The following is a 72,089-nucleotide window of genomic DNA, read 5'->3' on the forward strand; positions in this document are numbered from 1 at the left end:
TCGGAGTGTTTCCGAAATTCTTTTGTTCTTATTCCTTTCCTATCTTATTCTAACCGGAGTGTTTCAGAGTCTATCTATTCCTTGAGCTTTTGATTCTCATCATATTTGTCATTCCTCTTTTCTGCCGAGTGCTCTCGTCCTTGTTCTTCTTCTCTCTTGAGCACTTGCTTCACCTCATCCTCTTTTTCTTCCGTCTCGTTCATAAGATCTCGGGACGAGATCTTCTGTTAGTGGAGGAGAGTTGTAACACCCCAAGACCAATGCTCGAGTTGCCTTCCATTTATTTCGTCGACGTCGTGTATTTCATTTGATTGTTGCCATGTTCACGATAGTGCCATTCCATCCTTGTGTTTTGTTTCTTGGGCATGGTGTGTTTGCCATTGTCGTCTTGTTTGGCATTGTTCCTTTTATTTGTTGCATATGCCATGCTCATCATTGTTATGTTGCATTTGTGCCTCTGGTCTCTTTTGCATTTCATCATATTCATCATGTGCATTGCATTCCTTATGATGTTGTCTTGCTATATTCATGTCATATGTATCAACCCCTTTTATATCTCTCTCAAACCTAGCCATGCACCATCACCTTCTTCTTCCTCTTCTTTTACTTCTTTATGCAAGTGAGTTCTTCCCTCCTCCATTAATGTTCATTATTTTCCTGATGCTAGTTCACCATGCATAAACCATCTCTGCCATTTTCAGCTCATTTGAAGATGTTTTGGTTGGGTTCAAAAATACCTCAAGTTTGAATTATATTCAAACTTGTTTTATTTTTCTACCTCTAAAAAATGCCCAAACCAATTATTTCAAATACTAAAAAACTCCAGGAGCTTGAGGATATTTTTATATCTGAAAAACTCTTCTCCTAGCCCCCTGGCCATTTTTCGTTTCTTTTGTTGTTTATTTAAATAAACAGAAACTTAAAAGAAATGGAAAAGGCCGCAGCAGCAGCCAGCTGGGCCTCACCTCCAGGCCGGCCCAGTTTTTCCCTCGCCCGCAGCCCGCCAGCGCTGACTCTTTCCCTCTCTCTCTTGCCGGGCCCGCCTGCCAGCGACCCATCCCCCTCACGATCACCTGCTCTGTTCCCTTCCGTCTCCCTCGCTTCAGAGCCAGAGCGCTTGCACCGTCGCGCCGTGAGCTCACAGACGTCGAGGCCAGCGCCTTCCCGGGCCCCTATAAAGCCGCATCCCCGCGCCCTAGGGTTTCCCTCTTCCCCGTCTCGCCGCCGCCACAAGCCATCTCCTTCCTCTGTTTGTTCTTCCTCTTCAAGAGCAGAGCGCATGAGAGAAAACCCCGCCGGTGTCCGGCGTCGCTCGCGCAGCCGGAGGACTTCAAGATCGTCTCCGACATGTTCATCTTCTTCCTCGACGCCGACTACGTCCGTTCAGGCGTCTTCCCCGCACTAGGTCACCTCCACTACGTCGCCAAGTTCCTCGACGTCTTCCTCCCCGCTTCCTCTGCTTCGCGGATCCGAGGATGTCGCCCCGATCGGCGCGTCCCCACGTCATCTCCTTCGTTTTCCGGCAAGTCCAGGAGCCAGGAGGTCCAAGGCCGATGCAGTCGTCCTCCTCTACATCGCCTACCTCCCCTGTTTCGTCTTCTTCGCGGAGCCGCACGCCGCCACGATCAGCGCCTCGCTTCGCCCTCTGCATCGCGCCTCCGGTCCCCTGTCTTGTTCCTCGAGCCCAGGGTGAGCAACCTCGTGTCCCAGCTCGTTCCCGTCAACGATTCTTCGCATCATGTCGAGGCCACGCTCGCTTTTCTCTCACGCCCGCGCCTAGCGCAAACTCTTGGCGCTCCTGCTTGTGGCCTACCGCGCTCACACCAGAGGATGTTTTCCTCCTCTGCACGCACTGGCGCACGCCTCGCCTCGTCGTTTATTGTGCATACTCCTGCACACTCCCTCACAGCTCCGGTCGTCTTCTTCGCCATGTTCGGGGCAAGCTGAAGCTCGTGCCCGAACGCCTGCGCATCCACACAGCACGCGTGCACCCTGTGTGCTTTGCCTCGCCGCGCCTCTGTACTCACCCGGCCTCGCCGCGCATCGCCCGGGCCGAGCCGAGCCTGCTCGTGCTCGAGCACCTCCGTGGAGCTGTTTGCCCACGCTCGCCATGCTGCTCGACAGTCTCTGCCGCACCCACGAGCGCCCCGACCTGCAAGCCCGCCCGTGTCTCTCTGTTATTTGCTCCGCTTGGTTCAGGTCCAACGTATGCATCTTCAGCGAGTCCACATGCATCACCAACAGCAACAAAAGCCCCTCCATGCACACGCGCACCCTCACCTATTTCGGCACCCCGCCGGCGCTTGGTAGCTGCAGCAGGCGCCGTCTGTTGTTACTGTCACCGGTGAGTTTGACCGTGAGCCATGGCTCCAAAGGTCGTCCTGTTTGGTCACTGTTCAATTATCCCTGGCCTTCTTCTTTTGCACAAGCATAGCTGTAGCCTAGTTGGTAGTCGCGCCGCGTCTCCATTCAGGAGACCTGGTTTCGAATCCCAGGCTCAGTCCCTTTTTAATTCCCACCTGTTTTATTTATTTTTGCCACACACACGCACGCAGGCACTTGGGCCCTCTCACAGCCACATGGGCCGAATCCTCATCTGGGCCGCTGCATTGTGATGCTTTGGGCCCGTGCATTTTTTTTCCACCCTGGGTATTTTAGCATTTTTCAGTGCATGCATATTTACTGAAATGCCATCATTTTAAAATGCTCATAACTAAATATGCATGCATCCAAATGAAACATGTCATATATGCATCTTGCTCAGTTTTTCATGTTCTTTAACAATATGCAACTTTCATCCCTGTTAAAAATATTTAAAATTGTTGTTTGCATTAATTTGCATAAATCACATGCTAAAATGATTTATTTCATAACTAAATAACCGTAGCTCGGTTTTAAATAAACTTTATATGTAAATGGGGTGTAAAAATGCCTAGTTTAACATGGTGGACTTTGTTTTACTGTTTAACAACTCTAAAATTGTGTTTATGGCAGAAAAGTACCAAATTCATAATTTGCATATGGGAATTTTCCGGAATTGTTGTTTGTAACTTCTGGCCTCATTTAAACTTGCCTAGATAGGTAGTTTTATTATGTTTCACCTCTTTCCATGTTACAACCTTTAATATTGTTTCGGTAGCATAAACGGGAGTGAACTAAATAATCGAACGTGGTGTTCCGTCAATATGCAACTCGTTGCATATTGAGCTCCACTTAACTTGTCGTATTGTTTGTTGCACTTTGCCATGCCATGCCTCATTAAATCGGACATGCATCATACTTGATTGTGCATCATGCCATGATTATGCTTGTGTGTTTACCATGTTGTTTGTTTCTTTCCGGTGTCGCTTCTTAGTTCCGGTAATGTTGCGATCGTGAGGATTCGTTCGTCTACGCTTGGTTCGGTTTCATCTGTTCGTCTTCTTCATGGACTTGTTCTTCTTCCTAGCGGGATTTCAGGCAAAATGACCACTACCCTGGATCTCACTACTATCATTGCTATGCTAGTTGCTTCGTTTTATCGCTTTGCTGCGCTACCTATTCTCTTGTTCTTCAAGCCTCCCAAATTGCCATGTCAGCCTCTAACCTTTTCATCCTTCCTAGCAAACCATTGCTCGGCTATGTTACCGCTTTGCTCAGCCCCTCTTATAGTGTTGTTAGTTGCAGGTGAAGTTGAAGATTGCTCCATGGTGGACATGATTTTGTTGGGATATCACAATATCTCTTATTTAATTAATGCATCTATATACTTGGTAAAGGGTGGAAGACTCGGCCTTATGCCTCGTGTTTTGTTCCACTCTTGCCGCCCTAGTTTCTGTCATACCGGTGTTATGTTCCCGGATTTTGCGTTCCTTACGCGGTTGGGTGATTTATGGGACCCCCTTGACAGTTCGCTTTGAATAAAACTCCTCCAGCAAGGCCCAACCTTGGTTTTACCATTTGCCTCACCTAGCCCTTTTTCCCTTGGGTTTCCGGAGCCCGAGGGTCATATTTATTTACCCCCCGGGCCAGTTCTCCTCCGAGTGCTGGTCCAAACCGAGCGATGTCCGGCGCCCCCTGGGCAACCAGGGTCTATGCCAACCCGTCGTCTGGCTCATCCGGTGTGCCCTGAGAACGAGATATGTGCAGCTCCTATCGGGATTTGTCGGCACATCCGGGCGGCTTTGCTGGTCTTGTTTTACCATTGTCAAAATGTCTTGTAAACCGGGATTCCGAGTCTGATCGGGTCTTCCTGGGAGAAGGTATATCCTTCATTGATCGCAAGAGCTTATCATGGGCTAAGTTGGGACACCCCTGCAGGGTTTAAACTTTCGAAAGCCGTGCCCGCGGTTATGGGCAGATGGGAGTTTGTTAATGTCCGGTTGTAGATAACTTGACACCAGATCCGAACTAAAGCGCATCAACCGCGTGTGTAGCCGTGATGGTCTCTTTTCGGCGGAGTCCGGGAGGTGAACACGGTTTTTGGGTTATGTTTGATGTAAGTAGGAGTTCAGGATCACTTCTTGATCATTGCTAGCTTCACGACCGTTCCTTTTGCTTCTCTTCTCGCTCTCATTTGCGTATGTTAGCCACCATATATGCTTAGTCGCTGCTGCAACCTCACCACTTTTACCCCCTTCCTTTCCCTTTAAGCTTTGCTAGTCTTGATACCCATGGTAATGGGATTGCTGAGTCCTCGTGGCTCACAGATTACTACAACAACAGTTGCAGGTACAGGTTATGTGATGATCATGATGCGAGAGCGATGTTTACTTGTTTTGGAGTTCTTCTTCTACTTCTGCTTCAATCAGGGGATAGGTTCCAGGTCGGCAGCCTGGGCTAGCAGGGTGGATGTCGTTTGAGTTTCTGTTTGTGTTTCATCCGTAGTCGGATGATGCTATTGTGTATGATGTATTGTTGTATTCGTGTGGCATTCCATGCCTCTTGTATGTATCCCCATCTATTATGTAATGTTGATGTAATGATATCCACCTTGCAAAAGCGTTTCAATATGCGGTTCTATCCTTGGTGGGACCTTCGAGTCTCTTTAGGATAGTATCGCATATTGGGCGTGACAAGTTGGTAATCAGAGCCTCAACCGACCATAGGAGCCCCCTTGATTGTTGACCGTTGTTGAGTCTAGAAGAAAACTATTTTTAAGTCTTACGATTATATATATATCGGAGAGTAGGATTCTTTTTACTCCTCAACCCCCTTCGCCGCTCTAGTGAGGACTCTCGACGTAGATGTTTTGTCTTTCCTCTCCTCAATTTTTCACAAATTTTTTTTAGGATCACGCAGGTATCTTGGGATCGTTTCGATATTTTTATGACGAGAACATTGTTCTTGGTGCCTCCTGACATTTAGGGGTTGTGGCAGTGTCCCGGGGAGTTGAGCTCCGAGGTGTTGCCGTCATAATTTTAGCGTTGCAGTTCTGGAATACCTGAGTTTTGCCGACATCGAAAATCTCTTTTATGCAGTTGTTGGTGAGATAACCTCAACGCCACCCAGTACTGGGGCGGGAGTTCAGGAGTATTGCCATAACTCGTATAACGGATGCTTTTCGAAGGTTGAGGTACATGATTTCCGAAGGTTTCTTGGTTATGTGTTGACGGATGGATACAGTTGGATGTAGGGATTGTTAGTTTTGGGTGAGATATATATTGCTTCCCCTGTATCCCCAACACCAGATTGCATAACTAGAAAGTTTCGGGAGTTTTATAGGTGGGAATTCAAGTAGCTCCTAGAATATCTTTCCGACAGATGCACGATATGGGATTGGGTAAATCTCTATCATATGTATTTGTTCCGGCTTATTCTGCAAGCCAATCCTTTGTTTTGTTTTGAGCTGTGGTATTTGAGTTGCTTCAATGTCAAGTGTTGATTCCATACCTTTCAAGCGGTGTTCTCATATTTCTATGGGAGTGCTAATCCTTCTTGATCATCGAGATTGTCATGTTAATTCTTTTCCAACCGGCGTGCTTCTCTTCAAGTGGATCAGATCTTTTCAACATCCGCAAGATCAACTCTAAGTTTTCTCACCAGTGTTTGTTTCATCCATCCCAAGTTGTCTTTGTTTTCCCGCCCTCCCACCATTTTCTTCAAGGACTCATATATTTTAATTAAGTATCCATTTACTCATGTGAAGTCTCTTCATTCTTTTCAATCAATGTTCTGATCCGGTGATCCCTTGTGAAGATGCTCATGAGGTTCAAGTTCATCATTCATCATTCTTGTATTCTTTTTTGGTGGATTTAACTCAAGATTTCGGTGTTGATCATATCCCTTTTCCTCATTTCAAATGCTATCCCATGCCGGTGCATCTCATAATCGTTCACCCCTCTCTATTCGTACCCAGAGTGTTGAACATATCTCAGAAGATTTGTGTTTCCATTCTTAATCCGTTCAAGCTATTTGGAGATTGTTATCTCATTCAAGTCATTTAATTCAACCAGGGCAATCCCCCCTTTTTAATCAATCGTTCAATGGTGTATCTTTTTAGTGGGCCCAAACCCACAGGTCTTTTCCCAGGATCTTAGCTGACTCTTCTAATTTTTCCTAGATCCATTCCCAAATTCTTTTCGAAGTTTGATGTAAGAATGAATTTCATCAGTCAGATGTTTTCCAAGATCGATTTCAAATTATTTTTCATTGTTGACTCGACATTTCGGTTTTTCATTCTCCCGGAGTATCTCAGTAAATTTTGGTGGTGTTTCTCGTCGTCATTTGAAGATCAAAGAAGAGTTCCTCTTAAATCCTTACCCGTTCTTCCAAAGAGGCGTAGTTCAAGCTTGATGCCATCCTCTCATAATTGTTTTCGATTGTCAGAATTCTTTTCTTACCATCCGGAGCATTTCATGAGTTGTTTCCATTTCTTTCCTCCGAAGGCCATCATGTCATAATTCCTCATTCTCAACCTTCAACTCTTGTTCTCCAAATCTAACTAGTGCATCATTCAAGTATTCTCTAATCAGCTCGTGATCTAATCGTTCACTTGTATCTAAATTATGTCAAGTATCTTCATTCATTTTCCAATTCTTCTCGGTGAATTGTGCCTTTGCTACTTTCATTTTCAATTCTTACGGTGGTTCGCTCAAGATTCTTTTTCCTTTGTTATCATATTAATTCATTCGTTCTTTTCGATCCTACCGGTGGTTCATGAAGACTTTCTCAAGTTTCACGCCATATTCCCCTTAATCCTTTTTTTCAACAAGAATAAGTAGTATGCAAAATTTGTTTATCATCAATTAAATTTGATGAAGGATAAGCATACAATAAATCTTATTCTTATTTCATCCAAGTCAAGTAAACCCTTCCTTCGGAGTTTGTTCTTGGTGAATAAATTCTAGTTCCAAGTGTTTTCATCTTTTCTTTTTCGGAGTTCAAAATTCCTCGGTCATTTCGTCGGAACCTCCATCTAAATCACCGCAAGGATCATCTTATTCTTTCATCCTTCATTCTATCTCATCATCCTTTCGTCACCGGAGATCTTCATGGTGGTTCTTCATAATTTAATTCATTCTTCAAGAGTTCATCAAGATTTTGTTGGAGGAGTTCAAGTATCTTTTCTTCTCGCATCTTGAAGTGCAATTAATTCTCCGTTTTCTTTCGAAGTGGAGTTTTGCATTTCTTCGTTTTTCTCAGCTATTCAGACATTGGTTGTGGTATAATTTCGCCTCAAGTTTTGAGTTGTTTTTGATAAGTCCACATCAAGCTTATTCTTTTGTTGTTGATTTTCTCAACAACTCCGTTCAGCCACGCTATCAAATTCATTCGTCGTGAAAGTTCTTGTTCTTCCATCCGTTCTTTTCATTCCATTCTTTCAATTCGTCTAGAAGCATTGCGTTGTTCATCTCATCAAGTGCCACCCCATCTTGTGAAGTTCATGTTATATTCCTTTCATTTTTCAGCCGGAGTGTTGCCGAAATTCTTTTGTTCTTATTCCTTTCCTATCTTATTCTAACCGGAGTGTTTCAGAGTCTATCTATTCCTTGAGCTTTTGATTCTCATCATATTTGTCATTCCTCTTTTCTACCGAGTGCTCTTGTCCTTGTTCTTCTTCTCTCTTGAGCACTTGCTTCACCTCATCCTCTTTTTCTTCCATCTCGTTCCTAAGATCTCGGGACGAGATCTACTGTTAGTGGAGGAGAGTTGTAACGCCCCAAGACCGATGCTCGAGTTTCCTTCCATTTATTTCGTCGACGTCGTGTATTTCATTTGATTGTTGCCATGTTCACGATAGTGCCATTCCATCCTTGTGTTTTGTTTCTTGGGCATGGTGTGTTTGCCATTGTCGTCTTGTTTGGCATTGTTCCTTTTATTTGTTGCATATGCCATGCTCATCATTGTTATGTTGCATTTGTGCCTCTGGTCTCTTTTGCATTTCATCATATTCACCATGTGCATTGCATTCCTTATGATGTTGTCTTGCTATATTCATGTCATATTTATCAACCCCTTTGATATCTCTCTCAAACCTAGCCATGCACCATCACCTTCTTCTTCCTCTTCTTTTACTTCTTTATGCAAGTGAGTTCTTCCCTCCTCCATTAATGTTCATTATTTTCCTGATGCTAGTTCACCATGCCTAAACCATCTCTGCCATTTTCAGCTCATTTGAAGATGTTTTGGTTGGGTTCAAAAATACCTCAAGTTTGAATTATATTCAAACTTGTTTTATTTTTCTACCTCTAAAAAATGCCCAAACCAATTATTTCAAATACTAAAAAACTCCAGGAGCTTGAGGATATTTTTATATCTGAAAAACTCTTCTCCTAGCCCCCTGGCCATTTTTCGTTTATTTTGCTGTTTATTTAAATAAACAGAAACTTAAAGGAAATGGAAAAGGCCGCAGCAGCAGCCAGCTGGGCCTCACCTCCAGGCCGGCCCAGTTTTTCCCTCGCCCGCAGCCCGCCAGCGCGGACTCTTTCCCTCTCTCTCTTGCCGGGCCCGCCTGCCAGCGACCCATCCCCCTCACGGTCACCTGCTCCGTTCCCTTCCCTCTCCCTCGCTTCAGAGCCAGAGCGCTCGCACCATTGCACCGTGAGCTCACGGACGTCGAGGCCAGCGCCTTCCCGCGCCCCTATAAAGCCGCATCCCCGTGCCCTAGGGTTTCCCTCTTTCTTGTCTTGCCGCCGCCACAAGCCATCTGCTTCCTCTGTTTGTTCTTCCTCTTCAAGAGCAGAGTGCATGAGAGAAAACCCCGTCGGCGTCCGGCGTCGCTCGCGCAGCCGGAGGACTTCAAGATCGTCTCTGACATGTTCATCTTCTTCCTCGACGTCGACTACGTCCGTTCAGGCGTCTTCCCTGCACTAGGTCACCTCCACTACGTCGCCAAGTTCCTCGACGTCTTCCTCCCCGCTTCCTCTACTTCATGGATCCGAGGATGTCGCCCCGATCGGCGCGTCCCCACGTCGTCTCCTTCGTTTTTCGGCAAGTCCAAAAGCCAGGAGGTCCAAGGCCGACGCAGTCGTCCTCCTCTACGTCGCCTACCTCCCCTGTTTCGTCTTCTTCGCGGAGCCGCACGCCGCCACGATCAGCGCCTCCCTTCGCCCTCTGCATCGCGCCTCCGGTCTCCTGTCTTGTTCCTCGAGCCCAGGGTGAGCAACCTCGTGTCCCAGCTCGTTTGTCCCAACTCGTTCCCGTCAACGATTCTTCGCATCATGTCGAGGCCACACTCGCTTTTCTCTCACGCCCGCGCCTAGCGCAAACTCTTGGCGCTCCTGCTTCTGGCCTACCGCGCGCACACCAGAGGATGTTTTCCTCCTCTGCACGCACTGGCGCACGCCTCGCCTCGTTGTTTATTTTGCATACTCCTGCACACTCCCGCGCAGCTCCGGTTGTCTTCTTCGCCATGTCCGGGGCAAGCTGAAGCTCGTGCCCGAATGCCTGCGCATCCACACAGCACGCGTGCACCCTGTGTGCTTTGCCTCGCCGCGCCTTTATACTCACCCGGCCTCGCCGCGCATCGCCCGGGCCGAGCCGAGCCTGCTCGTGCTCGAGCACCTCCGTGGAGCCGTTTGCCCGCGCTCGCCATGCTGCTCGACAGTCTCTGCCGCACCCACGAGCGCCCCGACCTGCAAGCCCGGCCCTGTCTCTCTGTTATTTGCTCCGCTTGGTTCAGGTCCAACGTATGCATCTTCAGCGAGTCCACACGCATCACCAACAGCAGCAAAAGCCCCTCCATGCACACGCGCACCCTCACCTATTTCGGCACCCCGCCGACGCTTGGTAGCTTCAGCAGGCGCCGTCTGTTGTTACTGTCGCCGGTGAGTTTGACCGTGAGCCATGGCTCCAAAGGTCGCCCTGTTTGGTCTCTGTTCAATTAGCCCTGGCCTTCTTCTTTTGCACAAGCATAGCTGTAGCCTAGTTGGTCGTCGCGCTGCGTCTCCATTCAGGAGACCTGGGTTCGAATCCCAGGCTCACCCCCTTTTTAATTCCCACCTGTTTTATTTATTTTTGCCACACACACGCACGCAAGCACTTTTTTTTGAGGTGAACTAGGGATTTTATTGAGTACATAACACAAAAGGAATACAAGTGATGTTCGGTAGAATCCCTAGCCACAAGCGGTGACCCGAAGGGAGAGCTGAAGCAGCCTTTGCAATGGCATGAGCTTCAGCATTGGCCTCCCTGCACTCATATCTAAAACTAGCACTCACAAAATCTTTCATAGACTCTCTAATTTCACTAACAACTACAACATAAGATGATAGCACATTCTCCCTGATGTCCGAGACCACTTGCATACAATCAGAGCCTATAATCACATGTGAGAGGTTGAGGTCCTTTGCCAGAGCTAATGCCTCGCTGCACGCAAGTGCTTCCAGATTCGCTGCATCAACCAAACCATCAAAAGTTACTGTCGAAGAACCCAAATACCTCCCTTCCTTGTCCCTGCTTATCGCCGAGACTGCACCCCTTTTGCCGTTCCGCGAGATTGCACCATCCACATTGATTTTAACTGCCTCCCCCTCTGGCGCCTTCCACCTGTGGGATCGCTGCTATGGTGGCCTTCCAACTGCAGGTTTGCTCACAGAGACAATGTCAAGGTCCTCTAGGTATCTGTTGATAAAACACCTAGTGGACAAGGGGCTTTCAAATTCTTCCTCATGGATCGCTCTCCTCCTTGCCCACCAGATGGCCCACATGGTGACCAAAACTTTTGCCAACTCCTTCTGTTCCACTGTATCAAACAGCCAAAAGAGCCACAGTCTGGGATCATCGGAGTTATTAGATAGCACATGCTCCACGGTCTCCTCATCACCCAGCGCCCACACACACCTTGCCATCCGGCAGTCCAAAAGCGAGTGTCTCCATGTATCATTCTCCGCACCACACAAAGAGCAGGTTGGCGAGTCCGCCATCTTCCTTCCATGTCTCGTGGTACCAGTCGGCAAGGACGTATGTGATAGCCTCCATACAAAAATTCTAACTTTTGAGGGGACTTTGACCTTCCATAGCAAGGACCACGACTTCTTCTCCCAAGCCTGATTCGAGTGGCCTCCTCTGTGTTCCAGCTAATCTTCCCTTTGAAATTTTATAGCGTTGATCATCCTGTATGCCGACCGGACTGAGAAAAACCCCTTTCTGTCATAGTGCCATGCCCAGAAATCTGGTTGCACCCTCGAACTCAAAGGTATATTAAGAATCACATCGACATCTGGTGCAAGAAAGTGCTGTTCTATCAGCTCCCTCCTCCACGTCCTCGTTACGGGATCAATGAGTTCTGAGACAAATTGTGGTGGGTTTGTCGATATTGGGCATATAGGCCTCAACTTGTAATCACGAGGTAGCCAGTTATCCTCCCAGATGCGTGTACCTGACCCAGAACCAATCCTCTTAATCAGTCCAAGAGCAAGAATGTCTCTACCCTCAAGTATCAAGCGCCACACCTGTGACGGGTGTGGTCCTAGGGTTGCATCAAGAATATCCACCAAAGGGTAATATCGGGCTTTTAAGATCCGCGCACTAAGTGTGTCTGGTTCCTGGAGCAGACGCCACACCTGCCTGGATAATAGAGCGAGGTTGAAAAGTTCGATGTCTCTGAAGCCTAAACCCCCCATGAACTTGGGCTTACACATAGTCCTCCATGAAACCCATGCTGGCTTCCTCTGACCTTGCTTGCTACCCCACCAAAACTTTCGTAATAGACCATTGATATGTTCACATAATCCATGAGGTAGCTTAAAACATGACATGGAATATGTTGGTATGGATTGAGCAACCGACTTTATGAGTACTTCCTTGCCTCCTACTGAAAGACACTTTTCCATCCATCCTTGGATGTGCTTCCAAATCCCGTCCTTCAAATACCTGAAGTAGCCCTACTTCGCCTTGCCAACATCAGTAGGAAGCCCAAGATATTTCTCAGTCAATGCCTCATTGTGAACATCAAGCAGGATTTTAATCTCATTGCGTTGGGCCTCCTGGACCATTTTACTAAAATAAATGGAAGATTTATCAGTATTGATGCGCTGTCCAGATGCATCACAATACATCTTCAAGAGGCTCTGGACCTTCTCTGCACTTGCCCTTGTTGCCTCAAAAAACAGAAGACTATCGTCGGCAAACAGCAAATGACTGACTGATGGAGCCGTAGGTGCAACAACCAGACCATGCACTCCTGTATTTGCTGCCTTTAACAAGCAAGATAGTCCTTCTGCAGCAATGAGAAACATATATGGAGAGATAGGGTCTCCTTGGCGAAGTCCCCTCGATGGCCTGAATTCATCCATTATACCTCCATTAAACAGAACCGAAAAAGAAACGGATGAGATGCACCTCATAACAGTATCCACAAAACGTGGGCTGATTCCCAACTTGAGCATTACCGCCTTTAAATACGACCACTCTAAACGATCATAAGCCTTCATCATGTCGAGCTTTAGCGCACAAAAACGGTTACCCTTTATCCTTCTAGACTTCATGTAGTGCAAACATTCATAGGCTGCTATAAAATTATCCGTGATAAGGCGACCAGGAACGAAGGCCGACTGCTCTTCAGAGATTACCTGGGGGAGAATAACCTTCAACCTGTTGGCTAAGACTTTTGACGCGATTTTGTAAACCACGTTGGAAAGACTTATAGGTCGAAATTGTCCTAAAACTTTTGGACTTGCTATCTTGGGAATAAGAACGATGAATGTGCGGTTTATATCCTCCGGTGAGTCCTCTCCATTAAGCACCCGAATGATCATGCCTGTAATCTCATCTCCACATAGCTCCCAGTGCCACTGGAAAAAGTGTGCTGGGAATCCATCCGGTCCCGGAGCTTTTGTGGGGAACATTTGAAACAAAGCCTCTTTAACTTCTTCTTTCGTAAAAACAGCATTCAGACGGGCATTCATGGCCCCGTCCACTCGAGATGGTATATGTGAGAGCACCTCCTCAATGCCAATGGTTCCCTCGGAGGTGTATAATTGCTCATAGAAGCTGGTGGCCATGCCAGCCATCTCGTCAGGATCCGATGTGTCCGAACCATCCCCTCTAGTCAGGCTAGAGATTGTATTTTTTGCTCTTCTCGCGCTCGCCTTTTTCTGGAAATACTGGGTATTACTATCTCCTTCTGAAAGCCAGCGGATCCTAGACCGTTGCCGCATCATGATCTCTTCCCTGTAACATAACTCCACAATCCGGTCCTGGACCTTTTTCTACTCTGCCGCCGGTCCAACCCGATCAGGTGCAGCCCTGAACTCAGCTAGTCTCCGTCGAAGTTCACAAAGCTCACCTCGGACTGAACCAAAAGTACTCCGTCCCCAATTCTTAAGAGATGCCGCCACGTTCGTAAGTTTATCCGCAAGCTCATGTACATTAGTTCCTAGCTGATCCACCCGCCAAGCTTCCTGTACCCTTGCAGAAAAAGAATCTTCCTGCTCCCACATGCATTCATATCTAAAGGGCTTCCTCAAAGCCTGCCTTAAGTTATTTGACTCCAATTCATTAAGCAACATGATAGGGCAATGGTCTGATTTTGCTGCTGTTAAGTGCTCCAGAGAGGTAAAAGGAAACATAGAAGACCAGCTCGGGGTCGCAAGGGCCCGATCGAGACGAACCCTGCAATAATCTCCCCCAACAATTTTTTTCTCAAAAGTCCAGTCTAGTCCTTTATAGCCAAGATCTGCCAACTCACATACATCTACAGCCTCTCTGAACCCTGCAATCTGTGCACTATCCCTCTCATTTGGGCCAAATTGTTCCTCAGTCCTCAAGATCTCATTGAAGTCGCCTAGGCACACCCATGGCAAAGTACTTTCTCCTCTTAAGAACTTCATCGTATCCCAGGTTTTGTATCTCATACTTCGGTTTGCCGCAGCATAGAAACAGGAGAGGCGCCACGGGTCCTACCCTATCTCCGTAACCACTACATCAATGTGATACTGAGAAAAAGTTTTTATTTCAAGATTAATATTATTCTTCCAGTACAAGCATAGACCTCCACTTCGACCACTACTCGCTACTCCAAAACTACTAGAAAAACCTAAACTACCCGCCAGACCTTCCACCCTGTACTTCGCAATTTGTGTCTCCACTATGCAAAGCACCGTCGGCGCACAAGCCTCCACGAGATCGCGGAGCTCATGAACTGTCGCAAGGTCGCCAATTCCTCGACAGTTCCAGCACATAGTCCTCATTGGGCTCGGCGGTCCTCCTCACTGGAGGCCGCCGTAGATGTAAAATCAATACCATCCACATCCATCCCCTCCTCCCGTTTCCTCCTTTTAACTACCTGAACTTTCTCCGGTGTAGTTGACGGCTCGTTGGCGCTTGCTGTAGTCGCCCCTTCAATTCGCAAGACCGAACCAGCCACTCTACCTGCTAAATTTGGGACCAGCTGGCCCCTAACATTGACCGTACCATCCGCTGCCACAAGCCGTTTGCGGGCTCCCTTCTCAGCTCCGTCCTCGCTAGACTTTCCCCTATGATCATCATCCACTCCATCCATCTCCGTACGCTGAGCATCTGCCCCGACAACCTCCTCTGCATGCTCACCTCCTCTTCCACCTCCCGAACCCCTTCCTCCTCTGCCTCCTTTGTACTCTCGACCAACATCCCTCCCTCTACCTCTTCCTCCTCCATCACCTCTCCCACGCCCCCCTACGCCTTGAACAACTGAAATCTCCGGCTCCCAAAGCAGCCAGTCCCCCACTCGCAGGACCTTGGATCATGCACCCCGTCACCACATTCATCAGCTAAGTGGCCCATTCTTCCGCATGCGAAACAAAAGTCTGGGAGCTTCTCATAGTAGACACTATACCTCTTGTACTCCTTTAATGTGATTGGCACAAAGCGGACCAGGGGGATGTTAACATCCACATACACCCTAACTCGCAGGGTAGAAGCTGGATTTATCCTTCCCTCATTCATAATCACATTGAAAGGTGGATCACCCACCTTGGCAGCAACTTTTTCAGCCAACTCTCTCCTTCTTGTTAGGCCATCTGGCAGCCCCTTCACTCTAGCCCAGACCGGTATCTTGTTTAGACGGTAGCTCTTGACATCTGAGAAACCATCGTATTCTTGCAGCACCACCGGAGCCCTCCTGAACAGCCAGCCCCCCCCGTCCATGATCTTCCTCCAATCGCCTAAACAGTGGCACTAAACAAGGAACAAATTTGGGCCCTTTACGTTGAAGGTAACCCCTTGTGCCGCTGCCCAAGCATTGCGCATCTGTGTCATCAGTGCGACATGACTAAATGGTTTTGTGGTGTGTACCCAAAAGAGAGCCAGCCAGCGCACGTCCTTAATGAGATCATCCACTTCCTCTGAGAAGTCAAGCTCTTCCTCCTCCCGGCCATGCAGCTTCATCCCCGCGAATTGATCTTCCAAGTCTGGATCAGGGCCATAATAATCGCCATATTCCTCCTCAAAATCCTCTGCCTAGTTCCTCACATCTTGCGAGCTTCGATCTTGCCTCCCCTTCCCGCTAATGTCTTCCTCAGCCCCTCCTCTCGCCAGCCCCGATCCACTTGGCCGGGCCGCCGCCGCACTCACTACTACCCCCATCGTCGCTCCCTCCATCCCTCCTTGCACCTGAGACAGCAGATCCGCCATGCACGCACGCACACACGGCGGAAAGTGGTAGATCTCACCGACGGCCAGAGAAACCCAGCAGCCGGAGAAATTTTACGTGGACTCCGGCAGTTGCGCCGCCGGAGGGTAGATGGACCCTTGGCGAAACCCTAGGGGAAAAAACCCTTCGCGCGCAGGCACTTGGGCTCTCTCACAGCCACATGGGCCGAATCCTCATCTGGGCCGCTACATTGTGATGCTTCGGGCCCGTGCGTATATTTTTTTCCACCCTGGGTATTTTAGCATTTTTCAGTGCATGCATATTTACTGAAATGCCATCATTTTAAAATGCTCATAACTAAATATGCATGCATCCAAATGAAACATGTCATATATGCATCTTGCTCAGTTTTTCATGTTCTTTAACAATATGCAACTTTCATCCCTGTTAAAAATATTTAAAATTGTTGTTTGCATTAATTTGCATAAATCACATGCTAAAATGATTTATTTCATAACTAAATAACTGTAGCTCGGTTTTAAATAAACTTTATATGTAAATGGGGTGTAAAAATGCCTAGTTTAACATGGTGGACTTTGTTTTACTGTTTAATAACTCTAAAATTGTGTTTAGGGCAGAACAGTACCAAATTCATAATTTGCATATGGGGATTTTCCGAAATTGTTGTTTGTAACTTCCGGCCTCATTTAAACTTGCCTAGATAGGTAGTTTTATTATGTTTCACCTCTTTCCATGTTACAACCTTTAATATTGTTTCGGTAGCATAAACGGGAGTGAACTAAATAATCGAACGTGGTGTTCCGTCAATATGCAACTCGTTGCATATTGAGCTCCACTTAACTTGTAGTATTGTTTGTTGCACTTTGTCATGCCATGCCTCATTAAACCGTACATGCATCATACTTGATTGTGCATCATGCCATGATTATGCTTGTGTGTTTACCATGTTGTTTGTTTCTTTCCGGTGTTGCTTCTTAGTTCCGGTAATGTTGCGATCGTGAGGATTCGTTCGTTTACGCTTGGTTCGGTTTCATCCGTTCGTCTTCTTCATGGACTTGTTCTTCTTCCTAGCGGGATTTCAGGAAAAATGACCACTACCCTGGATCTCACTACTATCATTGCTATGCTAGTTGCTTCGTTTTATCGCTTTGCTGCGCTACCTATTCTCTTGTTCTTCAAGCCTCCAAAATTGCCATGTCAGCCTCTAACCTTTTCACCCTTCCTACCAAACCATTGCTCGGCTATGTTACCGCTTTGCTCAGCCCCTCTTATAGTGTTGTTAGTTGCAGGTGAAGTTGAAGATTGCTCCATGGTGGACAGGATTTTGTTGGGATATCACAATATCTCTTATTTAATTAATGCATCTATATACTTGGTAAAGGGTGGAAGACTCGGCCTTATGCCTCGTGTTTTGTTCCACTCTTGCCGCCCTAATTTCCGTCATACCGGTGTTATGTTCCCGGATTTTGCGTTCCTTACGTGGTTGGGTGATTTATGGGACCCCCTTGACAGTTCGCTTTGAATAAAACTCCTCCAGCAAGGCCCAACCTTGGTTTTACCATGTGCCTCACCTAGCCCTTTTTCCCTTGGGTTTTCGGAGCCCGAGGGTCATCTTTATTTACCCCCCCCCCCCCGGGCCAGTTCTCCTCCGAGTGCTGGTCCAAACCGAGCGATGTCCGGCGCCCCCTGGGCAACCAGGGTCTATGCCAACCCGTCGTCTGGCTCATCCGGTGTGCCCTGAGAACGAGATATGTGCAGCTCCTATCGGGATTTGTCGGCACATCTGGGCGGCTTTGCTGGTCTTGTTTTACCATTGTCGAAATGTCTTGTAAACCAGGATTCCGAGTCTGATCGGGTCTTCCTGGGAGAAGGTATATCCTTCATTGATCGCGAAAGCTTATCATGGGCTAAGTTGGGACACCCCTGCAGGGTTTAAACTTTCGAAAGCCGTGCCCGCGGTTATGGGCAGATGGGAGTTTGTTAATGTCCGGTTGTAGATAACTTGACACCAGATCCGAATTAAAACGCATCAACCGCGTGTGTAGCCGTGATGGTCTCTTTTCGGCGGAGTCCGGGAAGTGAACACGGTTTTTGGGTTATGTTTGACGTAAGTAGGAGTTCAGGATCACTTCTTGATCATTGCTAGCTTCACGACCGTTCCTTTTGCTTCTCTTCTCGCTCTCATTTGCGTATGTTAGCCACCATATATGCTTAGTCGCTGCTGCAACCTCACCACTTTTACCCCTTCCTTTCCCATTAAGCTTTGCTAGTCTTGATACCCATGGTAATGGTATTGCTGAGTCCTCGTGGCTCACAGATTACTACAACAACAGTTGCAGGTACAGGTTATGCGATGATCATGACGCGAGAGCGATGTTTACTTGTTTTGGAGTTCTTTTTTTACTTCTGCTTCGATCAGGGGATAGGTTCCAGGTCGGCAGCCTGGGCTAGCAGGTTGGATGTCGTTTGAGTTTCTGTTTGTGTTTCATCCGTAGTCGGATGATGCTATTGTGTATGATGTATTGTTGTATTCGTGTGGCATTCCATGCCTCTTGTATGTATCCCTATCTATTATGTAATGTTGATGTAATGATATCCACCTTGCAAAAGCGTTTCAATATGCGGTTCTATCCTTGGTGGGACCTTCGAGTCTCTTTAGGATAGTATCGCATATTGGGCATGACAGCAGTTGTTCTAATTTGAGGAGTGCCCGGTCACTGCCCACGGACGTGCCCCGACGCGTTCATGGGCGTTTGAGGGGTCATATTTGTCATATGCGTCTGTAGATGCTCTGAGGCAGCCAGCACACCCGTGGTTGTGACGGCTGCGCATGCCCGTGCCCAGGGCAGCGTCTAGAACACCTGCCTGCCCCTGGCGGCTGTCAGCTCGTCCGCGGGTGCATGGGGCCAGCAATCACATGCGGGGGCTATGCGAGGTCGTCAGCCGTCTCCCTCGTCGTCGCGAGGCACCAGTTCTTCTGTCGGCGTCGTCGCATGCTCCATGCGAGAGAGAGAGAGAGAGATCAGGGAGGAAGGAAGGCTTGAGTACCTGCATGTGGGGTCGAGAGGAGGTGTCCGGGCATGACCAGGCAGCCTCATATTGCCCCCAAATTTGAGACGGGTTTATGGTGTGCCGATCAGTCCGGACGTTTAGGGAGGAAAGTGGGGGGTGCGGGGGGAGGGGGGGGGTCCGGTTGGATCAACTGTTTTTAAGCGGACACTGACCGGGCGGACGTTTCGGGCGTTTAGGGAAGGAATAGAGGGCCCGGCTGTAGATGCTCTTAGGCCTTGTATGCAATGCTAGGTGCTTAGAAAAATAAATCGGAATTTTCTAAAGCACCATTGACCATTTTTATATGAGAGATGTCTAATTAAGCGTTTATCCTCTACAAATATTCGCTGGGAAGAGCTGATCAAGTATTGGACCCGAACAATTTTATGTCAGTTTGGGAGGTATAGATTAGATATGTTTAGGTTCAGTCGTTTATGGTCTGAAGAAGCCTTAATTAAGGTTTGCCGTTTGTGATGAGATGGCTGTTTCTTAATCACCGTGCCATGCTATTATTGAAGATAGTATGATGACTAGCCATACACAGATTACTTACGAGTCTCCTGATTATTGGACATATTACGATCCATCAAGTTTCCAACGACTAGACTAGCCATGTACCGATGGCATGATTATTCTAGATCCATCTATTTCTTTTCTCACAACCGACCCTGTTTGCATCCTGAGTGATGAACACACTCATGCATGCATATCACATACTCCCTATGTTTCTAAATATTTGTCTTTCTAGAGATTTCAACAAATGACTACATACGAAGTAAAATAAGTGAATCTACACTCTAAAATATGTCTATATGCATTCGTATGTGATAGTCCATTTGATATCTCTAAAAAAACAAATATTTAGAAACGGAGGAAGTACATACATTACGATAAATATCTAATTAATCAATCCATGTATTGCATCTAATCTATTGTTTGTTTTGCAAGCGAAAGGTAATCAACTACAGGTTTGATAAGCTACAACTGGGTACGGTTCTCACACCGGTCCGGATAGGTGAAGTGGTATGGACCGGTTTCGACATGGAGAAAATCCGTCAAAAAAAAACTGGCATGTGGACGAGACAATTGGGACCAATTTGGTCAGAATTTTCATAATAACAAAATTATAAAAGAGGTGCAATGGGGTATAACGCATAAAATTCTGCCAAATCTCAAACTAATTTGGGGGTAAAAATTGAAATTCATTCTACCTAAGCAGGCTGGTGGATGCTTTTTGATGGAGGCTAGCTTACAAACAAATCTAATCTACGACGACTTGATGATCTGTAGAGAAACACAAGACACTTTCCTGACGCCTCTGCCCGCAGGCCTCCCAGTGTTTCGACGTGGGAGAACTGGCATGTGAACGAGACAATTGAGAACCACTGGTTAGAATGTTCATATTAAAAAAAAATTAAAAGGGATAAAATTTGGCAACGTTTTTGCTAAATGGGGTATAATGGATAAAATTCTGCAAAATCTCAAACTAGTTTGGGGGTAAAAACTGAAATTCACTCTATTGATTACTACATATCATGGATCGCCAGCTACGGCAGACACACATAAGCCTTCCAACGGTGTGTTGTGACAGGTATTGTAGTTGTAGCATTAGACATAGGGCCTGTGTAGACGTTGAGGAGATCAAAATGGTTTCTTTGCAAGGCTGCCGCCCCGGCGAGGCGAGGCTTTCCTCGTATACAGCAACATAACTTATGCCCAAGGTGGGATTTGGGATGGATGAACCGCTCCAGTCGAGGAGGTTCTCAATATCATGAGTGACAGGGTTGTATGCATATATTTGGTATGGGAAGCCAGGCTGTGTGAGGAGTATGCGGCGGCCGTTATCGATGATGGAGAGCGGGCTGGTCCCGAATAACATGACTTCTGGTGATGCGTTGATTCGGTATTGCAGTTCCCATGAAGCTCCAACTGATCCATATTGATTCAACAGCCAGATGTTGCAATGCTGTCCAGATTGATAGGTAAAAAGGCAAAGTCGTCCGCCAAGCTCCGTCAAATCATACATGTGCTTGTTGTCCATGTCCAACGGTGGTTGTATGGTCCCAAACTTCTCAGTTGCGAGAAAGGACATGATGAACATCTCTCTATGTCGATAGGCCACCCAGTACACATGCCCTTGCGCGAAGACACTCTTACCGTATTGGTCTATCGAACCCATGGGCTTCTCACCGATCGGCCGCCACGACCCCATGGGTCCGTCTATCACGTAGACTTCACAGCCAGCGGACAAGAGGCCGCCTCCGCGGTAGTAGATGCGCACGACCTTATGTTTCTTGGTGCGGACGTCGTAGCCGATCCCTAGGCCATCATACTTCTCTCTGTACTCGGCAGAACCTCGGTAGCCCGTTGTCCGGCCCTCCGGCAAAGCTGTCATCTGGCCGGTAGACGGGTTGCAAACATAGGACATGTCGGGGAGAAAAGTCTTTCTTGTGGGACTGATTGTCACTATAACGAGGCCACGACACTGCGCTGTGACCAGGTGCGCGACGATGGGGCCGGGTGGTGCATCATCCTCTTCTTCTCCTTGAATCGATGATGGTAACGCAGTGCCAAGAAGTGGGAAACTATCAAGCGGGATGACGTGCGGGATGATCGTGAGTGGTGCTAGCACCTTCGGCTCCGTGGCGTATATCCAGTGTTGCATGCCAAAGATCCTGGGGCCGCCGTGGAGGTTGGCCATGCAGTGGTGGAGGTGTGTGAAATTTTCCGAGGAGAGCTTGGCGGCCCAAGCGCGGGAGAGGCGGCGACACCCAAGCACCGACTTGGCCGGCAACCGCAGGAATACTTCCTCGATGAGATGATCGGGGAGGACGGCACATCTGCGCCGCTTAGCCATGGACGCCCGCAGAGACGCACTGCTATGCACGCCGTGGAAACGATTTAGCTCTTCGTGGCAGAGGTAAGAGGTTCGTATGTTGGAATATATATAGTGCAGTTGGAGATCGATCAGTGCTAGAATCCGGCCGTATCCGTGCTGGTCAGAATACACGTCCGGAGTTGGTTATTCCAGCTTCTTTTTTTTTTTTTGCAACGAGGATATTCCAGGACCTAGTTGAGCCAACTGATAGAGATCATTAATTAGCTGTGCACGTATCCGAGTATATACGTATCCTCTAGCTCTTGGGAAACGCTGCTTTGTGGTTCAATGGGATCGCCGCTAGAGGGCTCGTGTGGGTCCCGGTTTACAGCGGTCAGGTGTTTGGTCGCTCGTTGCATGTTTTCTGGATCCTCTCCGGCCTTCTTTTCCCCAGAGTGCGCCCGACGGTCAGGGCCAAGTTGCGGCGAGGGCAACGCAACCGACGTCTCGCGTCGCGTTGGTCAAATGCAGCACCACGTGTTCGCTCCTTCCGATTTGGGGGTCGTTGCATCGTCTGCGTGTTCATGAGAAGCGATTTGGGGTTAGCCCGTTAGCTTAACCGGTGGCGTCGGTGCCGGTCTCTTGAGGGGAGGCGATTTGGGGTGCTCTTTTTTTAGGCAGTGATACACGCGGGTCTAAATTTAGACCGGTCGCCACGCAACCGTCTGAGACAGCTGCGAACAGCCGTTTGATTTGCCCCTCGGCGTCTTCTTTCTTCTCTATTGGCTTCTTTGTTAGCTCGCTCATGCGCCGCTGCATCAGCGCACACCAGACCCAGCCCCCCGACCACCCCAGCACCCGCGCCTGCCGTAGTGACCGCCGTGTTCATCGTCGGGATTCACAGCAAGCAAACAATCGCGCTGTCGTGAAAGAATGGATCTTGCAGCTTTGGCGTCCGCTTAGCCGCCCCCAGGACAGGGACGTCATCACCACCCTCCTCACCGACCTCCGCTCGATGGCTCTCCGCGTGGCACCCCTGCTACCGCCCCCTCCCCCAGAGCCGGACTAGGCCGCCTGGTTGCTCTGTGGCGTGTGTGTTTTGTGTTTAGGGCTTGTTGTGCTGTGCCCTCAGCATTGATCCTTATGACTTCTTTGTATTCTTGTGGACCTCCGTGTGCGTGTGTTTGTGGGCTTTGTTGAACGTTGTTGAACTTTGTCGGATGCTTGGTTTGGGTGGTTTGCTTTATAATATAAAGCGGGACGAAAGCCTTTTTTGGTAAAATAGTTGACGGTAGTAGTAAAAATACACATGGTTGCAGCAGAAAAATCTGTCGTCTCGCCGCCAAATTGTATGACGTGAAGTATAGCTAGCAAAATCCAAACTCAGTTTAGGAAATGGTTGATTTTATTGACTTAAGAAATACAATGCATGCAGAAAATTACGCTGGCAAAGAGCAAACCCATACAAAGCTGAAAGTATGTCTAGAATGAGTAAAAGAAAACAAAACTTTAAAGCAAACAAAACAACGAACACCGCCGCCGCTGCACAACCATATATGTCTTATATAAGTCGTCACCCATATTTCCCATCTCTGCCGAAGGCCGCCAGAGGAGAGACCTCCAGGCGGTCGCCTTCGTTGACCAATGTTGGACATAGTTTCTAGCAGTTGCGAGAGGAATGGGAGACCGGAGGTAGGAGGCGGCTGCTAAGATTTGGGTGAAGCGACTGTCGAGAACGCGGCAGCTGCTACGTTTCTTCTAACCTCCGAACTCAACTTGATGATGTTAAGAAGGAGTTGGACGCTTAAAGACGCATTCGTTTTGGTGCTCCCGCTCCCCAAGGCAAGACACCGTGAGTCAGTTCAGGGAGCTCACCCCCTTGGGTTGTGTTGAGGGCAAGGTCGTCTTCCTCCTCCAATCGATCAATTATTTGCAAACCATGGAGAGAGTCAGAGGAAGCAAACCTCAACATCAACTCTTTCAATAGATTAGGACAACTCTTACTAAGAACATTGTCGAAGTCATCAGTTGCAATGACTGCCTCCAGTGTGGTTGAAGAGGAATTGAGGAGGCATGACTCCTTGAGCCCGGGGCAGCCATGTTGCTCAGCTAGCACCAGCGTGGTTACCACCATGCTGACATTGATGTGCTCGCACAACCTGTTCTCGCAGAGCAGCTTGAGCCTCTCCATGCCATACCTGTCAGCGGCTACCAGGAGATGCTGGGCCATAGCAGCTTCATCCTCCTATTCTTGTGTCACGGATAGCAGTTCCTCGGTGTACACGAACTGCAGCAGATTCCTGAATACCTCGGGCCTCATCCCGTGGATATGTATGCCAGCGGCGCTGCTCTCTTTCATTGCGCCAAAGAGTTCCGCTTTGAACACCGGCGACCGCGCCGCAAGCACGCAGCGGTGCGCGGCGAAAGTCTCCCCGCCCACTATGAACCTCACGTCCGCACCCTGCTCGCTCTGCAAAAGCTCACGACGCCAATCAGGCGGTGGCATGACGGGCCGTAGAGGACGAGGGCAAGGGGCGGCGCCGCCCGCAATGAACTCCATGACAGTGATGTTGCACCTGACCGAGAAACAGTCGAGGAGTTTCAGCTCCTCCCTCGCGGTGAATTTGTCGTAGCCCCAGTAAGCGCCGACGAAGCGAAAATTGCACACGTCGCTATTGGCTTTAGCGTAGCGAGGCAGCAGCTCCCCGGTGGAGTCGAGCATGTCGAACCCGATATCTGCCTTCACGGCGAGGTAGGCAGCATCAAGAACAGCATGGATGGACACGAAACCGCCGCTCTCGCGACTTTCTCCGTTGGGGTAGAAGTCGATGTGCCAGCTAGTTGTGCCTTGGATTCCGATCGGAGGGCTTTGCCGATGGGGAAGCTCTTCATCATCGATGAGTATCCTTGGATCTTGAGCACGTGGTGCACGCTCGTAATGCTGGCCCGGAGGGTGGAGTCTGAGACCACGACGCTGGTGGGAGCTCTGACGTCGAGTCCGGTGGTCATCGCCGGCAGCGGCAAAAAGATGCGGGTGGATGGGCCGGTGATCCTGCTTTTGATCGCCTCTTATCAACTCTCTGGACGGTCGACTCGTGCAAATCTCGTGTTGGATACGAGACGGTATGTATGTATGTCTCGTGTTGGATACGACACGTCCTTGAACAAAAAAACACCATAGGAAGTGAATGTGTATGTCTCGTGCTACAATTACACGTACGAATATGAATCAGATACGTAGGCATTATTATAAGGTCCTACCGTTTCCAATAAAAAAACATTAGGGTTTTCAATTTGATATAGTACAGGCCGGCCGGCCGTATTCCACCAACACCACCCTCGGCTGTAGCATATCCAGAGTCACCGGCTGCATATCCAGAGTCTCGTATACAGCCACGGTCACCGGCTGCAGGCGATGGCCGCCGGACACGCAGCGTTGTCCCATCAGCACCCCGTCGCCGTTCACGAGTCCACCCCAAACACCACCCTCCGCGCTAGCAGGACCACCGTGCAGCACGTGCTCAAGATCCAAGAATATTCATGGATGAGCAAGAGCTTCGACACCGGCAAGGGGCTCTGCTCCAAATCCTTCTATGTAGGAGGCACAACTGGATGGCACATCGCCTTCTACCCCAACGGCAATCGCGTGGAGACCGACGACTCCGTCTCCGTCTTCGCCGTTCTTGACGATGCCGCCGCCGGCCGCGCCGTCGAGGCCGAGATCGGGTTCGACGTCCTCGACCCAACCACCGGGGAGCCGATGCCGCGCTACCGTAGACCTGGCGGCGGGGTCATACGCCGGTTTGCGTGCATTGGTGCCTTCTGCGGCTATGAAAATTTCATCCGGCTTGAAGAGCTCGAAGAATTCCTCCTCAAGGATGACTGTTTCTGGGTCAGGTGCAACATCACGGTGGTCGAGTTCCTTAGAGACACTGCACCGCCTCCGTGGCCCGTCGTGGCGATACCACCACCGGACTGGCCCCAACACTTTGGTGACCTCCTGCGGAGCAAGCAGGGCGCAGACGTGATGCTCGATGTCGGCGGGGAGACTTTTGCGACGCATCGGTGCGTGCTCGCGGCGCGGTCGCCGGTATTCAAGGCCGAGCTTTATGGCGCGTTGAAAGAGCGCAACACATACATACGGATCGACGACATGAGAGCTGAGGTGTTCAGGAATCTGCTGCACTTTGCGTACACCGATGAGCTTCCGCCGGAGACAATAGAGGATGGTGCTGCGATGGCTCGGGATCTCTTGAAGGCCGCTGACCGGTACAACATGAAGAGGCTCAAGCTGGTCTGCGAGGACAGACTGTGGAGTCACATCAATGGAAGCACGGCGGCGACCACACTGCTGCTGGCTGAGCAACATGGCTGTCACCGTCTCAGGGAGGCATGCTTCGAGTTTCTCCTCAGGTCCTCGACCACACTAAATGCAGTCATGGCAACCGACGGCTTCGGCCATCTGTGTAAAAGCAACCCCGGTCTATTGAAGGATATATTGTCCAAGCTTGCAACCCACCGAGATCGCCGGCGAAGAATTCGACAATGGGAGGAAGACGACAACCACGAGCTCGTCCTCAGGACAACCGAAGGGGATAAACTACCTGAACCGACTCACCACATGCATCTTGGTTGCTCTAGGAGCATTGAAACGCACACGTCTTCAAGCAAGACACATGATCGTCGAACCCCTATTCATCCAGACCTAACTCGTGATATTGCTACCTTCATTTCTTGGTCGTCTAAAAATTGATCAAACATAATTGTGTTTGCGTGCATCATGTAGATCCTTTTTATATTTTGCTAGAAAATGATGAAAAATTAAGTCATGAAAATTGAGCTCGGGTGCAGAGATGAATTTTGGTGAAAACAATACCTTCTCACCTTCCATTAAAAGAGGAGGTAAGAGCTGGGAGAGAATTTGTCACACACAGGTGCGGGGGTTGGAAACTAGCACACAAAAACACTTGTGACGAACTGAATGCTACAACGGGAACAAAGTAATATCAGCATCACCTCATGTACTAACGCAAGGAGCGTTGCTTAGCACGAAAGGTGTTGGAGTTGTGTCGAATATTGTGTACAAGGTAGGTTACAGTTGGACTTGTAGTTGTATTATGTTTACATAGGATATGGAGTCGTGTCCTAATAGGACACTTGTATCCTAGGCCTCTCTTATATTAGCAACGACACATTATGGCAAAAAAAAAGTTTGATTCAGAGGGAGAAGAAGCGGCAGAAATTAGAACAGAAATATCATTTGATTCGTCAATCTTTAAAAAAAAAAGATAAGAAGCAAAGTTTCTCCCTTGAGTTTGAGTGAAAAAACTAAAATGCGAGAAAAATTGCAATCCCTACCGCGTAATAGTGCACCTACACGCCTTCATCGATGTTGTTTTTTGACCGGAAGACCTAGAGCTAACTATCGACATTTTGGGTTATCCGGACACGTACTTCGAGAAATGGTTTATGAATGTTTGTTACCGGGTGCAACAAGATCCAGTTGGTAAGGATAAAATACCCTTTCGTATTTGTATGGATTTCTGGAATTGATAATCATAGAGGAGCCCTCTTTACCATTCTATATAAATGGACTATTCTATTTGTATAGATATTGGTAGAGGGGCGTATCCAACCCTCTTTTATCCACTAGTTACCCCTCTTTAGTTTAAGAGTATAGAGCAGTTTGGTAGCTCATAAGGCTCATAACCTTGGGGTTGCGGGTTCGATTCCCACTACCGGCTCCATACTCCTTCTTTATGATATATGCATGATATAATATATACATCATGCATTTGTATTTGGATTTTTTGATTTCCTAAAAGAGTTTTGGTCTAACAGTTTTTTCTCGGAAGAAGAAAATAAAAATAAAAGAAAGAATAAAATATGAAAGAAAAGCGTCCATTGTCTAATGGATAGGACAGAGGTCTTCTAAACCTTTGGTATAGGTTCAAATCCTATTGGACGCAATCTTATTTCTATCTATTCTTTAAATAACTATACTAAACTAAAAACAAAGAAAACTTTTTTGCATGATTCAAATGAAAAATCTTTCTCAACGATTCCTATTCTACTAACAAGAGTAGACATGCAAAATTTATTTGTTACTGAAGAGAAAACCGTTCCAGCTGTTCCTGAATAGCTTCCTTCAAAAGGATTTCCGCTTGCTCGGTGAATGTCTTGCTAGAAGATATAATTTCTTGGAATTGAGGTTTAGTATCTTTTAGATGTTTACGTAACTCATCCAGAAATTTATTTACCTGTTCAATTTCTAATGAATCAAGATATCCTCTTGTTCCGGTATAAATAGTAGCTATCTGCTCTTCCACTGGGAGAGGATTTGCCTGGGATTGTTTAAGCAATTCCCTTAATCGTCGACCCCTTGCCAATTGATTCTGACTTGTTTTATCGAGAGCAGAGGCGAATTGTGCAAAGGCTTGTAACTCTGCGAATTGAGCTAGTTCCAATTTTGATTTGCCAGCTACTTGTTTCATGGCTTTAATTTGAGCCGCGGATCCTACTCTGGAAACAGAAATACCCACATTAATAGCGGGTCGAATTCCGGCATTGAATAGATCCGTAGATAAGAATATTTGTCCATCTGTAATGGAGATTACATTAGTAGGAATATAGGCGGAAACGTCTCCAGATTGAGTCTCAACTATTGGTAAAGCGGTCATACTTCCTTCGCCTAAAAGAGAATTTAATTTAGCGGCTCTTTCTAAAAGGCGTGAATGCAAATAAAAAACATCCCCTGGATAAGCCTCACGGCCGGGAGGTCTTCTTAATAGAAGGGACATTTGGCGATAAGCTTGTGCCTGTTTGGAGAGATCATCATAAATTATTAAAATATGCCGTTCGCGGTACATAAAATACTCAGCCAGGGCTGCTCCCGTATAAGGAGCGGGGTATTGTAATGTAGCAGGTGAATCCGCCATTTCAGCTACTACAATAGTGTATTCCATGGCCCCCTCCTCATGGAAGGTAGTTACTACTTGAGCTACGGAGGATGCTCTTTGACCGATAGCTACATAAACACATATTACACCTTGCCCTTTTTGATTGAGAATTGTATCTGTGGCTACTGCTGTTTTGCCAGTCTGTCTGTCCCCAATAATTAACTCTCGCTGACCGCGCCCTATAGGGATCATCGAATCGATAGCAATAAGCCCTGTTTGAAGAGGTTCGTATACGGAACGCCTGGAAATTATACTTGGAGCAGGAGATTCAATTAAGCGAGATTCGGAAGCTATAATTTCGCCTTTCCCATCAATAGGTTTAGCCAGAGCATTTACAACACGACCCAAGTAAGCCTCACTCACGGGTATCTAAGCAATTCTTCCTGTTGCTTTTACAAAACTTTCCTCTTGTATCATCAACCCATCGCCCATTAATACAATCCCAACATTTTTTATTCCAAATTCAGAGCAATACCCCTAGTACCTTCTGCAAATTCGACTAATTCACCTGACATTATTTCACCAAGACCTATAATACGAGCAATCCCATCCCCCACTTGAACTACGCGACCTATATTCTCAATCCCTACTTTCCTATTATATTGTTCAATACGTTCGCGGAGAATTTTATGAATTTCGTCGACTCGAAGGGTTGCCATTAGTGTTTCTTGACTCTTTTTTCGGAAGCAAGGGGAAAAATAATGCCTAAATTCTAAATGAAAGTAGAAGTTCAAGGCCTAATTAATTTAATTATCTCTTCCATTCCAGGGACCCGAGAATGCCAATATTAGCACGAATCGTACGGAAATGTAACTCGGTATTCAAGCAACTATTCAGAGTTCCTAGAGCTCCTTGTACGGCCTGTTGGAAAACCCGCTGTCGGACCTGATTCATTGCCCTTTGTTTTTCAAAATAAAGGGTTTCGTTTTTAGACTTTTCCAATTGTTCCAAACTAATAGAAGTAGCATTAATCAAATTTGCTTTTTCTCGTTCTATCTCAGAGTATCCATTCATTCGATACTCATCCGCTTCTAGTTCGACTTTCTGTAATCGAATCCGAGCTTTTTCGAGTTGCTCAATGGTCTCTCTACGCAATTCTTCTGAATTTCGAATAGTACTCAAGATCCTCTGTTTTTGATTATCTAATAAATCTTTTAATGAAAGTAGATTATTTTGTAAGTTTACAACTTTTATGATCTCTTCCCGAACCAAACATGAATCTTTCGATTCATTTGGCTCTCACGCTCCTTATTTTTTTTCTATAGCTATTTCCATATCTTTTTTAAGTAATGAGCCTATCCTATATCTTCTTTTTTATGTTTATATTTCAATATACCGAAACCTATATAAGACTAGATAAATATTAAGAGGACTCTTCGGCCTAGATAAAATATATCATGGTCAGCAAAGTTGTTTCTTTATTTTTATTTGCCCTCTTTAATAATTTCAATTTCATTAAGAAAAACTAACTAAATAAATGGAAAATGAAAATTAATAGAATTCTTTTTTTTTCTTCAAATCCAAAAAATTTCTCTTTTTTATACATAGGTCGTTGATTCGGCATTGGTTAAAAAAGGGCAGGGTGCCCCCTTTTTTTTTCTAGTAAATAGTTCAAACCATTTTATCGATATGAGTGTTCTATATCAGATAAATTTTACATTAGCTATTTCCCGTTTAAATTCGGTACTAATACTAATATAGTTGTAGAAAGAGTACCTCTTTTTGCCTGGACTTCAAGCAGTTTAGCTTTAACCGTGTTAATGGTCTCACATTCTTGGTTTATAGAGAATCAAAGTTGATTTACCAATGAGTCGCGAAATGCTATGGTTCTTCCATATGATTTCTGAATTTATTCAGAAATAATTCGTCGAGATTGTGCACCCTTTTCTTATTTATCCGAAAAATACTAAAAATATTATAAAGTGCAGCCGGATAGATCCAATCTATTCTTGAAATAGACAACTCGCACACACTCCCTTTCCAAAAAAAATCAAAACACCAACCACTACAGTTAGATTTATTAGATTTGTTGCTAAAATATCGGTATTAAGCCCGAAACTGCCAGCGGATGGCCAGTGAGCTAAAAAAACGAAAGAATGGGTTACATTTTTCATATGCTCTCCTCTTATAGATAGGACGAACAAAGAACAAAGTTTTTCGATCACTTACTTCGCTCGCCCTTTTTTGATCGGTTTTTTTAATGCAAATAGATTCAATCTAGTAATTTCTTTTAGATGAAGTCTTACGTCTTGTTTGACCGGTGAAAGACTTCCTTTGTTGAAATGTTCTGTTCCCAAAATTCCTAAAATAAAAGGAAAAAACTTTCCACTTTCCTAAACTAAGGACGGGAAATAAGAAGGTGAGCATATCTTCTTAATTAATAATACTCAACTCAGCCCTTCCTAGAATGGGGTATTATCTGTCCCGATAAATAGATAATTCCAGGAGTAATAAATAGGAGTAAATTAAATAAAGTATTGATATAATTGGAATTGCGGAAGCAAATACCAATTTACTAAAAAAAGAAAAAAGTATCTAATCGAAATTGAAAGAATTTTTTTTAAGATTAAACAAAAGGGTTCGCAAATAAAAGCGCTAGTGCCACAACTAGTCCATAAATTGTTAAAGCTTCCATAAAAGCTAGACTAAGCAATAAAGTACCTCGTATTTTACCTTCTGCTTCTGGCTGTCTCGCAATACCTTCTACAGCTTGTCCTGCATCAGTACCTTGACCAACTCCAGGTCCAATAGAAGCAAGCCCTACGGCCAATCCAGCAGCAATAACAGAAGCAGCAGCAGTTAGTGGATTCATGGTGAGTAGTTCCTCGTGTCAAAAAAAAGAAATGGTTAAGGATACAATCAACCAATAAATTCTTACTTCTAAGCTCTATTGGGGAGAAGTAAAGTAACTAAAAAGTACAAATTGAAATCAAATTGAAATGATAATGTGAATTGTCCGAACTACATAGAAGGGAATTCCATATCCATATATCGGATTAGATAATGAATCTAACCTAGGAATATATAATATAATATCCTATATATACATTTGTTTCTTCTATTTTGTTTGCATATTTTCTCATTTTCTATTGAATCGGATTCTAAAATCATTGCTTAAAGTGGAAACCCGCATAAAAGAGGACTCCACTTATAGACATTAAGGATATTACAGTATAGATCTAGCCTGACTCCACCCTCCTTAATGCATATATACTTTGAAAATTCCATAATATAGTCTATTCTATTCTCTCTCCTACAACTCTAGGCTATATATTCATACGCATTTCTAACTATTTTTTTGCAACCAAGCAGATTATCCGGAACCATGCATGAATTGAGCTAAGCTGCAAAAAAAAATACTATTTCCAAAAATATTCAATTCAATGATGACCCTCCATGGATTCACCTATATAGGCTGCGGCTAATGTTGCAAAAATAAGAGCTTGAATACCGCTTGTAAATAATCCAAGAAACATGACCGGTATAGGGATTACTAAGGGGACTAAAGAAACAAGAACAACAACGACTAATTCATCCGCCAATATATTCCCGAAAAGTCGAAAGCTAAGTGATAATGGTTTTGTGAAATCTTCTAGGATGTTAATTGGTAAAAGGATTGGAGTTGGTTTAATATATTTCTCGAAATAGCTCAATCCTTTTTTGCTAAGACCAGCATAAAAATATGCCGCTGACGTGAGTAAAGCTAAAGCAACAGTAGTATTTATATCATTCGTGGGCGCTGCTAATTCCCCATGGGGTAACTCTATAATTTTCCAAGGTAAAAGAGCACCCGACCAATTCGAAACAAAAATAAAAAGGAACATAGTTCCAATAAAGGGAACCCAGGGACCATATTCTTCTCCAATCTAAGTTTTGCTCAAGTCTCGAATAAACTCAAGGACATATTCAAAAAAATTCTGACCGTCGGTCGGGATGGTTTGTGGATTCCGAACAGCTATGACAACTGAACCTAGCAAGATAGTAATTACGACCCAAGAAGTGATGAGTACTTGGGCATGAATTTGAAAACCTCCTATTTGCCAATAGCACCGGAACACAGGGGAAGCCGGCGGCATGTGCCAGTGTCCAGGGCGATCGGGTGTGGTATTATAGCGGTGTCACGGGGAGGAGCGCCCATAGTCAAGCCCCGGGGATGTAGCCATATCGGTGAACCTCGTTAACAAATCTCGGTGTCGTGATCCTGTGATTGCTTGGTCCTTGGATGATCGACGGTATGCCTCGGATTTATTCTAACAAGTGGTATCATGAGCTAGGTTATTTAAAGGTTGATCTAGAGGAAGGAAGAAAGCGTCGACGGAAGTCTGCAGGAAGCAACCGTAATACGGGATAAGTCATCGGCGAGTTACGATGCAAAGCAGATGTATTGGTCGAGTCGTAATCTTCATGGAAGCAATCGGAAGCGGTCTCGGCGTGATAATGTGCAGCAGGCTGGCGGTCGTATGGCACGCGGGAACACGGCAAATCGATTCGATGCGGGCTCCTGTGGCCTTTGGATCGAGGCCGACCGGGCGGCTGTTGCATGCAAGGCGGCAGTCAGCAGATCAGATCGAATCTGACCGGAAGCGACCTGGCGGCAGCTGGCATACCCCGCGTTTGGAGGCCCCAGCAAGGAGCTGGCGTCGTGCGGAGCAACACCGGGCCGGCGGCCCATTGCAGGTGCAGCGGTTGACCAGGGCGTGGCTGACCAGCTCGGGCAGGAGGCCCAGTTGACAGTAGGCCGGTGCGGGCTGGCTAGGCAATGGCTGGCTGCTGGTGGGTGTGCTCGATGAGCCACGTGCGTGAGAGCCAGAGGAGTCACGTACAGGATTTGTTTGAGACAAAAAGAAGAAGCAACCAGGACCACATGTGTGCACGGGAGCAGCTTAGAGGGGTCAAGAACTCAAGATCGATCTATTTTTCTGCTGTGAGGTGCACGGAGAAGCAACAAGCGAATAGTGACAGGAAAAAAGAAGTTTTTCCTGGGTCGGTTTGGTGAGATGGCTTGGAACACGTGGATAGGCTGCGGAGGCGCGCGGACAAGCGCGTCATGAGGATCATGCAAACACAGGGTGTCTAAGACATGCACGGTTGTGCAAGCGGTCATGATGCAGGGTGGAGCATGATTACAGTCGGATATGTTCGGCTGGGTCGGACTTGATAGTTTGACGGATCGACGTGGGTCGGTTGGTACAGAAGACGGTGGTGAAATCGGCGAGGACGACATAGGAACGTGATGCTGATGGTGACCGACTTCTGGGTGTGGAAACACGTGGCGCAGGTCCAGAGGGTTTGTGTGGCTTCGACAAGGCTATGGCGCGGGATTGATTCAAGACGGTGCACATGAGAGCTTGGAGTCGATGGGGCGCAGGGGTGGACTGATCATCTACCATGGAGTCATGTTGAAGGTGGAGCTGGATTGAGGGGCTACGGTGTAAGGATCCAGAGAATCGAAGCCTATTCAGCGGATGGGAAAAGCGAGTGGCACGTAGTTCGGACTGGAGCCCAATGGTCTGATGGAGTCATGTTGAATGGCGTGAAACTCGTCATCGGTCGGTGATGATCGGTGGTACTTTGCAGTGGGGGTTGAGTGATGTGGGTTCGCGACCCTTGAGACTCGACCGGGACAGCGGAGGCTCAACGCGGTAACAGCGTCGAGGTGTGCGGTATGCACGGGGAATGGAGACGGGCCATGGCTCTGGTGGTCATACATGTGGTGAGACAACTGCAAATTTGACTCGGGATGACGACAAGCAACGGTGAAATTTTTTCAAGTTTCAGACAGGCGGTCAAGAAAGGAGCGGTGATGTTGAGTTCAGCTAACTCTTATGTGTGACACCCAATATGTGAGTTGTTCACTTTCACACAGGTAAGTGATCGGTGTGTGATGGCGTTGGACTGATACTCTGGAAGTTGGGAGCGCAAACTAGAGTAATGTGAAACTTAATTTCGCTCGAGTGTTGACTGTGGTCAAGAAAAGAAGGAACTACAAGTTGCAGGTGGAGTCACATGGAGTCTTGAAGTAGCAGCGGTACTCATGGGATAAGCTCAAGTCCAATGTACATGAAAGTTTGACGCATTGACGAATTCAAGATGGTGGAGAATATTCGCCAAGGTGGAGTTTGTTGGAGTTGTGTCGAATATTGTGTACAAGGTAGGTTACAGTTGGACTTGTAGTTGTATTGTGTTTACATAGGATATGGAGTCGTGTCGTAATAGGGCACTTGTATCCTAGGCCTCTCTTATATAGCGAGGGTAGACATACGATGTAACCTATGCCAACATAATAGCACCGGAACGCAGGGGAAGCCGGCGGCATGTGCCGGTGTCCAGGGCAACTAGGTGCGGTATTGTAGCGGTGTCACGTGGAGGAGCGCCCGTAGTCAAGCCCCAGGGATGTAGCCATATCGGTGAACCTCATTAACAAATCTTGGTGTCGTGATCCTGTGATTGCTTGGTCCTCGGATGATCGACGGTATGCCTCGGATTTATTCTAACAAAAAGAAACATATGCAACAACATATATACATAGAAAACTAGTAACTCGGCACACAAGACGCTTCCCAGACACTATGTGGTGGTAGGAGTAACTTTCTGGACGACATCAAGCATCAACACGAAGACATCGGATTTACATGGACCCCCCCCCCCCCCAACTTGAGGGGAAAAACCACGTGCCGAAGCCACCGAAATCCTCTTTCACTATTATTAAATATGTGATACAACAAATTCTTCTCTAGATAGCACTAGAAGATCTTCTACATACATCAAGATTTCTGAATCCTGGATGAACACAATAAAATTTGGGGCTCAAGAGATACGGATTGAAGCAATCTCACCAAAGATGGTGGAAGCGCAGCTTGAAGGAGACAAAATAGTGGATCTGGACCATCACAACCTCGGGGAGGAGCTCCCTTTGCTTCTTCCTTCAAATTTTCTCTTCTTCCATTTCTCTTTTTTTCAATGGAGGCCAAACTGATTTTCGTCACCCTTGATGGTGGTTACTGAATGGACGGTAAATTATTTTTATCCTCTGACATGCAAAATCCAAAATGAGTCTATGTCATAACCCTAGTGGGCTTATGCACCTCTTTGGGCTGCCTAGCTTCAAATGGGCATCTCCTCACATCCTACACGAGAAGGATATCCCAACAAATTCCCCCCTTCGACACATGAGGGGAGCACAACCATGTCTGCTACCTTGCAACATGCTTGTAGCTTCTTATTTGGCAATATCTTGGTCATCATATCTGAACCATTGTCGTCGGTATGGATCTTCTCGACTTTCAGGAACTTGGAACTCACAACATCTCAAATCCAATGATATCTCACATCAATGTGCATGGTTCGAGATTGGTAGCTTGGATTCTTGGCAAGGTGAATAGCACTTTGACTGTCGCAAACAGAGCATACTTCTCTTGATTCATGCCGAGCTCTTGCAAGAAGTTTTTCATCCACAAACCTTCCTTGCCAGCATCAATTGCTGCTATGTACTCACCTTCTGTAGTTGATGCAGAAATACATTTCTGCAATCTTGATTGTCATGACACTGCTCCCCGCAGAAGTCATTAGCTATCCAGATGTGGACTTTCTCACCTGCATAATCTCCATCTGTATAGCCCTGTAATATAGGATCATCATCTACAGAGCATAAAGAAGATGTAGAAGTTCCCTTGAGATACCTAAGAATCCACTTCACTGCTTCCCAGTGAGCTTTACTTGGATTTTTCATGAACCGGTTAACAACTCCAACTACATAGGCAATATCAGGCCTAGTGCATACCATGGCATACATCAAACTGCCCACAGCAAATTGGTATGGTATTTTCCTCATTTCTTCTTTTTCCTTCTTGCTTGTAGGACATTGTTTAGAATTCAGTTTGTGATGGCCTGCAAGTGGAGAGATAACACATTTTGCATCTTTCATATTAAACCTTTCAAGTATCTTCTCAATATATCTTTCATGTGAGAGCCAAAACAACTTCTTTGATCTTTCACGGGAGATATTCATGCTAATTGGTAAAAAATATATGTATCACGAAGTTTATGAAGGAAATATGTCCTAGAGGCAATAATAAAGTTGTTGTTTGTATTTCCTTATATCATGATAAATGTTTGTTATTCATGCTAGAATTGTATTAACCGGAAACTTAGTACATGTGTGAATACATAGACAAACAGAGTGTCCCTAGTATGCCTCTACTAGACTAGTGCGTTAATCAAAGATGGTTAAGTTTCCTGACCATAGACATGTGTTGTCATTTGATAAACGGGGTCACATCATTTGAGAATGATGTGATGGACAAGATCCATCCGTTAGCTTAGCATAATGATCGTTTAAGTTTTATTACTATTGCTTTCTTCATGACTTATACATGTTTCTCTGACTATGAGATTATGCAACTCCGGAATACCGGAGGAACACCTTGTGTCGGGAATATACCCCGCGGTGTAACCCGGCCGGACTTGGAGACTCACTAATGACCCGCCCTGACTGGACGATACACTAAGTGACCCTCCCGATCCTGGCGAGTTATGGGTGACCTGGCAAGCGGATCGGAGGAGCAACGAGACCCGGGGGCTCAGGAGGCTCAAGGCCCAGAAGGCCGGCTTATGTTAAGGTAGGCCGGCTTAAGAGGAAAGGCGTGAGGAATATCTCCCTTACAAGGAATCAAGACCCGAACTTGTACCCGACTTGTAGTAGAAGATAGGCTAGTCCTAATCCTATTTGGACTCCACATGTAACCCGCCCCTCTAACTTATATAAGGAGGGGCAGGGCTCCCCAAAGAGGGACAAGAGACAAGTAACAAGAAACAATATCTAGGGCTAGACACAAAGGGGGAGCCGGCTTATGCGGCGACTCTCGATGAGCATAATGAGACCTAGCCACAAACAGCATGTAGGGTTATTACCGAATGATGTTTCCCGGGGCCCGAAGCTGTCTAAATCCTTGTCTTGCGTGTCGCGTCTTTCGTCCTGATCAACCCGTCTCAAGCTACCACATAGATGCGTTGGCCTCGCGACTAAGTCCTGACACTAAGGACATCTGACATGACAATTCCACGACAGTTGGCGCCCACCGTGGGGCCTGCGCACGGTGATGTTGAGTTCTTGAAGGGCGCTATCCCAGGTATCGAGAAGTTCCTCCCAGCTTATTGAAGAAGTTCCGACCGCCTTGACGAAAGGTTCCGTCTAAGTTGCCGAAAAGGTTCCGACCGCCTCAACGAAAGGTTCCGTCTGAATCCGCGAAAAGTTCCGACCGACTCAATGAAAGGTTCCATCTGAATCGGCGAAAGGTTCCGACCGACTCGACGAAAGGTTCCGTCCGAGTCACCAAAGAGTTCCGATTGTCTCGAAGAAAAGTTTGGTTTGAATCGCCGAACGGTTCCAGCCGAATCGCCGAGAGTTTCCGGTTCAAAAGTTCCGGATTATCAAGAGGTTCTCGTTCAAAAGTTCCGGATTATCAAAAGTTTCGACCGGATTATCAAGAGGTTCCGGTTCAAAAAGTTCCGGATTATCAAAAGTTTCGGCCAGATTATCAAGAGGTTCCGGTTCAAAAGTTCCGGATTATCAAAAGTTTTGACCGGATTATCAAGAGGTTCCGGTTCAAAAAGTTTCGGATTATCAAAAGTTTCGGCCAGATTATCAAGAGGTTCCGGTTTAAAAGTTCTGGGTTATCAAAGGTTCCGGCCGGATTATCAAGAAGTTCTGGTTTCAAAAATTCCGGCTCAAAAAGTGCCGGCCGGGTTATGTGGAAAGCTCAGGCACTAGAAGACACATAACCAATTAACTCTTTTGTCAAAAAACAAAAGCAGCACTATGCATTATCTGGCGCCAGCATCCGGCAAAAAATACCAGGTGATATCCATCCAGCTTACTTTTATCAATATTTATTAATTTTTTGAAAGAAACTACTCTGCCTATAGTATTGTTATATACAGCCATCGCCCCTGCGGTCTGGTTTACGTCAACGCGCCGACCGGCTCGCCCATCAGCACCACCTTACAACACCATGGGCGACTCGCCCGTCTGCCCTCGTGGCCGGTTCATGCGTCCTCGCCGGCTTACAACGTGGATGACAACTTGTTCGTCTGCACCGGCTTACAAATGCCATGGCCGGTTTATCGGTTTGTTCCCGCGGCCGATTCACCCGTGAGGATTTCGGTGTTACCTAGGGATCATTAGTTTCATGGCGAATTATTTTTGGCCTAAACAAATCAAGTGATATCCATCCAAGTTTGTTTTATTATCACATGTTGTTTTTGTCAAAGAACAAGTTTATCTTTGCCTAGGTCTGCAATATTGTTCATGCAGGGCAATTATTTATGACAAAAAGTGATATTATACCGCGGAGGTGGAGACACGCCAACATCTTTTGGCACAGGTGGTCGTCGTTACTCAACGGACTCCCGCACCGGCTTACTACGCCGTGGCCGTCTCTCACGACCGCGCTGGCTTACAATGCCGTGGCCGTCTCTTATGACCACGCCGGCTTACAACAAGGAGGACAATTTACCGATATATTTTATATTACAACAAGAGCAATTACTTTGGTTTGCAAGTTGTCCCATGCAGGATTCAAACCGGTCTATACCACGATTAATTATGGAGAATCTCAAGCCAACTCCTCAAGTCGTCTTGAGACTCGGGGGCTACAATGATATGACTCGGCAAAATTAGCCGGTTTAAATAAATTCAAGATCGTTGAAGGGAAAATAACCCGGCCCCGAAGATTACTGCTAGATCGATGGAAATTTAAAAGCCGTCAGAAGATTTCCGGCTCAAAATAAGGACGTTGGTTTAAAATCCGGCTCAAGAGACATCTTTCTCCCACAAAGCACTGAAGCTCTCAAATCCGGTTCATAATCCGGCTCAAGGTAAATTTGTCCCTCACAAATTTTTGAAGCTTTCAAATCCGGCTTAAAGTTTCGGTTGAAAAAGAATTAATCTCTCGCAAAGTTCGAGTTCTCAGACAAAGTAAAGGTTGCCAAAGAGAACCTACTGCCATGATGCACGGTTCAAAACATGGGTATCCTGCCTTACGGCTTATCTTATTATGGTCACTTGGGGGCTTCCTGCTCATCGGGCATAGCTATCAATACCCTCTTGATCGGCGCAATGCCAAAACTTATATGGTCACTTGGGGGCTTCCTGTTCAAACATAGGTCGTATTCGAACCAAAGAGAACATAGCTGTCGATACCCATTTGATTAGCAAACTGCTGAACCTACTTGGGGGCTTCTTGATCATATCCGAATCATAGCTCAACCCCTTTGGGAATCGACGTGGATCGTATCCGAATCAGCATCGTTAAACAACTCTTATGGTCACTTGGGGGCTTCCTGTTCAAACATAGGTCATATTCGAACCAAAGAGAACATAGCTGTCGATACCCATTTGATCGGCATCGCCAAGCCACTGGGGGCTATATGATCGTATCTGAATCTTAGCTTAACCCCTTTGGAACGGTTTACTGATCGTATCCGAATCAGAAGCCTCAAAAAGTTTTATTCTATCTCGGGTAAAGTTTATTGCAGCCACAATTACTTAACTTGAGACCTTTTGGGGATTATATCTCAAATGTATATAAGCGTTTTATGATTAACCCGGCTTTGCTTTTGACTATAAATCGCCAGCTTATGACAACTGTCGGTGTCAAAACCGGCGGATCTCGGGTAGGGGGTCCCGAACTGTGCGTCTAGGCGGATGGTAACAAGAGACAAGGGACACGATGTTTTAGCCAGGTTCGGGCCCTCTTGATGGAGGTAAAACCCTACGTCCTGCTTGATTAATATTGATGATGTGTGTTACAAGAGTAGATCTACCACGAGATCAAGGAGGCTAAACCCTAGAAGCTAGCCTATGGTATGATTGTTGTTCGTCCTACGGACTAAAGCCATCCAGTTTATATAGACACCGGAGAGGGCTAGGGTTACACAGAGTCAGTTACAATGGTAGGAGATCTACATATCTGTATCGCCAAGCTTGCCTTCCACGCCAAGGAAAGTCCCATCCGGACACGGGACGAAGTCTTCAATCTTCTATCTTCGTAGTCTTGGAGTCCGGCCGATGATGATAGTTCGGCTATCCGGACACCCCCTAATCCCGGACTCCCTCAGTAGCCCCCGAACCAGGCTTCAACGACGACGAGTACGGCGCGTATGTTGTCTTCGGCGTTTGCAAGGCGGGTTCTCCTTCATGTTTCATGTGTTTGCCGGATAGTGTCCGGTTGCTTCATAAATGTTGCGCTCCTTGGCTTCTACGTCCAATAATGGCCTTCTTCCACGTGTAGCACGAATGTGAAAAGCCAGGGTATTCTTACGTTTTACCCCCTAGCTGCGTGAATGAGCCGCCTATAAGAGAGGCGAGGATTCAGATCCAAATCACACCATCCTCCTTCCGCAAGTACTCATCGAGGCGTATCTGACAAAAAATCCATTCCAACATGGATAGTCGATGCGGCTCCTCTTCTCACGCTCCCGGTCCTCAGCCAGGAGATTGGAGGAGATGCTTAGTCCCGCATAGCGAGTTAGTGACGCTCCAACCAGAGGGATACCTTCCCCCGGCCTTTATGGTTCCGGTTCGAGCCGGACTGGCCACCTACAAGGGTGGGAAGCAGGCGGAGAGCGTCCTCAATCCCTCCAAAGGAGAGCGGGTATGCTTCGTCCCCTACTTAATAAGGGGACTTGGATTTCCTATACATCCGTTTCTCCGGGGGCTCCTGGAGTTTTATGGACTCCAACTTCACCACCTCACGCCCGCCTCCATTTTACACATCGCGGGCTTTGTAGCTCTTTGCGAGCTATTCTTGGGCATCGAGCCCCATTTTGCACTGTGGAAGTGGCCGTTTTGCCTCGTACCCCATTCTTACAAGGGGTCGATATATCAAGTGGGCGGAGCCGAAATATGGCGCATCGCCGGGACCGGATATCTATCCGGAACCCCAAAGAAGGCGTCCGAAGACTGGCCCTCGGAATGGTTTTACATAGAATACGCTCCACTGTCGGACCCAGTTCGGATCGGCCTCCCGGAGTTCAGCACTGCTCCGCTGAAGAAACGCCTGAGTTGGCGCCCGCGGAGCCCTCAACGGGAAGATGATAGGAGCGTCCACTACCTGATGGGCCGGATAAGGTTGATGGCCCATTCGGGATTGACCATGATTGGAGTCATGGCCACGTGCATTATGCGAGGGGTGCAGCCGCTCCAATACAGGGGCCACCCCATGTGGGATTTCAACGGGGAGAATGACGCCACCCGTCATGGCCGCAAGGGGCCGGGATCGGCCGCGGATCTGGTGAAGATCCTGTTCGGCTTGTACAAGGGGGAGAAGGAGGACTTCCTCCAGACGAGCCCATTGAATGGGTTCTCCATGAATAACCCTCGGAGCTGGGTAAGCGGACATTTATTCATCCGACCCGTGCTTTCAAAGTTAAATGCCTTACTTTATGATTTTGACGCAGGAACTGCGTCGGGATGTGGAGGGCATACACAGTCCGGCTCCACAACCCGAGGATACGGGAAGATCCCTTGATCCGGCCTCCGAAGAGGATCCGGACATAAAGGTGGAGCTAATTGACAGGGTGTTCCACCAACTCAGCATGGACAATGCTCTAGTCGCCATTACGGCTGACTACCCCGGCTTATCTCCGGCTTCTCAGGTAATTATGACCAGAGTTCTGACACCATTACTTTGTCCTTGCGTATTTCTGATCTCCGTATACCAACGGTGTCTTGCAGGAGGTGCCTTCAAGGCGAGAAGCTGAACCCGCGGCGGCTGACCAACGAGGGTCAGTTCGGCCCGGCAGGCGGAAGAGGGGTGCGGTGCGAATCGAAACGTCACCGCAACGGTATAGCTCGCCATCGTCGTTTAAGGAAAAGATTCCTGGGAGGTGTATTAATGCTCATGACTTTTCCAGGAGAAAGAGCGCTCGCCGGACTGTGACCGAAGAGGTTGCCAACCAAGCCTCCGCCAGCCAGGCTCCAACACCTGGTCCGGAGGGGGAGGCGAGTGCAAGGCGCGAGCCGGATACTCCTCCCACGGAGGATGCCGACAGGCTATCCGCCACCGGGTCTGAGGTGGAGAGCGCCATGAATCACAGGCGCCGTCGGACAGTTCTTCGTGACGCGTGTTTCTCCCCAGAGGCGTTAAATGCCTTTAATGCGGGAGACGCGCACCTCCGTGCCGCTCAAGATGGTTTGACCAGAGCCACGGAGCAGTATGTGAAGGACATACGGGTAAGGAATTTTAATAGTTATGTATGCCAGTAGCCCCCGAGACTTAAAGTAGTGTAGAATAACTGATTTAAGGATCATTCAATATGTAGGATCTTACGGAGAAGAATACCCAATTGTCTCAGGAGCTTCAAGAGTGCAAGGCCCAACTTGAGGCCGCACTGACCGCCGTAGGAGGAGACACAGAGACCCCCTCCGATAACACATATTTCAAAAATGTTTTATGGCGTGCGGCGTGCGTATAAATCTGACAATAATATTGCAGATGTTGCGGGACTTGATCCGGACAAGCAACAACTACTGCGCCAGTTGAAGGCCGGCAAGAGGGTGCTTATGAAGGTGCAGCAGGAGAGGAACAAACTCCAAGATGCCCACACCCAGCTTGGAGAAGAGCTAAAAGGTGTTCGGGCCCAGCTGTCTGGCTCCGTGAAGGAGAATCAGTGGCTTTGTCGCGGCATCTATAGTAAGTGCTTGAGCAAACTCTTTTGAAAAGAAGCGTTTGGTGAGGAAGTCGATTGACAGAAATATGTCTGTAGGTATGCTCACAGGTCGCCCTACGGAGGAAATGCCCGGTTCAACGGGTGACCAACTTCCCGAGCTGGTGCAACCTCTCGAACGTGTTCGGCAGGCGATGAGCGGCGTCGTTCAGGCCTTATGGCCTTCCGTCTTCCTACCTGAGGGCCTTGGAGGGCTTGCTGAGAAGCTTCAGGGAGTACGGCGACGTCTCCGTCTGTGGAAGATATCGGCCTGCCGTCAAGGCGCTAGGGAGGCCTGGGCCATGGTGAAGACGCGGTACCCGAAGGCTGACCCAAACGACATGGCCGAGGTCGGACCTGTGGGGCCTGATGGGAAGGAGATCCCTGTGAGCTTGATGTACGACCAAGTAGAGCTGGCTGCGAAATATTCCCAACAGGACTGTAAATTAGACAGCCTGTTAGATGGGATTGAAGAGGAGTACAATCAGTCAGTTTGACGATGTAATTTTAAAATGACATATAGAATGCCTTCTACCCGGATTGTAGATCGTTTGTCTTTGCGGACCTTTTCGCTTCAACCTCGGGACCCAACAGTCCGGAGTGTGTCCGAATACCCTTACGGTTATAAAAGAACCGGGGCATGCATGGAGACAAGGCGTAGGGTTCATAATTGCTTTATCAGACAAGTGCCCAACTAGCTATGTTATATTACATGGTTAGTAAGAAACATCTTCCAGGGAGAATAGTTCCGTTAAGGGTTCCTTTCCCTGGGAGGCATGCCCTAAAGTGCATGTCCGGACTGCGAAAATAGCAGAAAAAGCATCTGGGGGCAGATAAATAAGTAAGTAATAAATCATCTTTCAGGTCACCGACCGAATATTCCCTTAAGAATGCTAGCCTTCGGCTTCACCCAGTCTGAGGTACACATCCGGCTGACCCGGCAGTAACCCGGCTTGGCTGAATAATCGGGAACATAGGGGTAAGCACAGGAGCCAGGCAACACGGCTTGGCAAAAACTTAAGTCATATCGATGCATAAAATGGTGATCAAAAGGTACATGCGGAAGTATGACACATGTGTTGGGCATGAAGCCCATAAAAATAAGCTTCTGTTAAAGAAGCCCCCAGGTATAACGAGTGCGAGTAGCACATCGAGTAAGTGCGAACAAAGCGCAGATCAGCCCTCAAGGGGTTTGTACTGGAAGAGGGAGGAAAAAGGAGGGAAAAAAAATACAGCGAAAAGAAAAATGAAAGGTGGACGGAGGAAGGAGACGAACCCTGAGTCCGGCGCTAGGCGTAAAATCTTCGGAGACGGGCTGCGTTCCATGGGTTTGGCTCGAGTCGGTTGTCAGATGCGTTGCGTAGACGGTATGCACCGCCGGTAAGGACTTGGTCGATGATGAAGGGACCTTCCCATTTGGGCTTAAGTTTGTCCTTTTTCTTGTCCGGCAGGCGTAGAACTAGCTCGCCAACATTGTAAGTTTTGGCCCGTACTTCTCTGCTTTGATATCTTCGAGCCTGCTGTTGATAGAATGCAGAACGGGATTTTGCCACATCGCGCTCCTCCTCCAAAGCGTCCAAACTGTCCTGCCGATCCAACTCGGCTTCCCTTTCCTCGTACATGCGCACGCGAGGTGAGTCATGAATTATATCACAGGGCAAAACTGCCTCAGCGCCGTATACCATAAAGAATGGTGTGAATCTGGCTGTGCGGTTTGGCGTGGTCCGCAGCCCCCAGAGTACGGAGTCGAGCTCCTCTACCCAGTGCGTGTTAGATTCCGTGAGGGACCGCACTAATCTGGGTTTGATGCCGCTCATGATTAGACCATTTAATCGTTCCACTTGACCGTTAGTTTGAGGGTGGTAGACTGAAGCGTAGTCGAGCTTGATGCCCATGTTTTTGCACCAGAGTTTAACCTCATCGGCCGTGAAATTCGTGCCGTTATCAGTGATGATGCTGTGGGGGACGCCAAAACGGTGTACTACCCCGGATATGAAGTCTATCACAGGTCCGGATTCTGCCGTTTAAACCGGCTTGGCCTCTATCCATTTGGTGAATTTGTCCACCATGACCAATAAGTATTTGTGCTTGTGGGTTCCCCCTTTAAGGGGTCCAACCATGTCAGGCCCCCAGACCGTGAACGGCCAAGTGATGGGTATGGTTTTGAGGGCGGTGGGTGGCATGTGGCTCTGATTAGCAAAGAGCTGGCAACCGACGCATCGTTGGACTAAGTCCTGAGCATCTGCCTGGGCGGTCGACCAATAAAATCCTGTACGGAAGGCCTTGCCTACAAGGGCCCGGGCGGCAGCGTGGTGCCCGCCGAGTCCGGCGTGGATTTCAGCCAGGAGATTTTGCCCTTCCTCTTCGGAGATAGACCTTTGAAGGACTCCGGTTGTGCTTTTCTTATAAAGTTCTCCCTCATGGACCTTGTAGGCTTTAGATCGCCGAACTATGCAGCGGGCCTCATTTTGGTCTTCGGGAAGTTCTTGCCTGATTAAGTAGGCTAGGAATGGTTCCGTCCACGGGGCAATTACTGCCAGTATTTCATGGGCTGAATCTGTTATTTCATTGGCTGAGCCACCGATTGTGTCAGAATGTTCTGTGTTAGGCGATGCAGTTGGTTCCGGATTGTTATTTCCGGACTCCTCTTCACATAATACGGATGTCTTAAAAAGCCGCTCTAGGAAGATGTTTGGAGGGACGGCGTCGCGTTTTGCGCCGATGCGTGCCAACACGTCTGCTGCCTGGTTATTATCCTGGGCTACATGGTGGAATTCGAGTCCTTCGAACCGGGCTGCCATTTTTAGGACGACATTACAGTAGGCTGCCATTTTCGAATCCTTGGCATCAAAGTCTCCATTTACTTGGGATATTGCAAGGTTTGAATCCCCGCGCACCTCTAGGCGTTGAATACCCATGGAGATTGCCATCCGGAGTCCACGTAGAAGGGCCTCGTATTCGGCTGCGTTGTTGGAGTCCGTGTACATTATTTGAAGCACGTATTGGACAGTGTCTCCGGTTGGGGACGTCAAGACGACGCCAGCCCCCAAGCCAGCCAACATTTTGGAGCCGTCGAAATGCATGATCCAATTGGAGTATGCGCCGTACTCTCTAAGGAGTTCGGCTTCCGTCCATTCGGCGATGAAGTCAGCCAAAACTTGCGATTTTATAGCTCGCCGTGGTTTGTAGGTTATGTCAAATGGTAAGAGCTCAATCCCCCATTTTGCAATCCTGCCCGTCGCGTCGCGATTGTTTATAATATCATTGAGAGGTACTTCGGAGGCCACCGTTATGGAACACTCTTGAAAGTAGTGTCACAGCTTCCGGGATGCCATGAACACCGCATACGCTATCTTTTGATAATGTGGGTAACGGGACTTGCATGGAGTTAAGACAGTGGATACGTAGTACACTGGTTTTTGAAGAGGGAATTTGTGCCCTTCTGTTTCTCGTTCTACGACGAGTGCGGCGCTGACAACTTGATGTGTTGCCGCGATGTATAATAACATGGGTTCACCCAGGTTGGGCGCGGCCAGGACCGGATTTGTTGCCAGTACGGTCTTAATTTCTTTGAGTCCGGCTGCGGCAGCATCCATCCATTCGAAGTGTTCAGTGCGCCGGAGGAGGCGATAGAGGGGCAGTGCCTTTTCTCCCAAACGGGAGATGAAGCGGCTTAGAGCCGCCACGCATCCAGTTAGTTTTTGTATTTGCTTGAGGTCTTTTGGGATATTCAATTGTGACAGAGCTCGGATCTTGGCTGGGTTTGCTTCAATTCCTCTACCGGATACAATGAAGCCCAAGAGCTTTCCGGCTGGTACGACGAAAACACATTTTTCCGGGTTGAGCTTAATGTCATATGCTCGGAGGTTGTCGAATGTCAGCCTCAAGTCGTCTACTACAGTTTCGACGTGTTTGGTCTTGACGACCACATCGTCTACGTAAGCCTCTACCGTCTTGCCTATCTGGGTAGCCAGACATGTCTGAATCATGCACTGATATGTTGCGCCGGCGTTTTTGAGTCTGAAGGGCATTGTGTTGAAGCAGAATGGCCCATATGGAGTAATGGATGCCGTTGCGGTCTGGTCTTTTTCCGCCATCTTGATTTGATGGTATCCGGAGTATGCGTCGAGGAAGCACAATGAATCGTGCCCTGCGGTAGCATCGATGATTTGATCGATGCGAGGGAGAGGGAAAGGGTCCTTTGGACAGGCCTTGTTAAGGTCTTTGAAATCGACGCAAAGGCGCCAGGATTTGTCCTTTTTTGGTACCATTACCAGGTTGGCTAGCCAGTCCGGATGTTTTATATCTCTGATGAATCCGGCTTCTAAGAGTTTGGCTAGCTCCTCTCCCATTGCCTGTCTTTTGGGTTCGGAAAATCGCTGAAGAGCTTGTTTGACTGGCTTGAATCCTTTTAGGATATTTAGGCTATGCTCTGCCAGCCTGCGTGAGATTCCTGGCATGTCTGAAGGGTGCCAGGCAAAAATGTCCCAATTTTCCCGAAGGAATTCTCGTAGTGCGGCTTCTACATCAGGATTTAATTGTGCCCCAATGGAGGCCGTCTTCGTGGGGTCCGTTGGATGGACCTGGAATTTGACTATTTCGTCTGCTGGTTTGAAAGAGGTGGACTTGGACCTCTTATCGAGTATCACATCGTCCCTATCCACCGTGGAGCACAACGCAGTGAGTTCCTCTGCCGTTAGGGCTTCGGATAATGCCTCTATGGCCAGTGCGGCTGTCTCATTTTCAGCGCGGACTGCTATATCTGGATCACTGGTGAGAGTGATTATTCCATTGGGCCCGGGCATTTTGAGCTTCATGTACCCGTAATGGGGTATAGCTTGGAAGATTGTGAATGCCTCTCGTCCTAACAAGGCGTGATATCCACTGCCGAATGGGGCCACTTGAAACGTGACCTCTTCGGACCTGTAATTGTCCGGCGAGCCGAACACTACATCTAGTGTGATTTTTCCTGTGCAGCGTACTTCTCGACTAGGGATTATTCCCCTGAAGGTTGTGCTGCTTCGCTCAATGAGGCTCCAGTCAATTTCCATTTTTTGAAGGGTTTCCTCATAGATGAGGTTTAATCCGCTGCAGCCATCCATGAGTACCTTGGTAAGACGAAAGCCGTCCACTATTGGACTGAGGACCAATGCGGCTGGTGCTCGAGCTGTTCGGAATTTAGGTGCATCGCTAGCATTGAAGGTGATAGCTGTGTCGCTCCATGGATTCGTTGTTGCTACTTGGTAGACTTCGGCGAGGCTGCGGATTGTTCGCTTCCGCATGTTATTTGATGCGAAAGTCTCGAAGACTGTTAATATCCTACTGGTACTGTTGGGCTGGTTGTCCGGGGCTAGGAAGCCTTCGCCACTTTTGGCCACCTTCCATAGTATCCAACATGCTCGAAGGCTATGTGTTGGAGTGGCGCCCTCCGTACTGTGGATTTTGCAGGGTCCGTTGAGCCATCCCTCCAGTACGGTTCCGTGCCCTTTAGGGTTTTTTTTCTTTTTGGTTTTTAATCCAGGTGCTTGAGTATGACGCACCCTTTTATTTCGGACTTGGGTTGTATTCAGGGCCGGATTGTCCCAAAACCTGGTTTCGGTTTTCCAGGCGCTCTCCATCGCACAGTATTTTTGTACAATGGTCGCTAGGTCGGCGAAGCGTGTAACTTCGCGACGACTTATGGCGTTTATGATTCCCTTGTCCGTGCAATTGTTGCAAAAAATTGAAATCGCGCTTTCTTCACGGCAGTCCTTTATCCTTTTCATAACCAGGAGGAATCTGGCCCAGTAATGATGTAGTATTTCATCGGGCTCTTGCCGTATTTGAGAGAGATCGCTTATGTTTGGGTGGACGGGTGGAATTAAGTTCGGAACCCCGCCCAATCTGAGGCTCAAAGGCCAGGAAGTTTCCGGATTTGGAAGCTTGGTTTGTTGGATGCCTTCCAACAAATCTGGTCCGATGCCTGACTTTAGGTTCAGTATTTGATTGACGTCCGTCTCTCCGCGGGAATCCGGCATGGAGGGATCGGGAATCCAGACATAGCTGGTTTTTAACATAGAAGAAGAGTCGCCGTATTGTTCCTCTACCACAACAACGTGGTGGGTAGCCTGGGGAGAGTTAATTTCTCTCAGATCGGTTTTAAGACCAATCTAATCGTAGTCTGTAGCGACTCCCAGGGTGGCGATGCGATCCAAGAGCTCATTTACGGAGGAGAGCTCTATCGGATCTAGCTGCTCGGCGAATTCCGAGCTGACGTGAATATCACTTTTGATGACCTGAGAGGTCATCGTCGGAGCGGTGGCCGAACAGGCGGTCATAAGAAAACCACCTAGCCGGATAGTTTGACCGGCGGCCAAAGCTCCCTTGACGATGATGCGGTCTTTAAAGACGGGAAAAGGCATCCTTCCTGATTGCGACGGCACATAGGAACTCTCAATGAAAGCACCAATATCGGTGTCAAAACCGGCGGATCTCGGGTAGGGGGTCCTGAACTGTGCGTCTAGGCGGATGGTAACAGGAGACAAGGGACACGATGTTTTACCCAGGTTCGGGCCCTCTTGATGGAGGTAAAACCCTACGTCCTGCTTGATTAATATTGATGATGTGTGTTACAAGAGTAGATCTACCACGAGATCAAGGAGGCTAAACCCTAGAAGCTAGCCTATGGTATGATTGTTGTTCGTCCTACGGACTAAAGCCATCCGGTTTATATAGACACCAGAGAGGGCTAGGGTTACACAGAGTCAGTTACAATGGTAGGAGATCTACATATCTGTATCGCCAAGCTTGCCTTCCACGCCAAGGAAAGTCCCATCCGGACACGGGACGAAGTCTTCAATCTTCTATCTTCATAGTCTTGGAGTCCGGCCGATGATGATAGTTCGGCTATCCGGACACCCCCTAATCCCGGACTCCCTCAACAACCATCATTTATATGGAAGCATTGGCTTCTAAGGATTGGGTTTTCACCCTTATTACACAGGTCATGTAAACCGGCAGTACAAATTCAATATCACAATGGTCATTTGGGGGTTTCCTGTTCAAACATTGGTCATATTCGAACCAAAGAGAACATAGTTGTCGATACCCACTTTTATCGGCAACGCCAACGCCACAGGGGGCTATATGATCGTATTTGAATCTTAGCTTAACCCCTTTGGAACGGTTTACTGATCGTATTCGAATCCGAAGCCTCAAAATTTTTATCTATCTTTATACAATCGCAAGTATTTGAGTTGTTACAAATATCATATGTGCCGGCTCTTATCGAGTTGAGTTATCAACTTCACTGTCCGGGTCACATAAGCCGGCGGTATCATTCAAAGGATCATAGGGATCTTATGATCTACTTGTGTGCAGGATAAGACTACATTTGGGTGGTTACCCGCCCTGGCTTTTGACGTTAAGTCGCGAGGGCATATGTTGTTTAAACTCTTTGCAGGATTTGCAGGAATATGACATGTAAATGATTAAGTTCAAGCTCATTACCAAACTTGATGCTTCAAAATAATTATCCGTTCTGGATTTTTCTCAAAGGCTATAAGCCGCCGGGTTATAAAAATTCTGGCTTATAATGAAGGCGAATTAAATCGTCATCGGCCAAGAGCCGTCGGGTATTTAAACTTCGGGTTTACTTATCAACCGATGAGGTATTAAAACTTTTAATAGCCAAAACTGGCTGGATTTTCATGATGACATTGAATGGTTGAGGTTTTCATACCGGATTATATTGTTCAAATCTTAAATAGCCAACATGGCTGGATTTCTATTGTGATTATCAATAACCAGTGTTATGATTGAGGTTTCAAAGTCGCTTCAGCGCAATGGCTATTATTTTATCAATGGATATGATTTATTCTACAATGAAAGGAATAGTCCCGAGTCGCTGCAGGCTTACGACCCGGCACTTGAGGGCTACATTATTCAAATTGAGATCACATCGAATATACAAGTTCCGTGTCACTGCCAGCATGCACCATGGCACTTGGGGGCTAATGCAAAGTCAATTTTTGCTCAACTTATTGAAGACCCGACTCATCACATTTTAAATGAGCCGGCCCTTGGGGGCTACCAATTGCTCCTATCGAAAATTCAAGGTACACAAGCCTCAATCCAGTACATTAGGAGATACACTACTTAGTTGGTAAAGTACAAAACTCTTAACCTTATGGACGTGGGTTCAAGCCCCATGGTGGAGATTACATCATATGATGTTATTAATGAATTATTTACAAAGTCCCTGCTCATTATTGCATAATGACCCCGCCCTTGGGGGCTACACTGGTTGAAGTTTTTATGAGCATAAGGCAATTACAAGTCCCAGGTTTCTGCAAGCATGACAACCCGACACTTGGGGGCTACATATGTGGAATATTCAGTTTATGACTAATGATTGAGATGAATAACCCGGATTTCTTCAAGGTTGCAACACTTATATTGAAGCAAGTCTTAAGTTATCACTATGTTCTCCTCTTAAGACTTGGGGGCTACAGGCATTATGCATATAAAGAAGGAACATCTTCAAATTCTCAGCTTTGAGTAAATTAGGAAGATCAATTACATGACCCGGTGTCAACAACAATTATGGGTCGACATCATCAGTCTTTTATAACCCGGTGATATTGGAAATTATAACTCGGCAAGATCTACATCTTTAAGCCGGTTGAAAATCAGATGAGTATTTCAAGACCTATATTTTTCAAGCCGGCGCTTTGGAAGCCGACTCAAATGGATTATTTGTTTACAATATTTCTTGTACAAGCAAATTGATTGTGAAGCTGGTCTATTGACCCAGATTTTCTAGAAGAAGGAAATGACAAGGACTTAAGGATGTTCAGGTGTCGGTTTACAAGAGTTATTAACCCGGAGCACAACCTGATTGTTCTTGTGTTTATTTTGCAGCATAAGTTTACCATGGATAAATCCAAGCTAAACTTGGGGGCTAATGTCGGGGATATACCCCGCGGTGTAACCCGGCCGGACTTGGCGACTCACTAATGACCCGCCCTGACTGGACGATACACTAAGTGACCCGCCCAATCCTGGCGAGTTATGGGTGACCTGGCAAGCAGATCGGAGGAGCAACGAGACCCGGGGGCTCAGGAGGCTCAAGGCCCAGAAGGCCGGCTTATGTTAAGGTAGGCCGGTGTCGGTGTCAAAACCGACGGATCTCGGGTAGGGGGTCCCGAACTGTGCATCTAGGAGGATGGTAACAGGAGACAAGGGACACGATGTTTTACCCAGGTTCGGGCCCTCTTGATGGAGGTAAAACCCTACGTCCTACTTGATTGATATTGATGATGTGGGTATTACAAGAGTAGATCTACCACGAGATCAAGGAGGCTAAACCCTAGAAGCTAGCCTATGGTATGATTGTTGTTCGTCCTATGGACTAAAGCCATCCGGTTTATATAGACATCGGAGAGGGCTAGGGTTACACAGAGTCGGTTACAATGGTAGGAGATCTACATATCCGTATCGCCAAGCTTGCCTTCCACGCCAAGGAAAGTCCCATCCGGACACGGGATGAAGTCTTCAATCTTGTATCTTCATAGTCTTGGAGTCCGGCCGATGATGATAGTCCGGCTATCCAGACACCCCCTAGTCCAGGACTCCCTTAGTAGCCCCCGAACCAGGCTTCAATGACGACGAGTCCGGCGCGTATATTGTCTTTGGCGTTTGCAAGGCGGGTTCTCCTCCATGTTCCATGTGTTTGCCGAATAGTGTCCGGTTTCTTCATAAATGTTGCGCTCCTTGGCTTCCACGTCCAATAATGGCCCTCTTCCCCGTGTTGTATGAATGCGAAAAGCCAGGGTATTTTTACGTTCCCCCCCTAGCTGCACGAATAAGCCGCCTATAAGAGAGGTGAGGATCCAAATCCGAATCACACCATCCTCCTTCCCCAAGTATTCATCGAAGCGCATCTGACAAAAATCCATTCCAACATGGACAGTCGACGCGGCTCCTCTTCTCACACTCCCAGTCCTCAGCCAGGAGATTGGAGGAGATGCTCAGTCCCGTATAGCGAGTTAGTGACGCTCCAACCAGAGGGATACCTTCCCCCAGCCTTTATGGTTCCGGTTCGAGCCGGACTGGCCACCTACAAGGGTGGGAAGCAGGCGGAGAGCGTCCACAATCCCTCCAAAGGAGAGCGGGTATGCTTCGTCCCCTACTTAATAAGGGGACTCGGATTTCCCATACATCCATTTCTCCGGGGGCTCCTGGAGTTCTATGGACTCCAACTTCACCACCTCACACCTGCCTCCATTTTGCACATCGCGGGCTTTGTAGCTCTTTGCAAGCTGTTCTTGGGCATCGAGCCCCATTTTGCGCTGTGGAAGAGACTGTTTTGCCTCGTTCCCCGTTCTCACGAGGGGTCGATATATCAAGTGGGCGGAGCCGAAATATGGCGCATCGCCGGGACCGGATATCTATCCAGAACCCCGAAGAAGGCGTCCGAAGACTGGCCTTCGGAGTGGTTCTATATGGAAGACGCCCCGCTGCCGGATCCAGTTCGGATCGGCCTCCCGGAGTTTAGCAACGCTCCTCTTAAGAAACGCCTGAGTTGGCGCCCGCGGAGCCCTCAACGGGAAGATGATAGGAGAGTCCAATATCTGATGGGCCGGATATGGTTACTGGCCCATCCGGATTAACCATGATTGGAGTCATGGCCACGTGCATTATGCGAGGGGTGCAGCCGCTCCAATATAGGGGCCACCCCATGTGGGATTTCAAGGGGGAGAATGACGCCACCCGTCATGGCCGCAAGGGGCCGGGATCGGCCGCCGATCTGGTGAAGATCCTGTCCGGCTTGTACAAGGGGGAGAAGGAGGACTTCCTCCGCACGAGTCCATTGAATGGATTCTCCATGAATAACCCTCGGAGCTGGGTAAGCGGACGTTTATATATCCGATCCTTGCTTTCAAAGATAAGTGTCTTACTTTATGATTTCGATGCAGGAACTGCGCCGGGATGTGGAGGGCATAGAAAGCCCGACTCCACAACCCGAGGATCCGAGAAGATACCTTGATCCGGCCTCCGGAGAGGATCCGGACATAATGGTGGAACTGATTGACGGGGTGTTCCACCAGCTCAGCATAGACAATGCTCTAGTCGCCATTACGGCTGACTACCCCGGTTTATCTCCGGCTTCCCAGGTGAGTACGACCGAAGTCCCGAAACCGTTACTTTTTAATGCTTATTTCTGACCACCGTGTAGCAACGGTGCTTCGCAGGAGGTGCCTTTACGGCGGGAAGCGAAGCCCGCGGCGACTGACCAACCAGGGTCAGTGCGGCCCAGCAGGCGGAAGAGGAGTGCGGCGCGAATCGAAACATCACCGCAGAGGTATGGCGCCCCATTGTATTTTAAGGGAAAGACTCCTGGGAGGTATATTAATGCTCATGATTCTTCCAGGAGAAAGAGCGCTCGCCGGACTGAGCCCGGAGAGGTTGCCAACCAAGCCTCCGCCAGCCAGGCTCCAACGCCTGGTCCAGAGGGGGAGGCGAGCGCAAGGCGTGAGCCGGATGCTCCTCCAACGGAGGATGCCGACAGGTTGTCCGCCACCAGGTCTGAGGTGGAGAGCGCCATGAATCACAGGCGCCGTCGGACAGTTCTTCGTGACGCGTGTTTCTCCCCAGAGGCGTTGAATGCCTTTAGTGCGGGAGACGCGCACCTCCGTGCTGCTCAAGATGGTTTAACCAGAGCCACGGAGCAGTATGTAAAAGACATACGGGTGAGGAATTTTAATAGTTATATATGCCAGTGGCCCCCGAGACTTAAAATAGTTAAACTAACTGATTTAAGGATCATTTGTTATGCAGGATCTTACAGAGAAGAATACCCACCTGTCCCAGGAGCTTCAAGAATGCAAGGCCCAACTTGAGGCCGCACTAGCCGCTGCTGGGGGAGCCACAGAGACCCCCTCTGGTAATTCATATTTCGAAAAGAGAAGTAGTTTATGAAGTGCGGCGTGTGTGTATAGTCTGACAATAATATTGCAGAGGGTGCCGGACTAGATCCGGATAAGCAACATCTGCTGCGCCAGCTTAAGGCCGACGAGAAGGTGCTTATGAGGGTGCAGCAGGAGAGGAACAAACTCCAAGATGCCAACACCCAGCTGGGCGAAGAACTAAAAGATGTTCGGGTCCAGCTGTCTAACTCCGTAAAGGAGAATCGACGGCTTCGTCGCGGCATTTACAGTAAGTGCTTGAGCAAACTCCTTTGAAAAGAAGAGTTCGGCGAGGAAGTCGATTGACAGAAATGTGTCTGTAGGTGTGCTCATGGGTCGTCCAGCGCAGTAGATGCCTGGTTTCACGGGAGACCCTCTTCCCGAGCTGCTGCAACTGCACGAACGTGTTCGGCAGGCGAGGAGCGGCATCGTTCAGGCCTTATGGCCTTCCGTCTCCCTGCCCGAGGGTCTTGGAGGGCTTGCTGAGAAGTTTCAGGGAGTACGGCAGCGCTTCCGTCTGTGGAAGATATTGTCCTGCCGTCAAGGCGCCAGGGAGGCCTGGGCCATGGTGAAGACGCGGTACTTGAAGGCTGATCCAAACCACATGGCCGAGGTCGGACCTGTGGGGCCCGATGGGAAGGAGATCCCTGTGAGCCTGATGTACGGCCAAGTAGAGTTGGTCGCGAAATATTCCCAATGGGACTGTAAATTAGACGGCCTGTTAGATGGGATTGAAGAGGAGTACAATCAGTCAGTTTGACGATGTAATTTAAAATGACATGTAAAATGCCTTCTAGCCGGATTGTAGATCGTTTGTCTTTGCGGACCTTTTCGCTTCAACCTCGGGACCCAACAGTCCGGAGTGTGTCCGAATACCCTTACGGTTATACAAAAATCGGGGCATGCATGGAGACAAGGCGTAGGGGTCATAAGTGCTTTATCAGACAAGTGCCCAACTAGCTATGTTATATTACATGGTTAGTAAGAAACATCTTCCAAGGAGAATAGTTTCGTTAGGGGTTCCTTTCCCTGGGAGGCATGCCCTAAAGTGCATGTCCGGACTGCGAAAAGAGCAGAAAAAGCATCTAGGGGCAGATAAATAAATAACTAATAAATCATCTTTCAGGTCACCAACCGAATATTCCCTTAAGAACGCTAGCCTTCGGCTTCACCCAGTCTGAGGTACACATCCGGCTGACCCCGGCAGTAACAATCGCAGTGGTGCTCCCTTTACCTCCTAGACGAACAATCGGGAACGTAGGGGTAAGCACAGGAGCCAGGCAAGCCAGCTTGGCCAAAACTTAAGTCATATCAATGCATATAATGGTGAGTAAAAGGTACATGCGGAAGTATGACACATGTATTGGGCATGAAGCCCATCTAATAAGCTTCTGCTAAAGAAGCCCCCAGGTATAACGAGTGTGAGTAGCACATCAAGTGAGTGCGAACAAAGCGCAGATCAGCCCTCAAGAGGCTTTTATTGAAAGAGGGAGGAAAAAGGAGGGAAAACAAAGACAGCGAAAAAATATGAAAGGTGGACGGAGGAAGGAGACGAACTCTGAGTCCGGCGCTAGGCGTAGAATCTTCGGAGACGGGCTGCGTTCCATGGGTTTGGCTCGAGTCGGTTGTTAGATGCGTTGCGTAGACGGTATGCACCGCCGGTAAGGACTTGGTCGATGATGAAGGGACCTTCCCATTTGGGCTTAAGTTTGTCCTTTTTCTTGTCCGGCAGGCGTAGAACTAGCTCGCCAACATTGTAAGTTTTGGCCCGTACTTCTCTGCTTTGATATCTTCGAGTCTGCTGCTGATAGAATGCGGAACGGGATTTTGCCACGTCGCGCTCCTCCTCTAAGGCGTCCAAACTATCCTACCAATCCAACTCGGCTTCTCTTTCTTCGTACATGCGCACGCGAGGTGAGTCGTGAATTATATCGCAGGGCAAAACTGCCTCAGCGCCGTATACCATAAAAAATGGTGTGAATCCGGTAGTGCGGTTTGGCGTGGTCCGCAGCCCCGAGAGTACGGAGTCGAGCTCCTCTACCCAGTGTGTGTTAGATTCCATGAGGGACCGCACTAATCTGGGTTTAATGCCGCTCATGATTAGACCATTTGCTCGTTCCACTTGACCGTTAGTTTGAGGGTGATAGACTGAAGCATAGTCGAGCTTGATGCCCATGTTTTTGCACCAGAGTTTAACCTCGTCGGCCGTGAAATTCGTGCCGTTATCAGTGATGATGCTGTGGGGGATGCCAAAACGGTGTACTACCCCGGATATGAAGTCAATCACAGGTCCGGATTCTGCCGTTTTAACCGGCTTGGCCTCTATCCATTTGGTGAATTTGTCCACCATGACCAATAAGTATTTTTGCTTGTGGGTTCCCCCTTTAAGGGGTCCAACCATGTCAAGCCCCCAGACCGCTAACGGCCAAGTGATGGGTATAGTTTTGAGGGCGGTGGGTGGCATGTGGCTTTGATTAGCAAAGAGCTGGCAACCAACGCATCGTTGGACTAAGTCCTGAGCATCTGCCCGGGCTGTCGGCCAATAAAATCCTGTACGGAAGGCCTTGCCTACAAGGGCCCGGGCTGCAGCGTGGTGCCTGCCGAGTACGGCGTGAATTTCAGCCAGGAGATTTCGCCCTTCCTCTTAGGAGATACACCTTTGAAGGACTCCGGTTGTGCTTTTCTTATAAAGTTCTCCCTTATGGACCTTCTAGGCTTTAGATCGCCGAACTATGCAGCGGGCCTCATTTTGGTCTTCGGGAAGTTCCTGCCTGATTAAGTAGGCTAGGAATGGTTCCGTCCACGGGGCAATTACTGCCATTATTTCGTGGGCTGAAGGTGTTATTTCATTGGCTGAGCCACCGATTGTGTCAGAATGTTCCGTGTTGGGTGGTGCAGTTGGTTCCGGGTTGTTATTTCCGGACTCTTCTTCCCATAATACGGATGGCTTAAAGAGCCGCTCTAGGAAGATGTTTGGAGGGACGGCGTCGCGTTTTGCGCCGATGCGTGCCAACACGTCTGCTGCCTGGTTATTATCCCGGGCTACATGGTCGAATTCGAGTCCTTCGAACCGAGCTGACATTTTTAGGACGGCGTTACAGTTGGCTCCCATTTTTGGATTGTTCCTCCTCCTCTTCCTCGGAGGAGGAGCGGGCATCGGAGTCTTCGGATATTGTGTCCGAAGTTCCACGGTGATGAAGGCCGTCCCTGGTCATTTTGGCCTCCTTCTCGGCCTTCTTCTTTGGCGCCTTGTAAGGCGCCGGGACCAGCATCTTCGTTAGAAGTGGGCCGGCCAGTTCTTCTGGTAGTGGGGCCGGACAATAGATCCGCCCCGCCGTCTTCTTCCAGCCCTAGAAGAGTTGTGGAAAACACATCTAGCATCAACTTTTGGTTATGCATGACTTGCCAACATACAATGACTTACCGAACTTGCAGGGCGGGATAGTTGGTACCCGCCATCCTCGGCGGAGTCCGGCCACGATTTGCCGGACTTGAAAAGCACCTTCCAGATGTCTTTGTGTGAGGAGCCAAATAGCTCTAGCAGGGTCTGGTGCTTGGCTGGATCGAATTACCATAAGTTGCAAGCCCTATGTTGACAAGGAAGAATCAGATGAACTAACATCACCTGGACTACATCGACAAGTTTGACATTCTTGTCTTCCATATCCTTGATGCGCGTCTGGAGCACCGACAGTTCGTCAGGCGAAGACCAGTTCAGGCCCTTCTTGGGCCAGGACGTAAGCCACAGGGGAGCTCCGGATCGGTATTCGGGAGTGGCGGCCCATTCCGTGCCGCGCGGCTCAGTGATGTAAAACCACTACGCTGCCATTCTTTGACAGAATTATTAAAAGTACCTGTTGGCCATGTGACGTTGGGCATCTTGCTCACCATGGCGCCTCCGCACTCGGCGTGCTCGCCGCTCACTACCTTGGGCTTCACATTAAAAATCTTCAGCCATAAGCCTAACTGTGGCGAGATGCGGAGAAAGGCCTCGCACACGATGATGAATGTCGAGATGTTGAGGAAGGAATTGGGGGATTGATCATGAAAATCAATCCCATAATAATACATGATGCCGCGAACGAATGGGTGGAGGGGAAACTTAGACCACGGACAAAATGAGGGAGGAATACAACCCTTTAGTGGGGTTCCGGTGTAGGGACAATCTGTCCCGCTATCCGAAGACGTTGGCTGATTTTCTTGGCCAGATACCCGGCCTCCCAAAGCTTTTTGATATCCTTCTCCCGGATGGTAGAGGCCATCCACTTGCCTCCTGCACCAGATCCGGACATTTTCGAAAGGACTTTGTAGGCGGAGAACACGAACGCTTGGGTGCCAGAGTTCGAGCGAGGGGGAATGGATGAGCAGAGGAAGAAGAAGGTGTGGGTGAAAAAGGAGAGTCCTTATCTCCTTATAAAGGCAGTAGGGATCCTGTGCCTCCCCACTTGCCCGGTAAACTCGCTTATTCCCCAAGCGCCGCGTTGATGGCGCGGTTGGGTTACCCACACCCATATTGATGAGAATCCCGTGATAAGGGGACATGATCTCTGCTTCGACAAGACGTGCCAATAAAACCGCCTCGCGATATGTGCGGCAGCTGGTTGAGAAGAACGGTTCGAATAATGACTGGGCCGCGATGTGATGTCACGCTATGAAAAGTTGTCAGCAGATTAGATTTGTGGGATATTGTACTCTCTACGGTGGTATATGGAATTTGTTTTGCAGAGCCGGACACGATCCTCGTGTTAAAGATCTTCTATGGAGTATTCGGAGAAGGAACCCTCCTTGCAATGCCGAAGACAATCTGCATGCCGGACTCATCGTCATTGAAGCCTGGTTCAGGGGCTACCGAGGAAGTCCTGGATTAGGGGGTCCTCGGACAGCCAGACTATATACTTTGGCCGAACTGTTGAACTATGAAGATACAAGATTGAAGACTTCGTCCCGTGTCGGGGTGGGACTCTCCTTTGCGTGGAAGGCAAGCTTGGCGATTTGGATATGTAGATCTCCTTCTTTGTAACCGACTCTGTGTAACCCTAGCCCCCTCCATTGTCTATATAAACTGGCGGGTTTAGTCAGTAGGACCGAGAACAACAATCATAATCATAGGCTAGCTTCTAGGGTTTAGCCTCTACGATCTCGTGGTAGATCAACTCTTGTAATACTCATATCATCAAGATCAATCAAGCATGAAGTAGGGTATTACCTCCATCGATATGGCCCGAACCTGGGTAAACATTGTGTCCCCCGCCTCCTGTTACCATTAGCCTTAGACCCACAGTTCGGGACCCCCTACCCGAGATCTGCCGGTTTTGACACCGACACTTGCACCAACAACTTTATAGATTGAACTACATTTTGCTAGATGACTCAAATTTTAGAACGCGAGCACTATTTTGTGCAGAATTTAGTTAACAATAGAATCAAGTTAAGCTTAAAACAAGAGATCTACTCTCCGATATTTAATTTAATCCCTTTCTTGCAAAAGCACCAGAGATGAGGGAGGAGATTATTCAATATTGAATTTAGTTCCTTTCTTGTACCCATGATCGATCTACTTCCATACTGCAAGCTTGCACCTGATCATGTTTCTAACTTAACTCAGTTTTGTTAGATCCCTCGATGAAGTAAACAACATATTCCAAGACATGATGGTTGGTACTTCCAGTTTTGATGTACTCTGTCATTTGCCTTTGTTTTTTTAGAGAAGGGGAAGATCCCCGGCCTCTGCATCAGAAAGATGCACACGGCCACATTTATTGAAAAGCAAATAAGTTCGACATAGGTCTTGAGGTCTCAAACAAAAGAAAAAGGATGCTCACACTAAGCAGAAAAGTAAAAGTTAAGCCAAAACCGGCTGGCAAAATAAAGATAGGAAAACTAATTGCCTATCCTATTACATGACCGCCATCCAAACCGGTTGAAAATAGCCTGTGCTACCATCTCCCATCAGATAGATCCAGTAACCAAATGCTCCCTGGCCTCCGTCGGAGTGAGTAGCGACCACATCCGGATCAACGCAGTGGCTCGGAAGATAACCTGCAAAAATGAGTATTCGTTGTTCTGTTAAAGACCAACTCATTTCTGCAGTTTCAAACTGCCCATAATAAAGCACATACTCCTACACGAATATGTTTCGCCGTTTCGGAATCTATCCCGTCAAGCCACGTCCCAAATAACATGTTGATATTATTTGGAGGAGTAATATTAAAGGCAATGTGAAATGTCCGCCATATTTTTTTTTTGCCAACGGGCAATCAAGAAAGAGGTGTTTGATGGATTCATCTCGATCACAAAAACTAAATCTAGTAGATGCAATCCAGTTGCGTTTTGCCAAGTTGTCCTTAGTTAAAATGACTTGTTTGTGTACAAACCACATAAGCACTTTAACTCTCAAAGGTACTTTGACATGCCAAACATGTTTTGAACTAGGAATAGAGCTAGAGTTGATAACATCCAGGTACATGGATTTAACTGTAAACTCTCCATTCCTAGTTAGCTTCCAGCTCAACTGATCGGGACGTTGAGAGAGCTGAACATCCATCAGTCATCTCACAAGATGGAGCCAAACTTCCCAATGGTTTCCAGCTAGCATTCTCCTGAAGTGAATATTGAGGGGCGTGGATTGAAGTACTGTCGCAAGAGATGCGTCTCTCCGCTGAACAATGCTATAGAGAGAAGGATATTGAAGTGCAAGGGGTGCGTCCCCTAGCCATGTATCCTCCTAGAATCTCGTAGAGGTACCGTTACTTACAACAAACTTTGTCCTATTAAAAAAACTGATTTAACTCTCATCAGTCCTTCCCAAAAAGGCGAATACGTCGGCCTCACTGTCACCTAGGACAAAGTTTTGGAGTGAAGGTACTTGAGGGAGTCCTGGACTAGGGGGTGTCCGGATAGCCGGACTATCATCATCGGCCGGACTCCAAGACTATGAAGATACAAGATTGAAGACTTCGTCCCGTGTCCGGATGGGACTTTCCTTGGCATGGAAGGCAAGCTTGGCGATATGGATATGTAGATCTCCTACCATTGTAACCGACTCTGTGTAACCCTAGCCCTCTCCGGTGTCTATATAAACCGGATGGCTTTAGTCCATAGGACGAACAACAATCATACCATAGGCTAGCTTCTAGGGTTTAGCCTCCTTGATCTCGTGGTAGATCTACTCTTGTAATACCCACATCATCAATATCAATCAAGCAGGACGTAGGGTTTTACCTCCATCAAGAGAGCCCGAACCTGGGTAAAACATAGTGTCCCTTGTCTCCTGTTACCATCCGCCTAGACGCACAGTTCGGGACCCCCTACCCGAGATCCGCCGGTTTTGACACCGACATTGGTGCTTTCATTGAGAGTTCCTCTGTGCCGTCGCAATCAGGAGGGATGCCTTTTCCCGTCTTTAAAGACGGCGCCGTCGTCAAGGGAGCTTTGGCCACCGGCCAAACTATCCAGCTAGGCGGTTTTCTTATGACCGCCTGTTCGGCCACTGCTCCGACAATGACCTCTTAGGTCATCAAAAGCGATCTTCACGTCAACTCGGAATTCACCGAGCAGCTAGACCCGATGGAGCTCTCCTCCGTAAATGAGCTCTTGGATCGCATCGCCGCCCTGGGAGTCGCCATAGACTACGATCAGATTGGGCTTAAAACCGATCAGAGAGAAATTAACTCTCCCCAGGCTACCCACCATGTTGTTGTGGTAGAAGAACAACGCGGCGACTCTTCTTCTATGTTAAAGACCAGTTATGTCCGGATTCCCGATCCTTCCATGCCGGATTCCCGCGGAGGGACGGACATCAATCAAGTACTGAACCTAAAGTCAGGCATCTGACCATATTTGTTGGACAACATCCAGCAATCCAAGCTTCCAAATCCGGAAACTTCTCGGCCTTTGAGCCTCAGATGGGGTGAGGTTCCGAATTTAATTCCACCCGCCCACCCAAACATAAGCGATCTATCTCAAATACGGCAAGAGCCCGATGAAACAGTACATCATTACTGGGCCAGATTCCTCCTGGTTATGGACAGGATAAAGGACTGCCGTGAGGAAAGCGCAATCTCAATTTTCTGCAACAATTGCACGGACAAGGGAATCACGAACGCCATAAGTCGTCGCGAAGTTACACGCTTCGCCGACCTAGCAACCATAGTACAAAAATACTGTGCGATGGAGAGTGCCTGGAAAACCGAAACCAGGTTTTGGGACAATCCGGCCCTGAACACAACCCTAGTTCGAAATAAAAGGGTGCGTCATACTCAAGCACCTGGGTTAAAAACCAAAAAGCAAAAAACCCCTGAAGGGCACGGAACCGTACTGGAGGGATGGCTCAACGGACCCTGTAAAATCCATAGTACAGAAGGCGCCACTCCAACACATAGCCTTCGAGCATGTTGGATACTACGGCAGGTGGCCAAAAGTGGCGAAGGCTTTCTAGCCCCGGGTAACCAGCCCAACAGTACCAGTACGGTATTAACAGTCTTCGAGACTTTCGCATCAAATAACATGCGGAAACGAACAATTCACAGCCTCGCCGAAGTCTACCAAGTAGCAACAACAAATCCATGGATCGACACGGCTATCACCTTCAATGCCAGCGACGAACCTAAATTCCGAACAGCCCAAGCACCAGCCGCATTGGTCCTCAGTCCGATAGGGACGACTTTCGTCTTACCAAGGTACTCATGGATGGCGGCAGCGGATTAAACCTCATCTACGAGGAAACCCTCCAAAAAATGGAAATTGACTAGAGCCGCATTGAGCGAAGCAGCACAACCTTTAGAGGAATAATCCCTAGTCGGGAAGTACGCTGTACAGGAAATATCACACTAGATGTAGTGTTCGGCTCGCCGGACAATTACAGGTCCGAGGAGGTCACGTTCCAAGTGGCCCCGTTCCGCAGCGGATATCATGCCTTGTTAGGGAGAGAGGCATTCACAATCTTCCAAGCTATACCCCATTACGGGTACGTGAAGCTTAAAATGCCCGGGCCCAATGGAATCATCACTCTTGTCAGTGATCCAGATATAGCACTCTGCGCTGAAAATAAGACAGCCGCATTGGCCCTAGAGGCATTATCCGAAGCCCTAGCGGCAGAGGAACTCACTGCGCTGCGCTCCACGGTGGATAGGGACGATGTGATACTCGATAAGAGGTCTAAGTCCACCTCTTTTAAACCATCGGACAAAATAGTCAAATTCCAGGTCCATCCAACGGACCCCACAAAGATGGCCTCCATTGGGGCACAATTAAACCCTGATGTAGAAGCCGCACTACGAGAATTCCTTCGGGAAAATTGGGACATTTTTGCCTGGCACCCTTCAGATATGCCAGGAATCCCACGCAGGCTGGCAGAACACAACCTAAATATACAAAAAGGATTCAAGCCAGTCAAACAGGCTCTTCGGCGATTTTCTGAACCCAAAAGACAGGCAATGGCAGAGGAGGTAGCCAAACTCCTAGAAGGCGGATTCATCAGAGATATAAAACATCCGGACTTGATAGCAAACCTGGTAATGGTACCAAAAAAGGACAAATCCTAGCGCCTTTGTGTCGATTTCAAAGACCTTAACAAGGCCTGTCCAAAGGATCCTTTCCCCCTCCCCCGCATCGACCAAATCATCGATGCTACCACAGGGCACGATTCATTGTGCTTCCTCGACGCATACTCCGGATACCATCAAATCAAGATGGCGGAAAAAGACCAGGCCGCAATGGCATTCATTACTCCATACGGACCATTCTGCTTGCACACAATGCCCTTCGGACTCAAAAATGCCGGCGCAACATATCAGCGCATGATTTAGACATGTCTGGCTACCTAGATAGGCAAAACAGTGGAGGCATACGTAGACGATGTGGTCGTTAAGACCAAACACGTCGAAACCCTAGTAGACGATTTGAGGCTTACATTCGACAACCTCCGAGCATACGACATTAAGCTCAACCCGGAAAAATGTGTTTTCGGCGTACCAGCCGGAAAGCTCTTGGGCTTCATTGTATCCGGTAGAGGAATTGAAGCAAACCCAGCCAAGACCCGAGCTCTGTCACAATTGGATATCCCCAAAGACCCCAAACAAATACAAAAACTAACTGGATGCGTGGCGGCTCTAAGCCGCTTCATCTCCCATATGGGAGAAAAGGCACTGCCCCTCTATCGCCTCCTCCGGCGCACTGAACACTTTGAATGGACGGATGCTGCCACGGCCGGACTCGAAGAAATTAAGGCCATATTAGCAACAAATCCGGTCCTGGCCACGCCCAACCTGGGCGAACCTATGTTATTATATATCGCGGCAACACATCAAGTTGTCAGCGCCGTACTCGTCGTCGAACGAGCAACAGAAGGGCACAAATTCCCTCTTCAAAAACCAGTGTACTGCGTATCCACTGTCTTAACTCCATGCAAGTCCCGGTACCCACATTATCAAAAGATAGCGTATGCGGTGTTCATGGCATCCCGGAAGCTGCAACACTATTTTCAAGAGTGTTCCATAACGGTGGCCTCCGAAGTACCTCTCAATGATATTATAAACAATCGCGATGCGACGGGCAGGATTGCACAATGGGCCATTGAGCTCTTACCATTTGACATAACCTACAAACCACGGTGAGCTATAAAGTCGCAAGTTTTGGCTGACTTCATCGCCGAATGGACCGAAGCCGAAGTCCCTAAAGAGTACGGTGCATACTTCAATTGGATCATGCATTTCGACGGCTCCAAAATGTTGGCTGGCTTGGGGGCTGGTGTCATCTTGACGTCCCCAACTAGAGACACAGTCCAATACGTACTTCAAATAATGTACACAGACTCCAACAACGCAGCCAAATACGAGGCCCTTCTACATGGTCTCCGGATGGCAATCTCCATGGGTATTCAACGCCTAGAGGTGTGCGGGGATTCAAACCTCGCAATATCCCAAGTAAATGGAGACTTTGACGCCAAGGATCCGAAAATGGCAGCCTACCGTAACGCCGTCCTAAAAATGTCAGCTCGGTTCGAAGGACTCGAATTCCACCATGTAGCCCAGGATAATAACCAGGCAGCAGACGTGTTGGCACGCATCAGCGCAAAACGCGACGCCGTCCCTCCAAACATCTTCCTGGAGCGGCTCTTTAAGCCATCCGTATTATGGGAAGAAGAGTCCGGAAATAACAACTCGGAACCAACTACACCACCCAACACGGAACATTCCGACACAGTCGGTGGCTCAGCCAATGAAATAACACCTTCAGCCCACGAAATAATGGCAGTAATTGCCCCGTGGACGGAACCATTCCTAGCCTACTTAATCAGGGAAGAACTTCCCGAAGACCAAAATGAGGCCCGCTGCATAGTTCGGCGATCTAAAGCCTACAAGGTCCATGAGGGAGAACTTTATAAGAAAAGCACAACCGGAGTCCTTCAAAGGTGTATCTCCGAAGAGGAAGGGCGAAATCTCCTGGCTGAAATTCACGCCGGACTCGGCGGGCACCACGCCGCAGCCCGGGCCCTTGTAGGCAAGGCCTTCTGTACATGATTTTATTGGCCGACAGCCCGGGCAGATGCTCAGGACTTAGTCCAACGATGCGTCGGTTGCCAGTTCTTTGCTAATCAAAGCCACATGCCACCCACCGCCCTCAAAACTATACCCATCACTTGGCCGTTCGCGGTCTGGGGGCTTGACATGGTTGGACCCCTTAAAGGGGGAACCCACAAGCAAAAATACTTATTGGTCATGGCGGACAAATTCACCAAATGGATAGAGGCCAAGCCGGTTAAAACGGTAGAATCCAGACCTATGATAGCCTTCATATCCTGGGTAGTACACCATTTTGGCGTCCCCCACAGCATCATCACTGATAACGGCACGAATTTCACGGCCGACGAGGTTAAACTATGGTGCAAAAACATGGTCATCAAGCTCGACTACGCTTCAGCCTATCACCCTCAAACTAACGGTCAAGTGGAACGAGCAAATGGTCTAATCATGAGCGGCATTAAACCTAGATTAGTGCGGTCCCTCATGGAATCTAACACGCACTGGGTAGAGGAGCTCGACTCCGTACTCTGGGGGCTGCGGACCACGCCAAACCGCACTACCAGATTCACACCATTTTTTATGGTATACGGCGCTGAGGCAGTTTTGCCCTGCGATATAATTCATGACTCACCTCGCGTGCGCATGTACGAAGAAAGATAAGCCGAGTTGGATCGGCAGGACAGTTTGGACGCCTTAGAGGAGGAGCGCGACGTGGCAAAATCCCGTTCCGCATTCTATCAGCAGCAGGCTCGAAGATATCAAAGCAGAGAAGTACGGGCCAAAACTTACAATGTTGGCGAGCTAGTTCTATGCCTGCTGGACAAGAAAAAGGACAAACTTAAGCCCAAATGGGAAGGTCCCTTCATCATCGACCAAGTCCTTACCGGCGGTGCATACCGTCTACGCAACGCATCTAACAACCGACTCGAGCCAAACCCATGGAACGCAACCCGTCTCCGAAGATTCTACGCCTAGCGCCGGACTCAGAGTTCGTCTCCTTCCTCCGTCCACCTTTCATATTTTTTCGCTGTCTTTGTTTTCCCTCCTTTTTCCTCCCTCTTTCAGTACAAGCCTCTTGAGGGCTGATCTGCGCTTTGTTCGCACTCACTTGATGTGCTACTCGCACTCGTTATACCTGGGGGCTTCTTTAACATAAGCTTATTTATATGGGCTTCATGCCCAACACATGTGTCATACTTCTGCATGTACCTTTTACTCACCATTATATGCATCGATATGACTTAAGTTTTGGCCAAGCTGGGTTGCCTGGATCATGTGCTTACCCCTACGTTCCCGATTGTTCAGCTAGGAGGTAAAGGGAGCACCTCTGCGATTGTTACTGCCGGGTCAGCTGGATGTGTACCTCAGACTGGGTGAAGCCGAAGGCTAGCGTTCTTAAGGGAATATTCGGTCGGTGACCTGAAAGATGATTTATTACTTATTTATTTATCTGCCCCCAGATGCTTTTTCTGCTCTTTTCGCAGTCCGGACATGCACTTTAGGGCATGCCTCCCAGGGAAAGGAACCCCTAACGGAACTATTCTCCCTGGAAGATGTTTCTTACTAACCATGTAATATAACATAGCTAGTTGGGCACTTGTCTGATAAAGCACTTATGACCCCTACGCCTTGTCTCCATGCATGCCCCGATTTTTGTATAACCGTAAGGGTATTCGGACACACTCCGGACTGTTGGGTCCCGAGGTTGAAGCGAAAAGGTCCGCAAAGACAAACGATCTACAATTCGGCTAGAAGGCATTTTACATGTCATTTTAAATTACATCGTCAAACTGACTGATTGTACTCCTCTTCAATCCCGTCTAACAAGCTATCTAATTTACAGTCCCATTGGGAATATTTCACGGCCAACTCTACTTGGCCGTACATCAGGCTCACAGGGATCTCCTTCCCATCGGGCCCCACAGGTCCGACCTCGGCCATGTGGTTTGGATCAGCCTTCGTGTACCGCGTCTTCACCATGGCCCAGGCCTCCCTGACGCCTTGACGGCAGGCCGATATCTTCCACAGACGGAAGCGCTGCCGTACTCCCTGAAGCTTCTCAGCAAGCCCTCCAAGACCCTCGGGTAGGGAGACGGAAGGCTATAAGGCCTGAACGACGCCGCTCATATCCTGCCGAACACGTTCATGCAGTTGCAGCAACTTGGGAAGAGGGTCTCCCGTGAAACCAGGCATATCCTCCGCCGAACGACCCGTGAGCACACCTACAGACACATTTCTGTCAATCTACTTCCTCGCCGAACTCTTCTTTTCAAAAGAGTTTGCTCAAGCACTTACTGTAAATGCCGCGACGAAGCCATCGATTCTCCTTTACGGAGTTAGACAGCTGGACCCGAACATCTTTTAGTTCTTCGCCCAGCTGGGTGTTGGCATCTTGGAGTTTGTTCCTCTCCTGCTGCACCCTCATAAGCACCTTCTCGCTGGCCTTAAGCTGGTGCAGCAGATGTTGCTTGTCCGGATCTAGTCCGGCACCCTCTGCAATATTATATCAGACTATACACACACGCCGCACTTCATAAACTACTTCTCTTTTCGAAATATGAATTACCAGAGGGGGTCTCTTTGGCTCCCGCGGCAGCGGCTAGTGCGGCCTCAAGTTGGGCCTTGCATTCTTGAAGCTCCTGGGACAAGTGGGTATTCTTCTCTGTAAGATCCTGCATAACAAATGATCCTTAAATCAGTTAGTTTAACTATTTTAAGTCTCGGGGGCTACTGGCATATATAACTATTAAAATTCCTCACCCATATGTCTTTTACATACTGCTCCGTAGCTCTGGTTAAACCATCTTGAGCAGCACGGAGGTGCGCGTCTCCCGCATTAGAGGCATTCAACGCCTCTGGGGAGAAACACGCGTCACGAAGAACTGTCCGATGGCGCCTGTGATTCATGGCGCTCTCCACCCCAGACCTGGTGGCGGACAACCTGTCGGCATCCTCCGTTGGAGGAGCATCCGGCTCGCGCCTTGCGCTCGCCTCCCCCTCCGGACCAGGCGTTGGAGCCTGGCTGGCGGAGGCTTGGTTGGCAACCTCTCCAGGCTCAGTCCGGCGAGCGCTCTTTCTCCTGGAAGAATCATGAGCATTAATATACCTCCCAGGAGTCTTTCCCTTAAAAGACAATGGTGCGCCATACCTCTGCGGCGACGTTTCGATTCGCGCCGCACTCCTCTTCCGCCTGCTGGGCCGCACTGACCATGGTTGGTCAATCGCCGCGGGCTCGGCTTCCCGCCGTAAAGGCACCTCCTGCGAAGCACCGTTGGTACACGGTGGTCAGAAATAAGCATTAAAAAAGTCAACAATGTCGGGACTTCGGTCATACTCACCTGGGAAGCCGGAGATAAACCGGGGTAGTCAGCCATAATGGCGACTAGAGCATTGTCTATGCTGAGCTGGTGGAACACCCCATCAATCAGTTCCACCATTATGTCCAGATCCTCTCTGGAGGCCAGATCAAGGGATCTTCTCGGATCCTCGGGTTGTGGAGTCGGGCTTTCTATGCCCTCCACATCCCGGCGCAGTTCCTGCGTTGAAGTCATAAAATAAGACACTTATCTTTGAAAGCACGGATCGGATATATAAACGTCCGCTTACCCAGCTCCGAGGGTTATTCATGGAGAATCCATTCAATGGACTCGTGCGGAGGAAGTCCTCCTTCTCCCCCTTGTACAAGCCGGACAGGATCTTCACCAGATCGGCGGCCGATCCCGGCCCCTTGCGGCCATGACGGGTGGCGTCATTCTCCCCGTTGAAATCCCACATGGGGTGGCCCCTATATTGGAGTGGCTGCACCCCTCGCATAATGCACGTGGCCATGACTCCAATCATGGTTAATCCGGAATGGGCCAGTAACCGTATCCGGCCCATCAGATATTGGACGCTCCTATCATCTTCCCGTTGAGGGCTCCGCGGGCGCCAACTCAGGCGTTTCTTCAGAGGAGCGTTGCTAAACTCCGGGAGGCCGATTCGAACTGGATCCGGTAGCGGGGCGTCTTCCATATAGAACCACTCCGAAGGCCAGTCTTCGGACGCCTTCTTCGGGGTTCTGGATAGATATCCGGTCCCGCGATGCGCCATATTTCGGCTCCGCCCACTTGATATATCGACCCCTCGTGAGAACGGGGAACGAGGCAAAACAGTCTCTTCCACAACGCAAAATGGGGCTCGATGCCCAAGAACAGCTCGCAAAGAGCTACAAAGCCCGCGATGTGCAAAATGGAGGCAGGTGTGAGGTGGTGAAGTTGGAGTCCATAGAACTCCAGGAGCCCCCGGAGAAACGGATGTATGGGAAATCCGAGTCCCCTTATTAAGTAGGGGACGAAGCATATCCGCTCTCCTTTGGAGGGATTGGGGACGCTCTCCGCCTGCTTCCCACCCTTGTAGGTGGCTAGTCCGGCTCGAACCGGAACCATAAAGGCTGGGGGAAGGTATCCCTCTGCTTGGAGCGTCACTAACTTGCTATGCGGGACTGAGCATCTCCTCCAATCTCCTGGCTGAGGACTGGGAGCGCAAGAAGAGGAGCCGCGTCGATTGTCCATGTTGGAATGGATTTTTGTCAGATGCGCTTCGATGAATACTTGCAGAAGGAGGATGGTGTGATTCGGATCTGGATCCTCGCCTCTCTTATAGGCGGCTTATTCACACAGCTAGGGGGGGGGGAACGTAAAAATACCCTAGCTTTTCGCATTCATACAACACGTGGAAGAGGGCCATTATTGGACGTGGAAGCCAAGGAGCGCAACATTTATGAAGAAACCGGACACTATTCGGCAAACACATGGAACATGAAGGAGAACCCGCCTTGCAAACGCCGAAGACAATATACGCGCCGGACTCGTCGTCATTGAAGCCTGGTTCGGGGGCTACTAAGGGAGTGCTGGACTAGGGGGTGTCCGGATAGCTGGACTATCATCATCGGCCGGACTCCAAGACTATGAAGATACAAGATTGAGGACTTTGTCCCGTGTCCGGATGGGACTTTCCTTGGCGTGGAAGGCAAGCTTGGCGATACGGATATGCAGATCTCCTACCATTGTAACTGACTCTGTGTAACCCTAGCCC

General features: G+C 48.2%; 1 protein-coding gene, 1 non-coding gene and 3 pseudogenes across 2 annotated transcripts; 2 read left to right on the forward strand and 3 right to left on the reverse strand.

The window, feature by feature from the left end:
* Positions 1-23,685: 23,685 nt before the first annotated feature.
* Positions 23,686-24,890, reverse strand: LOC119307392 (annotated as a pseudogene).
* A 406-nt stretch (positions 24,891-25,296) lies between these two features.
* Positions 25,297-26,634, forward strand: LOC119307391 (BTB/POZ and MATH domain-containing protein 2-like). Its single transcript, XM_037583467.1, has one exon. The coding sequence runs from the start codon at positions 25,297-25,299 to the stop codon at positions 26,632-26,634; it is 1,338 nt and encodes a 445-aa protein (XP_037439364.1).
* A 1,144-nt stretch (positions 26,635-27,778) lies between these two features.
* On the forward strand, positions 27,779-27,850 carry TRNAR-UCU. The gene has a single exon. It is a non-coding gene; the product is annotated as a tRNA-Arg (tRNA).
* A 64-nt stretch (positions 27,851-27,914) lies between these two features.
* On the reverse strand, positions 27,915-29,588 carry LOC119307390 (annotated as a pseudogene).
* A 2,069-nt stretch (positions 29,589-31,657) lies between these two features.
* Positions 31,658-32,916, reverse strand: LOC119309084 (annotated as a pseudogene).
* Between the last annotated feature and the right edge of the window lie 39,173 nt (positions 32,917-72,089).

The sequence above is a fragment of the Triticum dicoccoides genome, chromosome 5B, assembly GCF_002162155.2.
Source record: "Triticum dicoccoides isolate Atlit2015 ecotype Zavitan chromosome 5B, WEW_v2.0, whole genome shotgun sequence".
Lineage (NCBI taxonomy): Eukaryota > Viridiplantae > Streptophyta > Magnoliopsida > Poales > Poaceae > Triticum > Triticum dicoccoides.

What these genes read in the sequence shown, in the direction of transcription:
- LOC119307391 (XM_037583467.1), top strand. Translation starts at nt 25,297, where the DNA reads ATGGCCGCCGGACACGCAGCGTTGTCCCATCAGCACCCCGTCGCCGTT.